Here is a 72,089-nt window from a genome sequence, read left to right as displayed (position 1 = left end):
CAGACAAAATTTTACAATTTACATTTTATTCATGAGGCATTTGAGACCTGGATCATCCCAGCGACTTCCCAAGGCCAGAAACCTTGTTGCTCAAGGTAGGCAGAAATTAGAGCTCCAGCACCCTGGCATATTTCAGTTCTTATTGTAGTGCTTTTTCTACAGCAATTGCGCTACCTCTCTCTTATTAAGCCTGTCTTCTAGGCCTGCTCCGAGATAACCTCTGCATCAGACTTACGTATGATGTAGGCATATTTGTAATGCTTCTTTTCAAAAATTTAAATTGATTTGAAGCTCAGTTGAACAACACTGTCAACTACATGTTACAGAAGGCCTCGACATTTCATTTCCTCCTGTTCGGAGGAGAACTGTATCTCTCCTTGGAGATGAGAGTAGGCACAGGCCAAGGAGGTAGGTGGCCATTAAACTGGGAGGTGTGAGTGGACAGATGGGGTGTGTTAGAGAATCTCTGAAGCTCCTAACAGAGACAGGAGGCCAGTGAAAAGGAGGAGGGAAGGTGTGAGGTCTGGCGTCAGGCTGACAGCAGAAATGTGAGGCGAATCTGTTAAAGTCAGTGCTCAGGCTGAAGGCAGCTGGACGATGACAGGGAAGCCACAAGGGTCACTGCTCACACAGCACTTGTGCCGTGACTGAGGGGGCCATGGGGCCTGGGACAGAGAAAGCAGCTGCGCTCTGAGGTGGATCCAAGTGCTGAGGCAGGAAGCAGGTGGTCACGGGAGGAGGGAGAGATGAGGCTGGTGCCGTGGAGCATCTGCCCCTCAGGTTGGCTCCTGTGGAAAGCTCTGTAAAGATGAACATGTAGGAGAAAAGGCATTTATTTTGACTAATCATCCTCACAAGCGGTTTTGACACCTGCGATGCAGAAAGGAAGAGAGACTGTGGACGACGAAGCAAGAAAGGTAGATTTCTCGAGAGCTGAGTTGTCTCAGAAAGAGCAATGGCTACAAACACATTTCCACGAGAGACCAGGCGGTCAGTGAGGAATCGCTCCCTTACTTCTGACTTTTCTATCAACTGATGTGCGCCTCCAAGCAAGTTGCTAAATCTCTTTGAACCTATCTTCCTACTGGAAAAAAAAAAAAAGGGTATCTTGCTGTTAAACATATACCACCTTCCAGAGAGTAAAAGTTCCCAAACAGAAAAGCTGCATATGCAAAATAGTCTAATTTTCAAAAGAAAATGTATTTGTGTAGTTGTTACATGTACAATTAAAATGAAATCCTCTTAATATATATATTTTTTATCTCTAAGAACACATTCTGAAATTATTGGATGGAACTGGCCAAGTTGTTTTTTGTTTTTGCTTTAAACAATTTCTATTATATTTAGTAACAGAGAAAATCAGACATGTGAAACTCCCTTCATGTTGCCTATTTTAATGGAGATAAGTAAAAAGCACATTTTAAATTATCCCTTCCCACGTACCAGAGGAAGATAAAATTTTAGAACTTGCTTAGTCTATAGAGACTAACACATTCTGTTTTGCTAATGAGAAGCCACTAGTCTCACTCCAACCTGGATGCACTTCTGACAAAAAACATAAAATAAAAATGAAAAACCGGAGCCATTGTTATACTTACCAGGAAAATAACTGAAATAAACTGAACATGAACTAGATTGCTCTTGCAGTTTTGTGCCTTTTTAGGGAAATGTTTAAAATAAACAAATGTTACTTTCTATAAAGTAGTACTACATACACATACACACACACACATGACTAGTGTTATGCTGGTTCTTGTATTAACTTCCTCTAAAGCAGTGTTTGCCAAATTTAACTAATAATGAATACAGATTTCCAAATTCCCACACCATAAATTCTGAATCAGTAGATCTCAGGTAGGGCAAAGTAATCTGTATTTTTAACAAGTACCCTAGGGAACAAGGAAGTTTAAGAAACATTACTCTAAAAGACCACTTGGTACTGCAGTAGGTAAATAACTCAGTTCACCTAGATTCTGTCTTAGGACAGACCATCCATGACAGTACTAATAAAATGAGCATGAAATTGATTTCACCATCTATATTGGAGACATAATTTGTCCTGCAGAACATCCTGCATACACTTTTTTTTTTTTTTTTGTGGTATGTGGGCCTCTCACTGTTGTGGCCTCTCCTGCTGCGGAGCACAGGCTCTGGACGCGCAGGCTCAGCGGCCATGGCTCACAGACCCAGCCGCTCCGCGGCATGTGGGATCTTCCCGGACCGGGGCACGAACCCATGTCCCCTGCATCAGCAGGCAGACTCTCAACCACTGCGCCACCAGGGAAGCCCCATCCTGTATACTTTTGATTCACACTTTCATTTCAGTTATTGTTCATTTGTGCTCTGATCTTGTGTATAACCTCATTCATTTACAGGGAGGATTTTAATTTTTCTCAGTTACAAAGTTTGCTTTTCTCCCTCCCTTCTGTTTACTGATTTTTCAATGAGGAGATCTTCAGTCCTAGAATCCAATTTCTTCTGATTTCAATCCAAAGTAAAAGCTTAAACCCAAACAGAGCTTACTGCAAAGCACATGGTCAGAGCAGAAGAATGGAAGTTGCGCTTTTTATAATTCTATCTTTTGTTTGATGCTTTGTAAATACGTTTTCATTTAATGTAAATTGGAATCAATGTCTTAGTGAATTTCAGACACAAATAGGGCGGTCACACTCTTATTATCTTTGCCACCATGCTCATTGGTGCTGTATTATAATGGGATTAGACTAAAACAAGAAATAACCATTTGAGTTTGTTTCCTTGTTTTACAACCTTTTCACATTCCAGCTTCTCAGCATAAAAAGGATTAACAGAACAGAGGGCACTGTACCAGAATACTAAATGCCCTCACATTCCATGTCCTTGAGCAAATTTGAACTGGGGGAAAAAGAAAAAAGAAACCTTTGCCAAAAGAAATACAGTGAAGTAACAGGCATATGCACAAAGCTAAATTCTGCCACTGTCTCAGCTACGTATCATGAATAAATAATGCACTTAAAGAAACTACACAAACTCCTTTGATCACTAAATTTCTATTCTGTAAATTGCTGCTGCAGATTTACATGTTACCTAACTTACAACCAGTGAATATATAAAGCTATGAGAGAATGGAGTCATGTGATTGCCATATTATGGCTGCTCATCCAAACTAGACATTATGCCTGAAACTATTTTGCTTACAAAGAAAAGGGTGGGATGATCGTACAATTCTGGTATTATTGAGAGGACTGTGAATGTTAAACCAATTGAGATTTGTCCAAATAACAAAGTTTTAAGATTTGTGAAAGATTCATTTATTTTCAATAATAATAAATAAACTATCTTTTAACAAAAACTATAGCTTTTGCTACTTGAAGATCTATAAAATAAAAAGGCATGAAGAAACAGTCCATAAAATAGTCCATTACAGTTATAAAAGTGAAGCTGAAATAACATCATTCTAAATCCTCACAATATGCAAACCACAAGGATAGGAGAAAAATATGAACTTTAAATTACAATTTCTTCCCTTTAATGCCTTAAGCAAACATAAATCTTCAAAACCGAAAGTAAATACTATTTAAGGATATATTTTCTAAATGCAATATGTGTAAATATTAACTGATTCCAATAGAATAGTTTTAGAAGCCAGAGTAATACTTCTGTTTTCTTTTCTTTGTGACCCTGGTAAGTCCACAGGATGAATAGTTTTTTTTGTTTTTTGTTTTTTTGTTGTTTTTTTTTTGCGGTACGCGGGCCTCTCACTGTTGTGGCCTCTGCCGCTGTGGAGCACAGGCTCCGGACGCGCAGGCTCAGCGGCCATGGCTCATGGGCCCAGCCACTCCGTGGCATATGGGATCTTCCCGGACCGGGGCACCAACCCGTGTCCCCTGCATCAGCAGGCGGACTCCCAACCACTGTGCCACCATGGAAGCCCAGATAGATTTTTTTTTGACAATACCAACAAGGTTTTATGAAACTTGACAGGAGGCTGATTTTAAAATATATATGAAAGATTAAAGTGTCAAGAGTAGCCAAGAATTTTTTGCAGAAAAAGAATAGAGAGGGGTCTTGCTCTACTAGATATCATGACTTATTATGAAGCTATAATAAATGTGATAGTGTAGTCTTGTGTTGGGGATTTACAAAGTAACAGATTAAATAAAATAGTGTAGAGAGACCCATTCATATATGGAAACTTGATATATGACAACGGTGGCATGCAAGATCTGTTGAAAATGAACAAAATTCAATTAGTGGAACTGAAGAAAAATGATCATCTATATGTAAAATATTGTAGGAAATTAGATCCCTACCTCATACTTTACACATAAGCAAATCCAAACAGATAAAGAACATAGATATTAAAAACAAAGCTTTAGGGAGGGAAGGAGATGCAAGAGGGAAGAGATATGGGGACATATGTATATGTATAACTGATTCACTTTGTTATAAAGCAGAAACTGACACACCATTGTAAAGCAATTATACTCTAATAAAGATGTTAAAAAAAAAAAGCTTTAAACTCTTTGTATAAGATACAGATTAATATCTTCCTGACCTTGGGATAAAGAAGGTTTTCTCAAACAAGACAGAAAAAGTGTGCTAGCTATATAAGATATAATTGATAAAACTAACTCTATTTAAATTAACGATTTCAGTTTATTAAAAAAGTACCTTAAAATAGGAGAAAATACTAAGTAAAAATTGGTAGAAGATATTTGCCATAATGTAACGGACAAGGTAATAAGATCAAGAATATATTGAAAGGAAAGGAACCTTTCTAAAAATCAATAAGTAAAAGACAAAGTACATAATAGAAAAATAGGCAAAAGACATAAACAGGCATTTCAGAGAAGATGAAACACAGATGACCTGTAAGGATATGAAGAGATGCTAATCTCTTTGTAGTTAAAGAAAAGCAAATTGAGATGTCATTTCTTATTCATTTGATTGACAAAAATTAAGAACTCTGATAATACTATATGCCAGAGTGGTTAGCTTCAATATTACTGATCAGAATATAAATAGCTAAAATGACTAGATTGGCAATATTATTTAAAGTTATCATTTTCATATCTTACTATTCAACATTTTCATTTCTAGGCTTATATTCAAGAATATCCCCCACATATGTATCTTGGATGCATATACATGGGTATTACTAGCAAGGATATTTATAAGAGGAAAATACTAGAAATGAACTTAACTGAAGAAGAGAATGAATAGTTAAATTATGGTATATTCATTCAATACAATTCTATACCAGTGAAAATGAACAAATATACCTATAATAGTTAAAATGAACAAATAATGACATTATTAGCAACAATTTAGAATAATGAAATTCATTACAAGGTTGGTATTGGGGAGGAAGATCTGGGCAAATCATAGAAGGCTGATACCCTTTTAAAGAAAGTTCTAAACAGTTAAAACTATATATATATATATATATATATACACACACACACACACACATATGCTTATATGTTTTTATGTATGCATATATGTTTGTATATGTATGTGTTTATAAATGTGTGCATATATATGTATGTACACATATTTATACAGACATATATACACATACCTATGTATACTTATAAATTGCATTTTTTTTTAACAAGTGAATGATTGAATAATTCAGACAACGGTTGCCACAGAGGGATGGGGGATGGGACGGGAGAGATCATCTAAGTAGACTTAAGTTACTATCAGTGTGTTAGTTCTTGGTTTGGTTGGTGAGTTCAAGGACATTCAGAATATTTTAGATGATAGATATAGACAGAGGATGATGATGATAGATAGACAGATAGATAGAGGAGCCCATAGCAATAATAAACAGATGTGATGACTGATTATCGTTATTCTAATTCTGTGAATCTGAAAGCCTTTATCTTCATCAGTTTGTGCTGCTATAATAGAATACCATAGACTGGGAGGCTTATAAACAATACAAGTAGAACTTATCACAGTAGACAAGGATCCATTAATCAGCAATCACCTGTTCTTCAATCCACGGTCCTTTACTAACATCCAATGTGTTTCTGTATCTTATCCACAAAGCTATCATGACAGGCTGGGCAGTCTGAGATCAAGGCACAGATTTGGTGTGTAGTGAGAGCCTGCTTCCTGATTCATAGGCAGCAGTCTTCTTGCTGTGTCCTCTCATGGTAGAAAGGGCAAGAGACCTTTCTGGAGTCTCTGCGATAGGGGTATTAACCCTATTCATGAGCCCTCATGACCTAATCATCTCCCAAAAGCCCTACCTCCTAAAACTAACACATTGGGGATTAGGTTTCAACACAAATTTTTTAGAGGGACACAAACTTTCAGTCTATAGCAGCCGTTAAATTTAAAAAATAAAAAAGGAAAAATACTACTTGATTCCAGAGCAGTTATCAAATCAGTATGTGCTGGCATCACCTGGAATGCTTTACAGAAATGCAGATACAGTAATTCAGCCCCCATCTCCAGAGAATCTGCTTCCATGGATCAGGGGTAGAGCCAACAAATAGCATCCCTAGTGATTCTGATGTAGCTGATACATGGATCACAACATTAGAAACAATGCTTTATAGGAAATGTTATTATTGGATCTACTACAATAAAAAGTTAATGTTCTTTTTTTTTTTTTTTTTTTTTTTTTTTGCGGTACGTGGGCCTCTCACTGTTGTGGCCTCTCCCGTTGCGGAGCACAGGCTCCGGCCACTCCGCGGCATGTGGGATCTTCCCGGACCGCGGCACGAACCCGTGTCCCCTGCATCGGCAGGTGGACTCTCAACCACTGCGCCACCAGGGAAGCCCAGTTAATGTTCTTTACCATGTTCTTGTCACAGCAGCCTAAACTCCTTCCAGCCTTAAATGATATAAGCCTAGGTCCTCAAGACCCTCCATTGTTCCAACTACCTAGTCCATATTAAAGCATACCATATATTAAATATTAAAACCTGTAATAATAATAATTAAAAATACATCTACCTAGAGCAGTATATTTAATCTATTTTGATTACTTCATGTTATGGGATGATTGTGGTTCCCTCTCTCCCACCTGCCAAATTCATATGTTGAAGTCCTAACCCCCAGAACATGACAATATTTCAAAATAGGGAGTTTACAGAAATAATTAAGTTAAAACAAAGTCATTACAGTGAGCCCTAACCAAATATGACTGATATCCTTCCTTATAAGAAGAGGAAATTTGAACACAGACATGTACAGAGGAAAGACCATGTGAAGACACTGGGAAAAGATGACCATCTATGGACCAAAGAGAAAGGCTTCAGAAGACAGCAACCCTGCCAACACCTTGACCCTGGACTTCCAGCCTCCAAGACTGTGAAGAAATAAATTTTTGTTGTTTAAGCCACTCAGTCTGTGGTACTTTGTTTATAGCAGCCCTAGCAAACTAACATACCTCATGAAACTTGATATTAGGTAGAAAGCAAGATGTTTAGGGAGAATTGGTGATTCCATACCACAGAAAACCATTACAACTAAATTCCAGGACAAAATATGGAGGGACAAACTGGTGGACGGAAAACTGGGTTGTCAATATCTTTCCAAATCCAGCTCAGACATACCTATCAGATACATCTATCTGTACCACCTTCTCACCAGGAACATAGGCCTGACGTTGAAAGGAATTGGCAGTTTTCATCCAAGAATTCCTAAAACTTGTATAAATGCAGATCTATTTTCAGGATTCATAATGCCTAATCACCATATGAAACAGACATTTGTTGTATTTTTTGCTCATTTATTTGTTTGATTTTTGCCATCTGGCATCTACCTTATTTTTTAAACTGTGCCTCAATTTCAAAATCTGGTGGCACTTAGCCAAATAGATGAGGATGTGACATAAACTAGGCCATGAGATGCTTCTTACCAGGAAATAAACCTCTTCCAGTGACAATAGATTCAAACATATTATGACTTTCTTTGGCCCTAGGAATTTTGATTTTGCGGTCCTCTTCTTTAATTAAAAAAATTAATAATTATATTTTACAACTATGTTAGCATAATGATAAATATTGCACAGACTGGATTATATTCATTTTCTCTTCTGATTTAAATAAAAAACGGGGTTTTTTTGGCACCTAATAGCTTTGTGCCTCTTAGGTAAGTTAGCTTTAACCAGAAGTCTAGAAGTCTAGAGATGGAAGGACTTCACTCATGCTACAGTGATCTAGGAAGTCTCCTTGCCTTGACCTTTACCAGAGTTCCTCCTTTTTAGCCTTACAGAGTATTTTAAATTGCCTTTCCAAGTCAAAATGATGTGGTCTTAGTTTCCTATCTTGTCTTTTAAAAGTAGAATTAAGCCTTCCCTGTCTATGCATCCTAAAACAAGTTTGCCGGTACAGAACTCTCCTGTATGACACACATCAGTATATTAAGCACCAGAGCTGTTTCTGACTTTAGGAGAGACTGTATCATTTTCAAACTGCACATCAAGTAAGTGAACCCTCAGCTTACTTTAAAAAAAATATTTTTATCAAGTTTTCTCTTAGGTATCAGTAAAAACATAGTCAAAGAAAAAGCAGATTTTCAAATACTCATTTTCTGAAAAATCTACACTGGACTAGTTGCATCCTATTTCAAGACAATAATAGCATCCAAATACCCCAACTCATGAGAAACACAAATAGTATTAGTGAAAGATGAACAACATGACAGCAATTGACTCCTATGAGAAAGGTGTGCTAAAACTACACATTAAGGTACTGGCTTCATTTCAAAAGCAAGTATACTTCTACATTACCTGGTATTCTAACAATAATACAGATATAAGTCAAAGGGCTGAGACTAGGACGAGGAGAATAAGGAGCCCAGGATGAAAATTGTCAGGGGACACTCACCCTTAGGGCCATATAAGTGCTGGGTCAGGGTTTGCATGACCCTGAAATTAAGTACATCCTTAAAGTTTGTACCTTAGACTCCTCACTTGCCTTATCCTTGTCCCAGTCCTCATAAGCCAACATATTAATATACTCACAAAGGAAAAGTCAGAATGTATTCGCAATACTTGATTTGGTTATTTTCAAAGCCTTTCAAAGATTTTGGTTGAAAATCAATTCCCTATTCTCTAGAACTTGGAGATGAAGCAAAAGATAATGACTAGTCACTCTACTGCAAAATTTCTTCAAATATAGTAAGATAAGGAGGTATTTACTGTACAACCTGATTTATCCTTTTCCTTCAAGTCTTCACATATTTTAAATTAGTCATTTTATTTTGGGGTAGTCTCCTCAGAAGTTACATTGGCTAAGCTAGGTAATGAATATTGTTGAATTGCAGATGAAGAAAATCACTAAACTATAAAATGTCTACATCAATCTATAACATTTGCTGTGAGTATGCAGCTCAGCCCATAAAATCAGGCCTTAAAAAAATAACATTTTCTGTATATTTCTATTATAGAAATTAATTTCTGACTCTGTGCATCTATTTTGTGTACCTGACTGAAAAATTTTAGTCTTACTCATGCTTGAAAATCTCCCTTCACCCACCCCAGGATTGCTCAATAGCTCTGGGATCTTAAATAGTGCCAAAATTTTCAGGTAGGGATGGAGTCAACAATCAGAGTTCACAAAGTTTTTGTTGTTGTTGTTTGTTTGGTTTTTGTTTCTTTTTTTTATATACAACAGGTTCTTATTAGTTATCTATTTTATACCTATTAGTGTATACATGTCAATCCCAACCTCCCAATTCATCCTACCACCCCCACCCCAGAGTTTATCCAGCCCCATTTAAAAACAATTTGACCCTTTCTTCAGTTTCAACATAAATAGGACACAATCAAATAATGTCTCTTAAGAGGTATTGTTACAAGGTCAACACTTGGGGAAAACTCTTTTATAAAGAGATATATCATTAAAGAGAATTCATTATTAACCAGTGAGTAAAGTGAAGAGATAATTGAGGACTTATCAATAAGGAAGAATAGGCAACAACTAATTGAAACCCTAAGGAAAGTCCAATCATGGAAAATGATTGCAATTTTCCCAAATACTGCTAAAACAAAATCTCTGTTTCTGCTTCACCAGGGCACTGCTAATGAATTTTCACGCCAGAAGGAGAACTTAGGTGAATATGTATTTTTAATTCATGGTTTTGTTTCACTGAATCAGGGTGTACCTCCGAGGTGGTCTCTAAGGGAAGTTCAAAATGGTGGGAGAAACAGGCGAATGAAATTTCTCCATTAATGTAAGAAACAGCCTGAGAGTTTAATTCAGTTTCTTGCTTTTCAAAGGCAAGGACACTTGGGAAAGGATTAAACAGAAAGCAAGTAAAGTAGGATCCATCTCTTGCCACCAGTCTTGCAATCTCATTTGACATTTCCTCTTTTCACCTAAAGTCCCATCTGATTTCTAAGTTTAAGGAACTTTGCCTGTTGATTTACAAATAGGTATCCTAAATTTGCCTGTTCCTGCATTGACTCCAGCATTCTGAATGGATAACAGTGAATACTCTTGATTGTTCATAGTTCTTTTGAAGAAGAGCTACTTTAGAAATAATTTCCTAATCTGTAGGAAAAAAAAAATGAAGAAAGCATTAGGCACAGTTGAGGTGAACTAAATATAATCTAAGTCAAAGACATCAGTATCCTCTGAGAGAAACTACTTTTAAGAGAACATCTCGATCTCTGCTCACTTCCTATCATAAATAATTAAATCAAAGATTCAGTAAAATGGCAGTTTCCACTTAGTTCATATTAATCACTACTACAGAGTAGTGAAAAAGTGACATGCGGTTTTAAAACCAAGATGTGATTTTGCTTTATAAACATTTATAACTACCATGGTTTGGTTATAATAGTCTTTGTGTTAAGTATATGGAAGTAGAGAAACACCACACTTCAAAAGTAACATTTTATTGTAGGCTATAAATAAAATTTTTTTTAAATCATTAGGAATATCAGAAACTCAGAAACACTTTTTTCATTATAACCAGTAATTTAAATTGAATTTTATACATATATATAGACATACTCAATGCATACACACACGCACATGAATATTAATATAATGGGTGGAGTTTTTTCTTATTTTATCATCACAAACAATGCATTCTGTGGCCATTGTTTTTTTGTTTATTTTAAATTAATTAATTTATTTTTGGCTGCATTGGGTCTTCATTGCTGTGTGCTGGCTTTCTCTAGTTGCATCGAGCGGTGGCTGCTCAGTAGTTGCGGCGCATGGGCTTATTTGTTCCGCAACATGTGGGATCTTCTCAGACCAGGGCTCAAACCCATGTCCCCTGAATTGGCAGGTGGATTATTAACCACTGTGCTACCAGGAAGTCCCTCTGTGGTCATTGTTATTCTGAATGTAATCTCCTGAATATAACTTTAGAGCAAAGGTACTTGAAGAAAGTTTAAAAAATTAAAGTACTAATTAAGAAGAAAAAATACTTGCTATATTAACACTTGTCACTAGTGTAAATAAGAGAAGCATTAGAAGGAATAGAAAGAATGGTGTAGATGAGGCTCATTAAAGCATCATCTGCTCATTTGTTGCTTACATTTCAGCAAGAAAAGTATCTAATTGTAAGGTGAAAAATAAGTAATATCTCTTCTTCCATAGACCTGCCAAAATCTAATATAAGTATACTGAAGTGGGGGGTAGTTGGTGCGTTACCTTAAGGTTTTAGTGTTTGTTGGAACCACTTACATCACTGTATTATTAAAAATGTATACCCTCATCTCCACTGCAGAGTTACAAAATCATCTCTTAGAGTTGAGCTTAGAAATTGGCATTTTTGACAAGCAATTTGAATGTTTCTCATGTATACCAAAGATGGAGAATGATTCATGTCTGTTTTATTCTCTCTTTTCATGAAAGCTTTGCATAGCTTGATTCAAATATAACTAGATTCAGAAGACTACTATTAAAGCAATTAGGTTTCTCACTGGTGGGCCGATTTGGGAAGAGCAGAAAGAATTTCAAAATAAACATATTTAGCAGTCACACCTTATCAAAACTACGACTACCAATTAAAAAATGTCTAAAGTCAATTATGGCATGTTTCAAGCAATTTGTGTATTGTTCTGTGACAACAAACTTCAGTGAATATATTCCTCTGGAGACTATGGTCAACTTATGGAATAGCCAAACTAAGATATCTAAAGTAACTACTGGCAGCATTTGATCCAGATGTGCTTGTTAACTGGCTTTGTGTGGACACCATCCATTTCCACAATTGGTATTGTCCCTTTGACACTGGGATTGTCACTGGCCCTCTGGGACATCCCTTAACCTGGTGTTAGTTCTTAAGACTAAGGTATATAGATCCAGATAAGAAAAGATAAACATCAGAGAGATAAAATAATTTTACACAGAAGTTGATCAAGTCAGGAAAAATTCTAGTGCATTCTATGTCATTACCTCATGGCTGAAGGAAAACAATACAATATTTGGAAATATTCAGAATTTGTGGAAAACATAATTTTTTTCAATCTATGATCTCCCAACTCTTGAGACCTTTTGTGTTTCCCACAGGGTATGCTACCACTAAGAATCATTGCCATAATGAATAGACATTATGGCCTTTTTTTTCTTTGTAGTAAAATATGTACAACACAGACTTTACCATTTTACCATTTTTAAATGTACAGTTCAGTGGCATTAAGCACATTTCATTGCAGTGTACAGACATTACGAACTATTAAAAATAAAGATGTTTTGGCCTTGAGTCCAGAGTTTCTAATAGTAGGTCATTATTTAAAAGTAGGCATCTGACTTCTTAAAAACTGTTCTACAGGTGACTCTGACAACCACAGTTTACAGCCACTAATTTGATTTAATTCCTTCACTTAACTCAACCACTCACTCAGTTAATCTCTTGATTATTTATTGGAACACCTCCAATTTGTCAGTCTGAGCTAAATACTGAGTACACTAAAATTGTAATTAGCATTATCCTTGTCATTTTATCATTTATTAAGTGTATATGATATGCCAGTTGTTATTCTGAGGGAAATACACTTTTTTTTTTCTATTTATTTGATTTAGTAATGTAACCAGTAGAAAGAAGTTTTTAAAAATACATTAATTAGATTTAGTTCTAGAAATTATAGAAAGTAAAAACTGGTACAATTATGTCATGTAACATTAGAAAGGTATATTTATCCTTTCACAACAGAGAAAAGTTGAAATCCCAGAAATGGAAATACCTAAGCCATTGGTAACAAGGGGTAACACTGCTGATAGAAGGAGCCCTTGTATATTTTAAAAGTTTTTATTCTCTGCCATTAATTATTTTGGGGTAAATACCAGTCCAGTGGAAATAATTTAGAACATAAAATGCACATAGAGTAAAACTTAGACCTTAACTAATAAAAAGAGCACATTTTGGGGGCTTCCCTGGTGGCGCAGTGGTTGAGAGTCCACCTGCCGAGGCAGGGGACACAGGTTCGTGCCCTGGTCCGGGAAGATCTCACATGCCGCAGAGCGGCTAAGCTCGTGAACCATGGCCTCTGAGCCTGCGCGTCCGGAGCCTGTGCTCTGCAACAGGAGAGGCCACAACAGTGAAAGGCCTGCATACCGCAAATAAATAAATAAATAAATAAACTTAAAAAAAAAAGAAAAAGCCCTATCAATGCAAATCTCCTGCAAGGTCATGATATAAATGAAAAACTATTGAAACTATAAAGTCTATAAATGCCTACCTGAACCTGGCACATGCCTAGGTAATGACATACATATATGTTTTTGACCCTTATATATTCATTTCAACTAAGGAATTATCCCATTTTTAAGATGGCTAAGAAACTTGCACAAGATCAACAGAGTAGCACTGAGGAATACAAGCCTTTGCATCTCCATAGTCAATGGTCTTCTGTTGTTACAAAGATTGTACAATAAGACATGTGTCACTCACAGTCTGTTAGATTATAAGATATGTGACCAAATGACCATTATGAAAAATAAAAGGAGCACAAAGAAGGAAAAGAAGAATTTGTGTAATTCAGGGAATGTTTCTTAAGGAATTCTTAATCTGGGAGCTATGGGACACATTAAAAATTTCTGAGGACTGGAGACATAAAAGATTACTTAAAGCAGATGGACCAGTCTATGTAACATTCTGGAGTCCTGAAATGACAGGATTCAGAAAACAGCAAGTAGTTGAGTGTGACTACAACATGAAGTATAGATAGGGAAGCAGGAGGTGGCAAGAGAAGCAGGTAGAGTTGGAGGTGTAGATGATACTGCTGGCAATGAATCACTTGTGATACTTTTACTCATAGGGCAAATATGAACAAATGCATTTTTAGAAAGATCATTTTGGTGCCTGTGTGAATAACAGAATGTAGGAAGACAGCCTGGGGTTTGGAAGGTCACATAGGAGACTACTTAAGTAGTATATGACATAGGGAATAAAGGAAGATTTAAGGTGTGTAAAGATGATAGCATTGGTAGAAATCAGAAAATGATTGGATGTGAAAGTACTGGAGTAATAAGAATACATGGTAATTGCCAGAATTAGGTTGGACAATTGGGTTATTGGTGATGACATCAGAATTGAATATAGAGGTGAAAAAAATGGTTTTGGGAAAAAATAATTCAGTGATATATTTATTGAGCATAAAGTGCTCATACTAAAGCAAGGTACAAAATATCTCATAAAAGTTGACTACATATATCCAGAGCTCAGGAGATGAGCTGAGTCATAGATGTAAATTTGAGAGTTATTGACACGTAGGTGATAGTGGAAACCATGAAGGAGAATGAAATCAACAAGGAAAATGTCTGGAAGAGATGAGGACAAATGTCAAGTATCTGAGAAAAAGATATAATGATTAACTTATGACTCAAGTCACGTGTGCAAACTAAATTTTCAGAGTAGTCCCTAGCACATGCAAATGATCAATGTTTAGTAAATGACCAAATAAATGAGTAGAACTTGTAAATCATAAATATCTATGTGTTTATTTGTTAATTTCACTTTATTCATCTCCTTTAAGTAATCAGGAAAAGAATCCCATGCTGAAAAATACAATGATTTTTCTTATGAAAGAGATTTGAGTATTGAAACTGAGCAGAACCCTGTGAAGCTCCTGGGCACAGAAGCCTTTCAAACAGTTGCTAATCAGGGAAGAAAGAGGATGCAGAGACAAGGGAGGAGCAGTGCAGGCTTGGGGCAGGGTCCTGGTTCTACCTAAAGGTATACACATAGCAATATCTTTGAGCTCTTTACAGAACTAAAATCCCCAACAAATGGAAGATGTAAGCATTCTTCATTACAGAGAAGACCACCTGAGGCCAGATTAAAGGAGTGCAGGCCCTGCACACACCCTAATCTTTATCAGCAACCCTGCCCTTGAACCACTGCTATAAAACTCCTCACCAAATCCTCTCAGGTTGGGGCACACAGTTTTTGAGGGCACGGAGTCCTCTGTGTCCCCCTTTGCCTGGCAAAGCAATAAAGCTATTCTTCTCTACTTCACCCAAAATTCTCTCTGAGATTCAATTCGGCACTGGTGCACAGAGGCTGTGTTTTCAGCATCAGTATACATACGTGTTTAGTAGAAGAAGTCAATGTTGTGGGAAAATTTATAGCACAAGAGACATGAATGAGGAAAATAAAGCACATGATGATTAAATGTTTAGAATAAAGTCACATTCCTAGTTAGTGTCAGACATCAGGGTTTACTCCAAGTTCCAAAATAATATCATTACTAACATATTTATTCCTTAGAATCCAGGATATAGCTTAATTAAAACAACAGGAAAAAAGTATCAAATGTGACTACAGCTTTGCAATTTTTCTCTACAAAACTAATCTTTTTTTCTGACCTAATGTAGAGAATAATAGAGTTCCACCAGTAGATTAATCCTCTTAACTCAGTATAATAAGCCTAAGAATAAAGACACAAAGAATACATTTGTTACACCAGGAGGGAATTGCATAATTGCTGAATGGGCAGTGGGTTTTGCCAGCTACCTAAAGAACTACATCATGCAGACAGTGAAAAGTAAGATCTTTTTATGCCATAAAAAGAAGGTGGATATGTGGTTTTCAGTACTCCATTTAGCAAAAGTGAGACTGCAACATTTATAGGAGTTCCCCCTCAGTGAATAAAGAATAAAAGATATATAAAAAAAAAGCCCTAGTGTATTTTTGGTAGTCTCTATATCACAACATTTTCTTAAATATAGTAATGTTTCTCAGGCCTTTAAAATACTTGGTGTTCAAATTGTACATAAGATAGTGTAAAGTGCTTAATTATGTGAGGACAGGTTTAATGGCCCAAGGTCATAAATTTAATCCACTTGATTACTGAGGGTTTTCTTCATAGTATATCCTTAATAAGTTTTGGTTGTTTTGTTTTGTTTTTGTACCTGAATTTCACCAAATAAAAAGGTAAGGATTAATAAAAGCCACTTAGGGAAGGAATGCTTATGTTTATAACCACAGTCATGGATTTGAACTTAGAAATTTGGACACTGTGGAAAGTAAATCACTATGCAAATAATCATTTTGATTGTATCCTCACAGTAAAGAAAGGGGTAAGGACCATATCCTGATTACCTTAAAATGAGACCAGAAAATGACAGGAGCTAAGCAGGCAACCTCCATGTAAAATGTGTTCAAGTTAAAGCCTGGAGAACTGGAGAGGATAAACCTCACCCACCTACACAACCCCAATTGGTACTGAGAAGATGTTGAATGTATTCTCTAAACGATATAACCAAAGGCACATAATTATGATATGGATGAGATTCCAGACCAACTGGATCTAGTCTAGTTAGATCAGTCTAAATGAATTTCGAAATAGTTGTCTAAAACTATGAGATATAAATTACATAAGAAAAGGTATTTTCTAAGCAATATAATATTTGGACTGAAGAACAATATGGTATAGGAAATATGCCAAGCCATATTAAGCACAGAATATGTAAAATAAATAAAAATTAAAAATAAACAAAAAAATTTAAAGCTTGCCATTAATTTTTTCCCATTATTGCCAAATTCCCCATTACACAATTGGTTGTAATTATGTTTTATTTCTTCCTAATTTTACATATTTGTTATTTGTAAAGAGAAATATGTATAAGTATATTGAATTATGATAATATTTTATGGAAATGTGTGAAAAATTAAAAGTTACATTTTAACATTTTTATACTTCTCAGCACACTACTACAACCAACTTACAGAGTTGATTAAAATAAATTTATATTCTTGATACACTTCCTCTTATTCCAGTGGACAAAATGTGAAAAGCTTTAACTAAAGTGTTGAAAGGTCTTAAAATGGCTGTCTCAAGTACAGGAACTTGAAGGAAGCACTCATGTCCCCCAATAATCTTACTTATATATTAATTTATCCAATAAATTTTATAAATTCAAATAATAAAAAGGTATACATAAGCATTTATCTAAATGAGACAATTCAGGTTCTGAGGGAAACAGATTCAGAGATAATTATGGTATTGGGCTGGCCAAAAAGTTCGTTCGGGTTTTTCCCGTAAGATGGTATGGAAAAACCCGAACGAACTTGGGCCAACCCAATAGTTTTGAGGTTGGGGGGAAAATGAATGTTTGTGGCCGAGGCTGGGGGGAAAGAGAATGTTTGTGGGAGAAAAAGAGGAGGAATAGGATTGGGGTAGATCTGACAAAATCTCAACCAAGCCATTGGACACCTCTGAGTTTGCCTTGGGCCGCCGGTGCTCAGCCATTGGCTGGGTGAGGGGGGTCTCTGGAGAAAACCTTGGCCTTGGCACAAATGCTGAAAGGAACCCCAAAGATGCTGTGGCTGGAAAGTGTCAGCTAATTGCTCTCCTCAGGTAAAAGGTAAGTGCTTTCTTGTTACACCAAATAATAAAATATTTCTGTATTAGTTGTTTGTTTCAGAGAATTTATGAACCCTACCTAGTACAAATTTTCAGAAAGGAAGTTTGCATTACAATTAGGAGATCTGGAATACGAACGCATTCCCCAAAACATCTACATCGTTCGTCAAGTAATTAGTCATAGAAACCATTTATACAAACAAAACCTTAGAAGAAACTCTTATACTATTAAAACAAGATTTTTTAAAGAATGACTTTATTAGTATAAATCTATCTCATAAATTCAAATTTACATATATTTAGTGTAAATTTAATTAATGAGAACCACGAAGCTATGTTAGGGAACAAAAACATTTGGAATTGGAGGTTACTGATGACAGTTACAGTAATATAACCACTTCAAGTCCAATGTAATCTTAGATTTTGTTTCCATTGCACAGAATCTAGGAAATTTGATAATCAATTGGAACTGGTCATTGTTTTTACTACTTTCTTAATAATTGCAGAACACTGTTCAATAAAGTAAGGTTAGCAAGAGAATTTTCAATGCAGATAAAACAATATATCAGTAGTTTCTAAATTGTAAACATTTGAGAGTTCACATCAATTATGTTATAAATTTTAATAACTGAAGTATATATATATAAATGAAAACCACATTAAAAATATGCAGAATCTCTGAAGCACACAGCTCCAGAGAAAACAGTTTGAAAATTATTATTCTCAATTATAATGAGTTCCACAGCAATAGTTTTTCTAACACACAGGAGTTAAAAAGGCTTGAATACTCCTGAATAGCAATTTACATTCTGAAGGGAATTGATAAAATGAGTGGTCAATAAATTCCTCAGCTTCTCTTAGGCTGCACCAGATCTTTTAAGTATTGTTTTCAATTTAGCAACCAAATAAACAAAGACAGAGAGAGTGAGAGAGGGGGGTAGGCATCATGTTTATACTTAAAGAATCTAAAATTAAAAGCTGATATTCTCAGACATCTATAGTTATTCTTTTCATTTTATACAATAAATAGCAAAAAGACAAGATATACATTTGCTCTGATGTTTCTATAGATTTAAAGAACACTGCCGTACTGCCTTTTTTCTCCTTATATTGTTTCAAGTAAGATTGGTTATTTTTCTTTTTAATTATCATTTTCTACATTTGGAGAATTCCTAGCACACATTTTCTTCCAATAAATCTCTGTTCATTAATAAACAAAGGGTCATAAACTCACCTATGACTATACAAGACATGAATCTCAACAGCAATTTCTTAACTGCAGACAACTTTATAAAGGAATGAATAAAAAAATAAAAAAGAGATTATAAGCTTGTAAATGTGTTACCTAAGTAACTAGGAGCTGCCTATTTCTTTGCTTTCACCTTCATAGGCAGATCAGTGGACTTTTAGAGATTTGCCCAGGGGTCAGTATTGGGAGGAGGGGAGATTCTTAGGACAATTATCTACTGAAACCAAATTCAGACAGTAATGGGAGGTCACAGCAGAAAGGTGAATTTCTATGACCCCCCCCATTCATCCAAACAACTGCAAAGGTGCTCTCTCTCTCTCTCTCTGTCTCACACACACACCCCATACACACACACGCACATTCTCCCACCAAATTCACCTTCATGATTTTATTCTGCTTATTTCTTGACATGTTTCAAAGCACAGCTTATCAATAGGTTTCAAGTGTGCAGAACTATTTTGCTTTTTAGCACTTACGACAGAGGGGGGGCCTGGGACAACCATGGCAAATGAAATCTCCATGTACCACAGTGAAACATACAAACATTTCCATTTTGGTGTTAACTTGAGAACACTTGGAAATCATTGGAGAACATCAGCTTAACTGTGAGACCTATTTATTTGTTTCAGTATTTAGTTCTTTCTTTTACTTTAAACTGTGCACATTACATTAGAAACAATAAAGTTAATACAAGTTAGAAATAATTATAAACATATTTCCTTACTATTGATTATTGCATAAGTTACAAAAATCAGATTCTAGAAGATTCATTTTTCAAATGCTTTCTGGAGATTTACCTGAATACTAGTTTTCCGGCATGGAAAAATTAAATATTAACTGTTTGACCATTTTTATGATTTTCTTACTAAGAAGAGTATAACATTACAGAAGTTTTAAAAATAAAAAAGTGGAGTAAAATCTCCATTAATTCATTACTTTAGCATATTTTTATTTCACCTTTTGGTAACACAATTTTTCTTTGAATATACATATTTTTCCTAAAATTTCAACCATTGTATACATACAAATCTATATATTGCTTGTGCCAAAGCAGAATTACTCCCTAAACATCTTCTGTTTCTAGATGTTTATTTTGCTTAACTGGTCCTATTAATGACTGCCTAATAATCCATCAAGTTGATATACCATGGTTTTATTAATCACGGAACAAACATTTCTAAGACAATGTATGTTTACTTAGTTTCAGTTTTTGCAATATATAACACCATCACGAGTATTTGGATCTGTGTAGACAGCATCACATACATACCAAAATGAATGAACATACAGGTGGTTCTTGATAGCTTTTGTCAAAACATTTGCAAAAAAGAGTTGTGCTGAATTTCACTGCTACCAGTGATGTATGGGCGTTAACATTTTAATGGCACTCACATCATCAGTGAGTCTTTGCTGTTAACTCTTGGATTATATTTAGTTTTAAGAAAACTGGTGGTAAACAGAAATCTAATTCTTCCTCCTTTTCTCATACCCCATTTTGCATCAGCCTTGCTCTCTGACCCTTCATCATAACAAGAGCCGAAAGAATGGCTGGTCTTCTCTACCAACCCTTTTATTTCCTTATGATCAAATGATTTTTCCCTTTTTGACTTGTCTGAGAAACCAGACTAATGTCAGCTGGACCTTGGGAGCTGCTAAGCAGCAGCAGAAGGAGACCATAAAGGCCCAGGTAGCAAGCACAGAGATGCCTCACTTCACAATGGTAAGTTTCTTCTACTCCAGGATTTGTCAATTTTGATTTTGCAGCTGTCAGCAATGCCATGTGCTGTTTGCCTCCTGTCTGAGTTACAAAATAAAGAGTCATTTTCTCTTCCAAGGTGACAAGTTTGAAAAAAGTAAAAATGAAAGCCTCCATCTTTCCATATCTATTATATTTCCTACCTGGATGACATACACTTTTGAAACATGTGAACCATAGAAACTGTGAAGAAAAGGAGCATGTTTCAGCATCTTCTCCTGCATCAACAGAACTTGGCTCAAATATTATTAGTCATCATTATAATTATTATATGATGATGGTGGGTAATAAGGAGATAAAATGTAGAGAATAAGAACAAATTTTCTTATGATTCATTATTAATATCAAAATCTGAAATTCTAAAATATAATGTAACTAGTCTAAATAGGAAAATATGTTATCAGTGATCACTAATAGAATGATAGAAGTTTTAATACAGATCTCTCAACATTTTCTTCTGGTCTTACTTGCTCATATGTTGTTTATGTTCTAATTTTTAAGATTCTGTTCCTCTTTGTTTTTATTATTATTATTTTCAACATAGTTATTACTTGTTAGTACCACAAATCATATACATACATTGTCAAAAATTCACAAATGCAGAAAAGCCTTAACAAAATAAGAAAAAAAGTCATCTATAATTCCACTGTTCAGAAGTAAACACCATTAGGCATGTTGTTATAATCCTTTTATTTTTTTCAACACATAGAAAATACATATGGACAAACTTGGATTAAACTGAACTGAAAAAACTTCCTTTTTACTTAAAAATATACAGTGGATATTTTCCCTTGTCAACATATGTTTCCTAATATATATCTAATCATCAGTTGCTAATTCCATTATGTTATCTTAAGAGAGAAAGATGAAAATAAAGAGAGTAGAGTGATTGAGCAGTTACTTTAGAATCAGACAGATATGGATGAGAATCTGGTGTCTGCTATTTTAGCTCTGTGTGATTTTCACATCTCTGAGTCACAGCTTCAAATCAGGGTTTTGGGCATATCCTCAAGCTCACTAATACTTTTCTCAGCCATGTACAGTCTACTAATGAGCCCACCAAAAGTATATTTCATTTCTGTTACAATGTTTTGGATTTCTAGTGTTTCTTTTTGATTCTTAATATTTCCATCCCTCCGCTTATGTAAACCATCTGTTCTTGAATGCTATCTACTCTTTCCGTTAGAACCCTTAGTCTATTGATCATAGTTATTTTAAATTCCCATTCTAATATTTCCAACATGTGTGCCATATCTGAGTATGGTTCTGATGCTTGCTTTTCTCTTCAGACTGTGTTTCTGGCCTTTTAGTATGCTTTGTAAATTTTGTTGAAAGTTGGATATGATGTACTGGGTAAATGTACTGGGGTAAATAGAGCTTTAGTGATGTGGTGGTGAGGATACTGGGGGTGTGGGAGAAGGAAGCATCCTATAGCCCTAGGATTAGGTCTCAGTCTTTTAGTGAGCCTGTGCCCCTCCCTGGGCTGTGAATTTCCTAAATGTTTCTCAGTTTTTTTCTCCTTAGGTAGGACAGAATGGCTAGAGAAGACCAGACTTGGTTATTTCTGCTCTTCCAGGGTAGTTAGGCTCTGATAACATCCTGGTACGATAGGCTCTAGTAATGTGGTTCTTTTGAGGACGGGTCTTGTTAAGAAAAACAGAATGTTTTGAATGTATTTCAAAAAGACAATTTTTCCTATCCTCCTATTGGAAGCACGAGGAGATTCTTCTGCAATCTTCACTGTGAGAAACTAGAAGCGCTCCTGGAGATAAAATTCACAAAAGCATGAGGGTTCCCCTTAAGATTGGGTACCCATGTAGTTCTCAAATCTCAGATTTGTTCACACTGAGCCTCAAGAAATTGGTCAATCACAGTTTAGTTTTTCCTACCCTGGCACTGCTTCTCATGGAGTTTTCTTCTCTGGTAAGTTATAATTCTCTGTACCTGCCTGTCTGTCACTCTAATTTTGGGGGCCTTGTGACCTCAATTCTGTAATGGATGTAAGAAGACATTAATTTTCTGTTTGTTCAGCTTTGTATTTGTTGTCAGGGTTAAGTGACAACTTCCCAGTTCCTTATATGCTAAATCCAGAAACCAGAAGAGACCAGGGTGGGGTTATAAAAGTTGAAGGAAATGATTCAGGAAGAGTGTCTAGTCAATGTCTGGCAATATGTTCATTTTAGGAAATATGAGAGATTATTATTAAACAGTTGCTGCATTTCTTATCTATATATTAAATATTCCTAATTACCTTGTGATAAAATCTCAGAGGTTAAATTGTTGTATATACATCATAAGACTATTTATTACTAAAATACCTTCTTGAAAGATTCCAAAAATTTAGACTTTTAATTAACTTACTTTTTATCATTATTTTTTATAATTGCTTATTTATCAACAAATGAGTAGAAATTTATTATTAACAGGTTTGCATATGTTTATAGGATATCTGTGTTCCTTTTTTATGAATTTTTTTTTATATACCATGTTTTCTTTATTCATTCACCTGTCAATAGACACCAGTTGCAGTCTCCTTAAGTGTCCACCATCCATCTGCTTCTCCTGCTCAAACTTTGTTTGCCATGTCCTCTGCCCGTGAAATAGTTTCTGCCACTGAAAGGATACCAGTGTCCACACCAAAGCCGATATCTCCTCGTGTCAGCAAAGCACCAGTCCCCTGGGTGCCAGGAGATGACTGGACTCTGTGCAACAGTTGGGAAAATAAATCTCGCTTCTCTTCACTCTGTGCAACACTTTTCATCTAAACCCCAGAGCAACTGAGTTTATGCCCACATTACCACAAATCTCATAAAATTACCATAGTCAGCCTCACTCGGTAGTGGGCTGAAGAGTGTTCAACAAAAGATATGTTCAAATCATAACACCTGGATCCTATGAAGGTGATCTTATTTGGAATAAAGAATTTTGCAGGTGTGATTAATTTAAAGATTCCAAGATGAGATCATCCTCGATTTAGGATGGACCCTAAATCCAATGACAGTTGTTTTTATATGAGAGAGGAAGAGGGAGATATGAGACACAATGATACATGAAAAAAAGCCATGTGAAGAGAGAAGTTGAGATTAGAGTTATACTACATAAACCAAGAAATGCCAGGAGCCAACCAGAAGCTGGAAGAGACAGAAGAGATTTTCCCCTAGAGGCTTCAGAGGGAGCACTGCCCTGCCAAGACTTGATTTTAGACTTCTGGCCTCCAAAACTGTGATAGAATAAATCTGTATGGTTTGGTTTTGTTGTTGTTGTTGTTGTTTTTGCGGTACACGGGCCTCTCACTGTTGTGGCCTCTCCCGTTGCGGAGCACAGGCTCCGGACGCGCAGGCTCAGTGGCCATGGCTCACGGGCCCAGCTGCTCTGCAGCATGTGGGATCTTCCCAGATCGGGACCCGAACCCGTGTCCCCTGCAATGGCAGGCGGACTCTCAACCACTGCGCCACCAGGGAAGCCCCAAAATCTGTATTGTTTTAAGCTACCAAGTTTACGGTCACTTTTTGTGGCAGCCCTAGGAAGTTAATACCCACCCCTCCTAACGGAGTACAAACCTAGGCAAAGGAGCAGGGTAGGGAGAAGATGACATGCTTCCATTCAGTTGTTTATTTATTAAATAAATTTTTTATTCGGCAGCTAATAAGTACTAAAGCTAAGGCATGAATAAGATAACCATAGTTCTTTCCTTCAGGAAACGTTCAGTCTTGCAAGGGAGGGAAACACAAATTTAGTGAACACTAAATTAGTGAAGTGAACACTAAATTAGAACACTACTCCTTTTATGACAGAGGAGTAGAGTATTATGGGAGATTAGAAGAGCAAGAACGGCTTCTGAAAGAAGAACTAATATTGACATTCAGACCTAAAAGCTGATTAGGGATAGTCAAATGAAGTATTCGGGGTGGAGATGTGTCAGGAAGGAGAATGGAGAAGGCTCGGGTGAAAGAAAAGAGAAATTGTGACATTTTGAGGAACTGATAGGTACCCACTACTGCTTCATAATAGAGCAAGAAGGAAAGCATTAGTTAATGTAGAAGCTGGAAAGGTACACAGGGCCCAGACCCTAAAAGGCTTTGTAATCCACCTAAAGAGTATAAAATTAATCTTAGAACAATGAAAATCTGTATTAGATTTCTAGTTTCCTAGCACTGTTGTAACAAAGTACCACAAACTGACTTAAGACACAAGAATTTTATTGTCTTCCAGTTCTGGAAGTCTGAAGTCTGAGATTAAGGTGTCAGCAAGGCCATGCTCCCTCTGAAGGTGCCTGAGAAGGCACTGTTTTCCATGCCTCTCTCTTAGCTTCTGGTAGCCACTTGGCTTGTAGATGCATCACCCCAGTACTCTGTCTTCACGTGGCCTTCTCCATGTGTGTCTTCATATGGTCTTCCTTCTGTGTGCGTGTCTGTCTCTGGATTCGAATTTCCCCTTTTTGTAAGAATACTAGTCATGTTGGATTAGTATCCACCCTAATGACCTCAATTTTACTTCACTATCTCGGCAAAGACCCTATTTCCAAATAAAGACATATTCTTTGGTACTTGGGTTTAGCACCTCAACATATCTTTTTTGGGAGGGGTACACAATTTGAAAAATAATAACAGTAACAATTAGAAATCTTTAAGTAAGGAGGAAAGAAATGATCAGATTATTAAAAGTTGACTGTGACTACAGGGCGTTCTAATGTTAGAAAAGTAAGAGTGAGTAAAAGGGGATCATTAGAGTTTCCAAAATTAGTTCCTCTGCAATAGGATGGTGTCCTCTAGGTAATACCTAAACTTCCCTTCTTACTCAAGGCCCCGGTCCCAAGGAAAATGCAGTTCCTCCCCTAATTACAAAACTAAGCGTCATGAATACCAGTAACTGCTAAGAAATCAGCCTATATTGAGGGGAGGGAGAGAAGAGAGAATGTTATCTATGCTATTAGTATTACTACAGTCCTTAGATTCATTTCAGACAGTATGAGAATTCTGTTCCCTTGTAGCTTATCCATGAAAGTTCTTTGCTTCAGTATTCTAAATATATTCTAAGCTCATAGCCATTTTAACCAATATTAACATATTAAACCAAGTCTAAAACGTGATAATCACCTAGGAAAACTAATTTCTCCCACATGATTTTCTTACTTAAAGGATTATGTAATTTCAGGATTATCTTCTTGAAGGTGGAATGCATTTTGGATTCATGTCAAGTCACTTGCCATTCAATCCACACAATAAAATGGTCATTTTCTGTTTGTATGTGTGTGTATTTGAACTAGAGGATATTACAATATCCGGGGAGTAGGCACAAGTGTACAGCCATGTTAGGGAAGTGTCCAATTTATAGGGAGATAATGAAATGTATGTTTTATGAAGGGCAAGTGAATTTTCTCAAGGCTTATTCTTAAGGGAATCGTGTCTGCCTGAAAGAGTACACTCAGAAAGCAAAAGCTATACTGTTCTACAGCAGACACTATAAAAATGCAAATTAAGGTTGAAACATGCCTTATTCATGAATTTCTTAAAGTACTGAATTTGAATCTCTTAAAAATACAAAGCTAAAGTTGGTTTTCATTTAAAAAGCAAAAAATAAAATATGTATTTAAAGGGATAAATTATACATAAGCATGATTTATAATTTATTGCCCATAAAACTTTTATCAAAGAAACAAGGAGAGTGGTATGTATGCAAATACAGGGATGCAAAATAAACATATTTCTATAAGCTGTGCACCAGAGAAGAAAGGGCACTTGACTTATATTGGTTTTCTCTTTCAAATGTGGCTACAATCCAAATATTTTTTTTTAAATTATAAAGCTTAAGGTATTGCTAAAACCATAGATGTGCATTTTTGTGCTTGTGCTTTTGTATTAAATCAAAATATTTTGCTTGAGTAGGGGTACCTTCTGTTCTGTTTCACATAATCCAGTTAGTGGCTGCAATATGTGCATTTATTAAGTCTTCAAAAGCCATTTATTTTCTGTTGTTTGTACCACTGTCGAGTTCTGGTTTCTTCCTGACTTATTTCCATAAGTTTCTCATACTTGACAGTCCCACATATTTAGCAGTCAAGGAGGATATCAGAACCATAAAGCAGGTTTAGATTTTCTAATCCACTACTTCTGGCCTTTTTACAAGAGTCTTTGCGAGAACTTTGTAAACATCTGTATCTTTCCACTTTCTGTCTCCTCTTCAGGTTTATGATAATGAAAAAATATAGTCTGTATATGGGTCTATTACAGAAAATTATAACCATAGTTGGAAACTTAATGGACTATAGCATCGGCTCAGATTCACTCAGGATTAGTTATTAGCTTCAAGAAATTGATTATATTTATTACACTACCAGACAACCATTTTGACAATATCAAGTAAATAGAGAGAACATAAATAAAACCACTGTTTTTAAATTTCTATTTCCTCCTATCACAACAAGAGTACATTTTCAGGATCTCAAACAGATTATAAAGAGAATACAACATGCATCAAAAAAATCTTTCTTGAAGTATGCTTATCAAACTCTCTGTCTTCAAAGGGTATATTGCCCATGAAAAGTATATATTCCATTCCAAATAAAAAATGCATCAACTGCTGCTAACTTTGTACATGAAAATAGATGACACTTAGAAACTGTCAGAATTACATAAATTCCAGAGCAGTAGCAGCAAAAATTTATCTCCCATGTAGTAAGTGTTAAAAAGAAAAAGAAGAAACCAACTGACAGAGCCTTTTCTAATTACAGTGCTTAATCCTTAATCTATTCTTTTTTAAGGGTGGATCTGATTGCTCATAATTTTTTCTAGCTTTACTTTAGTCAAATATCCAGATAATTTTCCAAATTAGGCTAATTGTATAATTTGACTGAAAGACTAACCTGCTCTTAGATATCATATACTCACTGTTCTTAAAAATTCATTTTACTTTATCATACTCTCTGAAGTTTTACCATAAACTCATCCATAAATGGCCTATTTTACAATGCCATAACCCCTAGTTATCAGTTACATATTAGCAGGTCACATGAGCAGTCCCCTGAGATAAATAATACTGAGGGAGTGAGGCATTTGATGAGGGAGGATAAAGCAATTTAATAGCTTGGGAGTGTACGGGGTGGGAGTAGGGATGAATGCTGAGAAAAACCTGAATATGGTGTGTAAACATGTGCCGGGATAGAAGAATTAGGGACACGGCACTTGAAGATTATGAGATGACAATTCTGGAAAGCTAGACAGCACATGAAATGGAGTGCACAGGACAAATACTACATTACGTTTAGCATCAACTTTCCACAGGCATGTCTTTGAATTACTTTCAGTATCCATTGATTAATACCAAACTGCATCTGTATATAGCCTACTTCCCATTTTCCCAAAATTTTTGCAATTTCATTTTTTGCCTTCTAGATTGTCATCAGATTTTTGTGTTATTGGTCAATTCACTGCTGTTGTTCAATTTTTATTCACATATTATTAATGAGAATGATGACGCTGAGTATATATGAATGAGTAGCAAACATGCATTGTCTTTTGTCATCAATATACTCTACAATGAATTAGAAGAGATATTTTTAAAAGATCTTCATTGCCTAGTTTTAATTACTAAATAATTGCTGTTTCTCTCAAGAAAATCTTACAGATGAGAAGAAAATGCTGCTACCTAAGTATCATAGTTTGACAGATCCTGATAAGGATTGTCTCTCTGCTGATAACAAAAAACAAAAACTCTACTTTTATTTCCACAGTAAGTAATAATTTCATTCTATTTAACATTGTTATTGAGGTGTAATCTCTTTTAAAGTATAATTATATACAGAGGGATGATGATGGCAATGATAAAGAAAGGATGATAGTAGTAACTGTCTATATTTGATTTTCCCTAAATTATTTACAATTGCTTTTACCTACATTATTTTGTTTCATTATATAAGATAAGTATGAAGTAGGCAGGAGAAATAGTATTATACCTAGTTAATAAATACGCAAAGCTCAGATGAAAATGATCTGGTCTAGGAAATAATATACATATAAAATAAAGCAGGTCCAAGCTTAGGTCAGTTATTTGATACTCTACTAGAAGGTCCTCATTACCTTGATGGTGTGTCCAAATATCTTAATTAAGGCTGAGAAAGAAACAGTGGAAAAGCCATAGTGTTTAGTCTTGCTAGTAACTGAAACAGGAAAAGGACACCGAGAGGGGAGCTGTATCAAAGATGAATTTCATTATCTTTTCAATTTACTTAGACAAGTCTTTTGGGCTCTTACAGAAGCATAAGAATTCAAAAAGATACACGCACCCCTATGTTCATAGCAGCACTGTTCACAGCAGTCAAGACATGGAAACAACCTAAATGTCCATCAACAGATGAATGAATAAAGAAGATGTGGTACATATATACAGTGGAATACTACTCAGCCATAAAGAAGAACAAAATAATGCCATTTGCAGCAACGTGGATGCAGCTAATGGTTATTATACTAAATGAAGTAAGTCAGACAGAGAAAGACAAATACCATATGATATCACTTATATGTGGAATCTAAAATATGACACAAATGAACCTATCTATGAAACAGAAACAGAATCACAGACATAGAGAACATATTTGTGCCTGCCAAGGAGGAGGAGGAGTAGGGAAGGGATGGATTGGGAGTTTGGTGTTAGCAGATGCAAACTATTACACATAGAATGGATAAACAACAAGGTCCTATACTGTATAGCAGAGGGAGCTATATTCAATATCCTGAGATAAACCGTTATGGAAAAGAATATTTAAATATATATATATATATATATATATATATATATATATATATAAAATCACTTTGCTCAGCAGAAATTAACACAACATTGTAAATCAACTGTACTTCAATTAAAAAAACTTTAACAAATTATAAAAAAAAAAGAAGCATAAGAGGAAATGTTGGTTATTGTATTATAGTATAGTTTTATTGAATCATTCAGACTGATGCTTTCCTGATTCTTCCTCCCAAAATCCCAGAAAAGTGATTACTTCATTTCTGCATGACTTCAGTATTGGGAAGTATCAGAAGCCCATGCTTCTTTGAAACATTTCTAATTATTAGATATTTTCTTATTAAAATGAGAGCAAGTCTGCTGTCTTTGTTCTAACCCTACTTTCTGGAAACAACTAAATACTTTTAAACCCTCATTGACTGGTGTAGGCCATTATCCTGTCTCTAGGCCTTCACTTGACAAGCTTCACTTGACAAAAGTTGCAAGCTTCTTATTTAAGGTTAACCAGCCAAGGAGCATCATAGAAGCTTGATGTGGCCTAAAAGCCTTACCTCAGTACCTAGCACAGATACTTTCCCTGGGTTCTGTGGTGTTTTAATCAGTCAGACTTTGCCAGGGAAGTTTTCAGTAACAATCTCCAAATTTTAGCGTCCTAACACAATGAAGGCTTATTTATTCCTCACGTTGTGCTTCAGCTGGGCATCTGTAGCCGGTTTTTAGCTATGTTCCCTACGGTCTGCCTCCTGGAATTCAGGCTGATGTGCAGATCCTATCTTGTTCTTGTGGCAGAAGAAAAAATGAGGTGGCTGAACGTCCTAATAGCCTTGAAAATTTCTTTCCAGTGTCTTATATCTCACTTCCCTTGCATTCTATTGGCTAAAGTAAGTCCCATGGCCAAGCCTAAAGAAAATAACACTGCTCACTGGGAGGCATTGCAAATCATGTGGCTCTCCCTGGGAGAGAATTATCTGTCTCTACTGGTTGCTGTGTGACTGCTGTACCTACCTGTGAGAGATGTACCTTAAATGTCAGAGATGATTTTTCTGATAATTGGGAACAATATGTAATCTACCACAGTTAGAAATTGTCATAAAAATCATTTCTAACACTTAAGGTATGTTATTGATAGTTCTTGGCTTCCCTGCCGCAACTCACCTATTGTCATTTTAATTACATTTTTCCCTCTGGGCAGCCTGGTCTCAACTGACAACATCTATGACTAAAAGGCATTTCTTGAGCAAGGTTGTCATTTGATGGGCATGATTTCAAATACACAAGAGTTTCCTCCCAGCATCATCTTATACTTAGATCCCAGTGAGTCACTGACGGTGTCTTACTCACCAATCTCTCAAGCCTTGATATTTGCCACTTCTCTCATACACAGCAATTAACATGTGCTTCAAAACCTATTTCACTGGAATGTTTTCATATAGTACCTTTCTTTCATCATGGTAAGTAATCTTTATTATGTCTGCCATTCCCTTAAAATGTGATTCATACAAGCTGGACACACAGTAGAAGAAAGGAACACTATACGCTATACACTGTATTTCCAGGAATGCATCCCAAAGTCATTAGTGGTGATCACAGTATAGTCTAGTCTTGTTCTATACTCTGTCTCCATCAATGCATCCTAAATTAATTGTGGTATTCACAGGTCATATTAATTTATGTAGATCTTAGAATTTTCCAGGTCCTAAAAATAAATTTTACATAAAATGGCATTAAGTCACTGATTTTAATTTCATTGTAACTGAGGTTTCTTTTGTTTTTTCTTTTGAATTTTTTAGATTAAGTGTGAAGCTTCGCATTATCCATTCAATTTCTTCTTGTTTGATTCAGGCCATTCTTCAAACTTGGCAAGATCTTTAGAATCCAGATCTTGCATGCAATGCATTAACTAGATTAACAATCTAGATTTGTGTCACCCACAGATAAGATGACCATGACTTCTGTGTGTTCAGAAAAGCTGTTGATAAAACGGCTGAATGTGCGGTTTTTAAAGGAACAGAATTCCAAAACATGTTGATCGAGAACTAATCACAGTAGATAATGATCCATTAATCAGCAATCAGCTGTACACAGTCAATCCACAGTCCTTTACTAGGGATTGGTGTGTTTTTGCATCTTATCCACAAAGATATCGTGACAGGGCTGTGAGGCTGTCGAGCTGTAACAATCCTATCTATTGTTAGAATCAGTTCTGTTGTTTTAATAGACACTAGAGATATTTGCTCTCCATGTGTTCTTTACAAAGTTGTGTATATATACTTAGTGGAAGAGGATAATCTTTCAAATTCTCACGCATTAACATGTTAAATGCATTGCTCACATTCATGTTTATTATGTATAACTTCCCTTAAACTACCAATCAGAAATGAAAATAAGATTTATCTATAATGAACTCACAAACTATTTCTTTAATAATGATTGAATGGTCCTTTGATTTTCACCCTCTTACTGATTACAAATTTGGATATTACTGTCTATTAACATTTCCCAATCCTTGTCAAGTTCATGGTGTTTTTTGTTTTAATTTCATAGTTTCATTTATTAACTGAAAAATTTTTAACTGCCTGATTGGAATCCAAACTACTGCATCACATTTCCTTCACCAAACTGGTAATTATTTTTTTCAGTTTACTAGGATTATTTGTGATGAAATGCAATTTGTTTCATCTAGGTTTTCCCCAAAGTATTAGCTACTTCTGTCCTAGTTTTATAAATGTTATATTGTCCTGTCAAAATACATGCTATATACCCAGAATTCAAGAAAATAGACCCAGAATAAAGGCAGGGCATTGGTATCTAGACCCAGGCTTGCTGGGACTCAGGCTAAGCAAGATCAGTCACTCAGGACTGGACAACTGGATGTAAGACAAGAAGCAGGGGCAGTTAAGTGGCCTGGTCAGACTGATAAAAGACTGAGTACCCAGCTAAAAGGAAAACAACCAAACAAACATACCAAAAGGGCTAAAACAAAAGAGTAAGTGCAAGCAAGTTTTAAGCCCACATAGCCAGACCTACATGACTGAGCTATCCAGTCAGAAACCTATAGAGATTTTTTTGTGGCTCTACTTCATGTTGAAGTGAGGTATTCTCCTTCATTTAGGAAATGTTCATATCTTTATAGGAAAATGATGCCTATTTCCATGGATTAAATGCAAAGGTATCCAATTACTTCTGGTTTTTGAGGACATGACCTACTTAGGGTTGGAATAATTATCTTTATTTTCCCCTCTCTCTCTTAAAATTCCCTCTCTTAGTATTCTTGTACTAACTGTGGCCTGCCTAGAACTCAGACTCTTATAAATCAAGGGTTACATCTTTGCATGATAAATAACTTACTACTTTTTTCTTTTCCATCCCTTACAAACAATCTTTCTCAAATATAGGGCTTATATTTTGACTTGTTTTAGTATGTAACTTTTAACTGTTTTCCAAATATATATTTAGATATATGTTTATATATATATTTGAATATATATATATATATATATATATGAAGGATTACACTCTTTGGATATATTATTGAATTTCTGTTAAGTGAATATGTTCATTAGTGTAATTTAATTAATTTACTGTGAAGACGGGAAATGGATGCCCAGAGCATTTTCAGTGTACTCAGTGTCTTATACTTAGTACCTATGAAATGCCTATTATACCACAGTCCAGGGCTTTTTTCACAAAAGCAAAAGCTTTTACAAGTATTAGACTTTAAGATATTGCTCACTTTTACATTCCACTGATAGAAATATGCAACATTTCTTGAGAGCCATTAGGCAATATGTAGCAAAAAATATCAAAAATTTGGTGCTATGACAAACTGTCAAATTATATGGCAAGTATCTGACAAAAAATCACTGAGAAATGTAAGGAAAAAGCAGCTGACCTAAGTAACCAGTAAAGTCTCTGCTTTCAAATGTCTTATAGAAAAAGACAAAGGAGTTCAAATGAAATAACCAAGATTTTCAATGGCATTTTTCACAGAAATAGAACAAACAATATTAAAATTTGTATGGTGTCATAAAGACATTGAAAGCAATCTTGAGAAAGAAGAACAAAGCTGGAGGCATAGATTTCCAACTATATTATAAAGGTATAGTAATCAAAAGAGTATGGTATTGGTATAAAAACAGACACATTTCAATGGAACAGAATAGAGAGCCCAGAAAGAAACCAACACAACTATGGTCAATTAATTTATGACAAAGGAACCAATGTGTTACAAGATGTCCTTGTAAAGGACAGTATCTTCAATAAATATTGCTGGAAAAACTGGACAGCCACATATAAATCAATGAAATTGGACCACACTATCTTATACCATACACAAAGATTACCTCAAAATGGATTAGAGAATTGAATGTAAGACCTGTAACCATAAAACTGGAAGTAAATATAGTCAGTAAACACCTTGATATAATTTTTTTGGTTCTGGGTCCAAGAGCAAAATCAACAAATGCAAAAATAAATGTGTGGGACTGATTCAAACTAAAAAGCTTCTGCACAGCAAAGGAAACCATCAACAAATGAAAGGGAAACCTATGAATAGGAGAAAATATTTTCAAATTATATATCTGATAAGGGGCTGATATCTAAAATATATAAAGAACACATATAACTTAATTGCAAAAAAAAAAAAAGAAAACCACAAACAACCTGATTGAAAAATGGGAAGGCCTGAATAGACATTTTTTTTCAAAGAAGACATACAGATAGCCAAGAGGTACATGAAAAGATGCTCCACATCATTAATCAGGGAAATGAAAATCCAAGCCACAATGAGATATCACCTCACACCTGTTAGAATGGCTATTAATAAAAAGACAAATGCTGATGAGGATGTGGAGAAAAGAGAACACCTGTGCACTGTTGGTGGGAAGGTAAATTCATACAGTCACTATGGAAAATAGTATGGAGGTTTCTCAGAAAATTAAAAATGGAACTACCATATGATCCAGCAATTGCACTTCTGAGTATCTACCTGAAGAAAACAAAAACATTAACTCGAAAAGATATATGCACCCCAATATTCATTGTAACATTATTTACATAGCCAAGATATGGAAACAATTTAAGTATCTACCAATGGATGAATAGATAAAGAAGATGTGGTGTTTATACACAATGGAACATTATTCAGCCATAAAATAGAATGAAATTCTGCCATTTGCAACAACATGGATGGACCTCAAAGGTATTATACTACGTGAAATAAGTCAGACAGAGAAAGACAAATACTGTGTTAAATGAACAATAAACAAACAAATCAAGCTGATAGATACAGAGAATAGATTGGCAGCTGCCAGAGATGGGGCATGGAGGGTGGAAGAAATGTGTGAATTGTTTTTGTGTTTTTAGTTTAAATAAATTGAATAAACAAACAAACAAAATGAAATAACTAGTTTTGTAACATAGCTACTGCAAGAATAATTCTGAAAGGCAACTAAGAGCAACCTCACAAGGAAGGAAGGAATTTTTTAGGGAGCTAGAATTTATAGTCTATGGAGGCTAGTAACCAACTGAGTTACTTAGCAGCATATGTGGGATTGCTACCCCTTTTCTATGACCCAGGCTTTCAACTATACCAACAGTTAACTTACACAGCTGACACAAGTGTGCTATTGAGGGGGTTGGGAGGTGGGGCGTGGGATGAACTGGGAGACTGGGATTGACATATATACACTAGTATGTATAAAATAGATAACTAATAAGAACTTGATGTATAGCACAGGGAACTCCACTTGGCTGTACAGTAGAAACTAACACAACATTGGAAAACAACTATACCCCAATTAAAAAAAAATAGTTAAAATGAAAAAATAAAGTGTGCTATTAAGAAGCAAAGAGTGAATGCAAACAAAGAATTATCATTCACTGAGCTCTTACTCTGGGTCATGCACAGAGTTAAGCACATTAAATTAGAAAATTGAGATTTGAATCCAGGTCTATCTCACTCAAAAGCTCAAATTCTTAGTCACTATGCTATGAATAATTTCCTATTAATCATGATTTATCTCATTAATCATAAATGAGTCATTACATATTTTAGCTCTATGATATTTTAATCTTAAAAACCATTCCTTAAAACAAAATACTTTTAAAAGAGAAAAAATAAACGACTACTTTTCTAGACTCCAAGGATAATTTTCCTCACTAAAACCCATTCTTTATAAATACATGTTATTATAAGGTAAAGTAAAATTTGACGGAAATGTTTTATTTTAAATAATGTGATTGATAACTCTATAACTCATAAAATACCAAAAGTATTCAATCATAATTATATCGAAATCCATTTACCCTGCCACAAAAATCAGTAATATAGTCATGTTAAAGTTACCAGATTTTTTTTTTTTTTTTTTAGTTTCTTTCTCTAAGTTAAGGCTAAGTGTTTGTCACTTTACTGGCTGGTGTCCAGAACTGATTGATGGGTATGGTAACAAAGTGTAAATGATATGCAGATTGGCACATTGAATTAACAACTATGTAAATATGGTGCTTTTACTCAATTCAGTTCCTAAGTAAGTATAGTCTTACACATTTATGAGACATAAGCTCTACACATCCCCCAAAATACAGAAATACATGTTTTCTTTTAGTATTATTGCTCATACCAATGTTCAGGTAAAGAACACTGCCTGCCTTCCTTTCCAATATCTTTCCTTTTTTTTTTTTTCTTTTTTTTTGCGGTACACGGGCCTCTCACTGTTGTGGCCTCTCCCGTTGCGAAGCACAGGCTCTGGACGCGCAGGCTCAGCGGCCATGGCTCACAGACCCAGCCGCTCCAAGGCATGTGGGATCTTACCGGACCGGGGCACGAACCCGTGTCCCCTGCATCGGCAGGCGGACTCTCAACCACTGCGCCACCAGGGAAGCCCCATTTCTTTCCTTTCTTATGGGTCAAATTCTTACCTCATTCACAAAGCTTTTCTAGACCCCTTCTAGTCTACTTAATTGGCACTTAGCATTGATTATCTTATATTCTTCCTTAAGTGTTAATAATGATAATGATGATGCTACTAACAATGTATTAGCTTTTGTGAATAATTATGGATTATATATAAGGGCAATCACTCAAATCCCCTTGAAAGATTTGAGAACATTTGTTATTGCTACTCTCCATTCTTCTTCTTCCAATATTCTACATATACCAATTTTTCCTTTAATTCCCATTACACAACGTAAGTTGGAAATATCAGTGGCCTTTAATAGGTGGTGAATGAAACATAGTTACTGGATATTCAATTAGATGAAAATTTCTATCCCCCAGAAAAACTGATTGAGGTTTCACTGCATTAATATATATATATTAATACATATTTATTTATTCCCTAAGACTCCAATTACTTAATTCCTTGCCTGAGTTTGCTTCAAATTTTAATTCAACAAGCTAAACAGATAAAAGAAGAGAAATGGTGTTAATTCATCTATTCCTAAATTTATTTTAATGTTAATTAACATTAAAATAAATTTAGGAATAGATGAGCATTCCTTTCAGCCATGCTAATTTCATCTTCATAATTAGCCAATATTTTATAACAAAATCGAATATAGAGAATTCTAAGAATCTTATTTTAATTCTACCTAGTCCTCAGGTTAATAACTGTAACTTTAGTACTACCTCATTTTTCAATATATTTTAAAATTTTTGTATATTATTTATATATTTGGACTAACCGAAAGTTTAACTATTAATCCAAAATTCTAAATTACTCATTTGTTTGTTTTGGGTTAGTGAAAAAATGTAGTAAAGATTTTTTTTTCTCAGCTGAAAAGCATGTAATACATGCCAGAAAGAATTCCAACAAATATGGTTAACATTTTGAAATGTTGGTGTTTAAAGTGGTAAGATTTAGGATTTAGACAATTACCAGTGTTTAATACCTTAGTCCCTGATGGCATCAGGTCAGTGAGACAGTAATTATATATTAGTATATGTGACTTACTGTTCTTTACAAATACTGAACAATCTAATGACTTAGTGGCAACAGAACTCCCTATACCTTTACAAATCCATTCTAGTTATTTTTTATTCCTACAAAAGTGCATTGTTTATAATTAAAGAATGATATTTAGTACAAAGTAAATTAGATTTATTTTATCCATATGCCACAAAAGTCAAATTCCATCTGTTCATGTTCTCTTCTTTCTGAAATGAAAAGTATTTAGGTTTCCAAAAGATATACAGATGTTGACAGCCTTTGGGAAACGTAAGCTTTTGTTTTCTCAACAATTCTTAGATACCTATTAATTGGACAGACATGGGAGAGCATGAGTTTACTTTATGGTCAGTATTGGCACCTTAGTAGTGGATGTAATAAATGGCATACAAATGTTTTATTCATTATGATGTGCTCATTGTTTTAATGAACAGAAATAAGAGAGCAAGTAAAAACCATGTTCCATAATAAAATGCTACTTCAAATAATCAAGTTCATAATAGTTCATTATGAGCTTGCTAGCCATAGTAGGTTACAAATTTGCATACGGAATTCATAATTTTTTTCAACTTCGAACAACAGTATTTTAATAAAGGCCATGGGTATAATGGGGGGGAAATTAAGTGGCAGTATGAGGCTTTTATCTAGGTAAATAGACAACAATTAGTTTGTTTTTAAGATTGATGTCCCTGAATTTCATTTCACTTTACTAGTAAACTTGGTACATATTGGTAAGTCAAGAAAATTATCAAAAGTTAATATTATATTCTGTGTCACTTCATCATGAATTTCCATCAGAGTGGATAATACGTGCACAAAAGTAGATGAGGAATACCATCAGAAATTCAATACATTAATGAGAATAAGCCTGTTAATAAGTCCCAAATAGTTCTCCCTTCATTTGTATACTGTCATACTTATCACCATGCTACCTGCTCCAAATATGTTTATACAGTGATATCCAGTGATCTTATATACTATATGAGAAAAGTTATCCAATAATAACATTTATTTTCAAAGAGGTATCTCTAAAGATTCATTCTGATCATTAAACTTTAAAAAAAATATTGCATTTTAAGGATTAGTTATTCCACAAGTAATGACAATAGAAGACATGGTCCTGCCTTGGATACATTTTTATATTGGTGGAGAAAACAGATAAATGCAAATTAATTCATTTTAGTATTTTTATATGAGACACAATCAAATGTTATTTATTTATATCACTGTTAAATTTTTAGAGTGATTCAGATAATTAGACCCAAATGAAGTAAGCAGGGAAGTTTCAGGTAATGGTTATTCTTAACTAAATTTGGTTGTAGAGGAGGAACACACTATGTTCACTGCTTCCAAATCCCTAGGTAACAAACTTAACTCATTTTTTAATAAGACTGTATTTATTAAGCATCATCTATGAAACATATCCTTTTCTATACACTAGTTAATCAAAATCAGTAAGGAGGACTTCTGGTTTCTGGTCCAGCATGTAAGAAGCTTGGAAGCTGCCACTCAGTCCTAACAATACTAAAATGCCAAACAAATTGACAAAGCAACATCTCTTCTTAGATTCCTAAGAGGAGTGAGGTCACATGGCGAAACATTGCCCCCAAAATTGGAGAGACCAATAGGTGAATACAGAAAATGGCAACTTATAAGAGCAGAAACCTATGAGAAAAAATTTCTGCAGGAACCATTGCCAGGTACATCAGGTCTGGCGATCAAGACAAAATTCAAGATATATTAAAAGGCAAAGACACAGTTTGAAGAGACAGAGAAAGCATCAGAACAAGACTCAGATATGAAAGGGATATTGGGATTATCAGACTAGAAATTTAAACCAGCTATGATTTACTTAGGGCCCTTATGGATAAAGTAGACAGCATGCAATAATTGATGATCAATGTAAGCAGAGAAATAGGAATTCTAAGAAAGAACTGAAAAGAAATGCTAGGATCAAAAACACTGTAACAGAATTTTTAAAATGCTTTTTATGGGCTTATTAGTAGACTGGACATAGCTGAAAAAATAAGCTCTAAGCTTAAATATATCTCAATAAAAAATGCAAAAATGAAAAAGGACTAAAAACTAGAACAGAATATCTAAGAATTGTGGGACAACTACTAGAGGTGTAATATATGCATAATGGGAATATCAGGAGAAGAAAGATAGGAACAGAAAATAATTTGAAACAATAATCACTGAGAATTTCCCCAAAATTAATGTCAGACACCACACCAGAGATCCAGGAACCTCAGAAAACAGAACGCAGGATAAATGAAGAAAAGAAAGAAAAAAAGAAAAGAAAAGAAAGAAAAAGAAGAAAGAGAGAAAAAGAGAAAGAAAGAAAGAAAGGAAGGAAGGAAGGAAGGAAGGAAAGAAGGAAGAAAGAGAGAAAGAAAGAAAGAGAGAGAAAGAAAAAAGAAAGGAAGGAAGGAAGGAAGAAAGAAAGAAAGAAAGAGAAAGAAAGAAAGAAAACAAAGAGAGAGAAAGAGAGAGAAAAAGAAAGAAAGAAAGGAAGGAAAAAGGAAGGAAGGAAGGAAGAAACCCTACAAATAGGCATATCATTGTTTTTAAATCTCACAATTTTGTCAGTTATATCTCAATACAGTTGGATTTTTTTTTTTAAGTCAGGCTCCAGGGTCAACAGGAAATGTTCATTGTCATATACCCACACACATATACCTATATACACATGTGCACATATACACACATATATATATATACATATGCACTTGTATACACAAGGAGGGCAGAGTGGTGCAGTGGGAAAATCAGTTCTTTTTTAATTGAGGAATAAGTGGCATAAAACATTATGTTCTTTTCAGTTGTACAACATAATGATTTGATATTTGCATATACTGAGAAATGATCACCACAGTAAGTCTAGTTAACATCAGTCATCATACATAGCTACAGAATTGTTCTTTTTCTTGTGATGAGAACCCTCAAGATCCATTGTCTTAGCAACTTTCAAATATACCATACAGTATTATGAAGTATAGTCACCATGCTGTACATTACATCCCCATGACTTATTTATTTTATAATTGTAAAGTTGTACCTTTGACTTCCTTCAACCACGATAGCCATATCATTTTGAAACTACAGAAAATCAAAGCTAAATTAAAAATTCTGAAAAAAATCCAGTGGTTAAAAAATAACTTACCTAGAGAAAAGAATATATAGGAATTTTATCTGAACCTCAGAAACAATGCAAGTAAGAAGAGAGTGGAGTGAAATATTTAAAGTCTTGAGAGAAAAAAATATCAACCTAGAATTCTGTATCCTGTAAAATTATCCTTTAAAAATGAAGGAAAAATAAAGATTTTCTCAGACAGACTAAAATTGAGAGCATTTGTTGTCACTAGACTTGCTTAGAAAGAAATGTTAATAGAAGATTTTAGAGAGAAGGAAAATCACATAGATCAGAATCTCAGATCTACATAAAGAAAGAAAGTGCATTGGAGATGAAAGGAGTGAAATAAGAATTTTATTTTTCTTATTCTTAACCTACCAGATAATTTGCTCAAAATAATAATAGCAATAATCTATTCAGTTATGTATTCTTATGTATATAAATATGTTTGTGTACACACAAGTATAAGGAAAATGAGTGACAAATGATACAAGGGAAAGGAGGGAAGATTTAGAGGGTTTCTTTTTATTATGAGGTACTCACACTGCCTATTAAGTGATACTGGGTTATTTTGAAGGTGGACTTGGATTATTTGTAAATGTATATAGAAAATGCTAGGGTAATGACTAAAAACAATAATATATATATATATATATAATTGACATTCTAAGAGAGGAGACAAAATGAAATCATATAAAATGCTCAGTTAAAACAATAAAAGGCCAAAAAAAAAAGTGAAAGACAAAGATAGGAACAAAGAATAAGGGCAACAAATGGAAAAAAGTAACAAATATGATAGATATTAATCTACCTACATCAATTGATCATCAATGGTCTAAATGCACCAATTAAAAGACATAAATTGTCTCAGTAGATCAAAAAACAGACCTAGATGTATGTTTTCTACAGGAACCTACTTTAAATATATAGACACATATAAATAAAAAGTAAATGGATGGAAAAAAATAAACTATGCTAACATTAATCAAAAGAAAGTGAAAGTAGCTATATTCATCACAGGCAGAGTAGACTTCAAAACAAGGACAGTTATGAGAGATACAGAAGGCATTACATAATTATAGAGGGATTAATTCTCCAAAAAGATATAAAAATCCTTGTGTATGTGTCCAACAATAAAGACTCAAACTATATGGGGCAAAAACTAGTAGAATTGCAAAAAGAAATAGGTGAACCCACTATCATGGCTGGAGTTTTCAATGCCTCCCTCTCAGAAATGGACAGATCTGGCAGGCAAAAATTCAGTCAGGACAGAGTTGAACTCAAAACACCATCAATCTACTGGATATAATGGACATCTATAGATTATTTTGTCCAAGAAGAGCAGAATACAAACTCTTCTCAAGCTCACATGGAACACTAACCAAGATAGACCATATTCTTATCCATAACAAATACACATCTTAACAGATTTAAAAGAATAGAAGTCATACAATATCTGTTCTAGGACCAAAATGGAATTAAACTAGAAATCAATAACAGAAAGATAATGGGAAAATCTCCAAATATGTAAAGATTAAACAACATAATTTAAAGTAACACATGGGTCAAAGAAGACATAAAGAGAGATTTTAAAATATTTTAAGCTAAAGGAAAATGAAAACACAACTTATACTTTGTGGGATGCAATGAAAGCAATGCATAGAGAGACATTCACAGCATTGAATGCATATATCAGAAAAGAAGAAAGATCTAAAATCAATAATCTAAGCATCTACCCTAAAAACTAAAAAAAGAAGAGCAAATTAAATCCAAAGAGAGCATAAGAAAAGAAATAATTTTAAAAATTGATTTATGCTCTAATGAAACTAAAAACAGAAAATCAGTTGAGAAAAATCAATGAAAGCAAGAGCTGGTTCTATGAAAAGATCAATAAAATCAATGAACCCCTACCTAGGCTAAATAATAAAAGAAAAAGGACATGAGTTACTAATATCAGAAATGAAAGAAGGTAATATCACTATGGATCCCATGAACAGGGAAAAAATAATAAATATATACTATGAACAACTCTATGTCCACAGATTTCATAACCTAGACGAAATGGACCAATTCCTTGAAAGATACAATCTGCAAAACTTACACAAGAATAAATAGACAATCTGAATAGGTCTATATCTATTGATCAAATTAATTCAACATTAAGAACCTTCCAAAACAAAAACACACCAGATTCAAATGGGTTCACTGGTGAATTCTATGAAATATTTAAAGAAAAAAATTATATCAATTCTCTCAATCTCTTTCAGACCACAGAATCAGATATTACTTCCTCATTCATTCTATGAGGCCAGAATTACCCTAATACCCAAACCAAACAGATTATAAAAAAAAAAAAAAACTATAGACCAGTATCTCTCATGAACACAGATGTAGAAATCTTCAGTAAAATGTTAGAAAATTGAATCCAACAATGTATAAATGCACCATGATCAAGTGAGATTTACCCCTGGTATGCAAGGCAAATTCAACATTTAAAAAACCAATTAATGTAATGCATTACAACAGACTAAAGAAGAAAAATTACATGATTTTATCAGTAGACACAGAAAAAGCATTTGGCAAAATCCGATACCTATTCATGATAACAACTCTTGGTAAACTAGGAATAGAGGGAAACTTCTTCCACATGAAGAAGAATATATAGAAAAACCTACAGCTGACATCACACTTAACTGTTTAGAAACTAAAAACTTTCCCACTAAGATCAGGAACAAGGCAAGGATGTCCCGTTTTACTGCCACTTTTCAACATCATATTGGAAGTACTGGTAAATTCAGTAAGACAAGGAAATGAAAAGTAAACAGATTGGGAAGGAAGAAATAAAATTGTCTTTGCTTGCAGATGACGTTATCATCTATGTAGAGAGTCCAAAACTATTTTTAAAACTCTGGAACTAGTAAGCGATTCCAGAAATGTTGCAGGATGCAAGGCTAATATAGAAACATCAGTTACTTTCCTATATATCAGCAATGAAAGGTTAATTTGAAATTAAAAACACAATACTGTTTACATTAGCACCCTCAGAAAGGTATAAATCTAACAAAATGTATATGTGGTTAATATAAAACTGCAAAACTCTGATGAAGGAACTCAAATAAGAACAATAAACAGAGAGATATTTTATGTTCATGAATAGGAAGACTCAAAATTGTCAAGGCATAAGTTCTTAAGTTGATCTATAAATTCAATGTAATTCAATTCAAAATCCCAGCAAGTTACTTTGTGGATATCAACAAACTAACTGTAAAGCTTATAGGGAGAGATAAAATATTTAGAATAGCCAATGCAATTGAAGGAGAAGAACAATGTTGAATAACTGACACTCCCCAAATTTCAGACTTACTATAAAGCAACAGTAATGAAAGCAGTGTAGTATTGATGGAAGAATAAACAAATAGATCCATGGAACAGGATAGAGAGCCCAGAAAAAGACCCACATATAGTCAATTGATATTTGACAAAGGAGCAAAGACAATACAATGGAACAAAGATAGTCTTTTCAACAAATAGTACTGGAACAACTGGACATCCACGTGCAAAAAAAAAAAAGAAGAATCTAGCCACAGACCTTACATGCTTCATAAAAGTTAATTCAAAATGAATCGCAGAACTAAAATGTAAAAAACAAAACTATAAAACTCCTAAAAGATAAACTCCTAAAATCTAAATGACTTTAGGTATGTTAATGGCTTTTTAGATACCAACATCAAAGTCAAAATATATGAAATAAATAATTGATAAGCTGGATTTCTTTAAAATTAGAAATGTCTTCTCTGTGAGAGACCTTGCCAAGAGAGTGAAAAGATAACCCACAGTTTCGGAGAAAATATTTGCAAAAGACACATCTGATAAAACACTGTTATCCAAAATATAAAAAGAACTCCTTAAACTCAACAATAACAAACAATCTGATTGAAAAATGGGCCAAGACCTTAATAGACACCTCACAAAAGAAGATATACAGTTGGCAAATAATCATATGAAAAGACACTCAATATCACATGTCACCAGGGAAATGCACATTGAAACAACAAAATTCTACTACAGACCCATTAGAATGGCCCAACAACACTGACAGCACCAAATGCTGTGGAGGATGTGGAACAGCAGAAACTCTCATTCATTCCTGGTGGGAACATCAAATGGTACAGCCACTTTGAAAGGCAGTTTGGCAGTTTTTTTATAAAACTAAATATACTCTTACTATATGATCCAGCAATCACACTATATGATATTTACCCAACACAGGTGAAATCTTACGACCAACCTGCACATGGATGTTTACAGCAGCTTTATTCATAATTGCCAAAACTTGGAAGCAATCAAGACGTCCTTCAGTAAATGAGTGAATCAACAAACTGTGGTACTTCTAAACAATGGAATATTATTCAGTGTTAAAAAGAAATGATCCATCAAGCCACAGAAAGACATGGAGGAAACTTAAATGTATATTACTCAGTAAGAGAAGCTAATCTGAAAACTCTGCATACTGTATAAGTACTATTATATGACATTCTGTAAAAGGCAAACATATGAAGCCAGTAAAAAATCAGTGGTCACCAGAGATTAGGGAGGAGGAAGGAATGAATAGGTGGAGCACGAGGATTTTTAAGGCAGTGAAACTTTTCTGTATGACATTATAATAGTGGATACATGTTATTATAAATTCATGCAAACCCATAGAATGTAACACACCAAGAGTGAACCCCAGTGTAAACTCTGGAATTTGAATAATAATGATGTGTCAATGTAGGCTTATTGATTATAGCAAAGGCACCACTCTGGTGAGGGATGCTAATAGTGGAGGACACTATGCATGTGTAAGAGGCAGACTTACAGGAAATCTCTGCACCTTCTGTTCAATTTTGCTCTGATCCCAAAACTGCTCTAAAAAATAAAGTCTACCAAAAAATTTTAGTAAGAGATGATACCTGTATTTAAAAAAAGAAATAGTTTTATAATAGAATGAAACATTTACATATTAGGGGACTAAGTTAAAAGTAATACTACTGTTTTGAGGATACAGTTCAAGTCAATTCAGATTAATAATAATATTTGTATTTATATAATTCTTTATATTTATAATTTTTTTTCATGATCATACTTAGTTTTTTGAGTTAAATTATTATTATCTCCATTTTATTGGTAATGAATAGTGAAGCTCAGAGTATTCAAAGGAAACTAGAAATTGGAAGAGTCTGAATTTCAGTTTTCTGATTCCTGATTTTGCTGTATTTTTGCATATATGCCCTGGCCATGAGAAGAGAGAAGAGTCTGGAAATACCCCTCTAATTTGATCGAGCAATTAAATGAACTCTTAAAAAACAGAGGGCCCAATGGCAATCTATTAGGGCACATAAATTAGTCAAGCAGCCAAATAGCTTTCTTCTCCCATAAGGGGGACCCTTATTCCATCTGATTGTTTCAAATTCTGCTGATATGTTATTGTATGCCATTTTATATGGTCCCTTTGTTTCTTTCTCAATTTTTTTTGTTAGATGATTGAAACTAGCTGACAAAATTAGGCCTAACCAAGAGGGTTGTGCTGTGAATTTTTACCTTAAAAAAGTATCCCTTTCCTGTTATTGAAAAAAAACACAGTTTTTGAAATATATTCTTGCTGAAATGCAGAGTTGATTTAGTATGCATGTAAGTTTCAATGTGACATCCTGATACTTGGGTGAGAAAAAAATATCCTAAGCCTGTTGCTCATAAATGTAAATACCTCACTGCTACTGCAGTGGTGTGTAATACTTTTCCTACCACCACTCATATTCAGAAGGAGTTAGTTGACCTAAGCCCACAACGTCAAAATGCATTTTGTTTTATCAGCAGCATGAACTTGGCATTTCATCCTTGAAAGACGTAATGTGTTGTTTGCGAGGAGTCAGGAAAGAATAATCAGTTATTGCTGATCATGTTTCCTATTTAATCACATGTTGAAGAGAACCTTGACTGCTGCTTTTGAGCTTCACACACTAGGGAACAAGACCTTGGCAGAAGCTGGAAGCATAACATGAAAGTCTACCAAGCCTATTCTGGCTTATTTTAATGCATTTATTTGTAATTCATATATCATTACAAAATAAACAAATCAGGAAAAGTTCTAGAAAAAAACAACACAGCAAGTGTTCACTGGATTGTCCCAGGCAAACCAGGATGTGTGGTTCTGACCATAAAACACTTTATGACAGTACTTTTGGCAAGAGCAAGACTCAGAAAGAAAGTTACATGGTATACCTGGGGTAGGCTGGCTACTATAGATAGTTACATGGTATACCTAGGGTAGGCTGGCTACTATAAATAGTTACATGGTATACCTAGGGTAGGCTGACTGCTAGAAACAGTTACATGGTATACCTAGGGTAGGCTGGCTACTATAAATAGTTACATGGTATACCTAGGGTAGGCTGACTGCTAGAAACAGTTACATGGTATACCTAGGGTAGGCTGACTACTAGAAACAGTTACATGGTATACCTAGGGTAGGCTGGCTACTATAAATAGTTACATGGTATACCTAGGGTAGGCTGACTACTAGAAACAGTTACATGGTATACCTAGGGTAGGCTGGCTACTATAAATAGTTACCTGGTATACCTAGGGTAGGCTGACTGCTAGAAAGAGTTACATGGTATACCTAGGGTAGGCTGACTGCTAGAAAGAGTTACATGGTATACCTAGGGTAGGCTGACTACTAGAAACAGTTACATGTATACCTAGGGTAGGCTGGCTACTATAAATAGTTACCTGGTATACCTAGGGTAGGCTGACTGCTAGAAAGAGTTACATGGTATACCTAGGGTAGGCTGACTGCTAGAAACAGTTACATGGTATACCTAGTGTAGGCTGACTACTAGAAACAGTTACATGGTATACCTAGGGTAGGCTGGCTACTATAAATAGTTACATGGTGTATCTAGGGTAGACTGACTGCTAGAAACAGTTACATGGTATACCTAAGGTAGGCTGACTACTATACATAGTTATATATTATACCTAGGGTAGGCTGACTGCTAGAAACAGTTACATGGTATGCCTAGGGTAGGCTGACTACTATAAATAGTTACATGGTATACCTAGGGTAGGCTGACTGCTAGAAACAATTATATGGTATACCTAGAGTAGGCTGGCTACTATAAATAGTTACATGGTATACCTAGGGTAGGCTGGCTACTATAAATAATTACATGGTATACCTAGGGTAGGCTGACTGCTCGAAAGAGTTACATGGTATACCTAGGGTAGGCTGGCTACTATAAATAGTTACATGGTATATCTAGGGTAGGCTGACTGCTAGAAACAGTTACATGGTATACCTAGTGTAGGCTGACTACTAGAAACAGTCACATGGTATACCTAGGGTAGGCTGGCTACTATAAATAGTTACATGGTGTATCTAGGGTAGACTGACTGCTAGAAACAGTTACATGGTATACCTAAGGTAGGCTGACTACTATACATAGTTATATATTATACCTAGGGTAGGCTGACTACTAGAAACAGTTACATGGTGTTCCTAGGGTAGGCTGGCTACTCCTACTACTATACCTAGGGCTCCAGGCTTGTCATAAAATCCTGGAGACCATCCTCTGCGTGGAGGCAGGGAGTCTATTTATTTGACTGCTATCTCACTCTAAAAATGACTTGTGACAGCTTAAAGAAAAACACATTTTATGTATAATTAGAAAAGTGTACAATATAAAAAATCAATTTTTCCAACAAAATACAAAGTGCTCTGGATGAGGTGAGAAAACTGGATGCTCTTTTCTTTCTCTGAAAATCTTTATAAAGTTTGATTGGTGACTATTTAGAATATTTCTGCACAGGCAACTTCTTTTTTTTTTTTTTAACATCTTTATTGGAGTAAAATTGCTTTACAATGTTGTGTTAGTTTCTGCTGTATAACAAAGTGAATCAGCTATACGTATATATATATCCCCATATCCCCTCCTCTTGCGCCTCCCTCCCACCCTCCCTATCCCACCCCTCTAGGTAGTCACAAAGAGCACAGGCAACTTCTTAATTCAGCTGTATTACCGCATGTATACGTTTCTAAAAAATATAATCTGTAGTCAATTTTAAGTGTCACATCTTGGTCTAGTTTTCTCTAATAGAAATCCATCATACCTCATGCATTGCTTAAATTAAGAAAGAGGACTTTTCAACATGTACATGCCTTTTATCTCTTTATTCACTCACATCTTGCCTTGTTCCATAATGTATCTGAGGCAACCATATGCACGTTCATAATTTTTATAGTACTAGTATATTATCAGGTTGGTGGAGCAGATTGGACAGCACTAAAGTCATGCCTATTTCTTTAATTTCTTATGCAAGTAGAATAACAGAGATAATACTTACTCATTCAGAATTGGAATTGAGATTGGAAGACAAATTATGGAATTTGGCCCATTTAACAGCACCTTCATTTCTTTATTGTATATATACTATATCTTAATAACATAGACTTTAAAATATATTCAATCTTATCAGTTCTCTAAAATCATACCCAAACTGTTTTTTTTTTAATGTAATAATCAGAAAACTGAATTGGTGAACCAGGGTAAACATAGATTTAGTAATTTAGACTAATTCTTGACCCATTAAAAACTGAGGTAGAACCCACATCAGCTTTAGGTTAATCATCTCTTTAAGTCTCATAAGAAAACCAGTCTTTTTACATAACTGGATTGTTATAGGCTGAACTGTGTCCCTCCAAAAAGGGATGTTCAAATCCTAACTTCCAGTACCTTAGAAGGTGACCTTATTTGGAAATAGGATCATTGCAAATGTAATTAGTTAAGATGAAGTCACACAGGAGTAAGGTAGGCCCTTAATCCAATATGACTAGTGTCCTTGAAAGAAGAGACAGACGCATAGAAAGAAGATGGCCATGTAAAGACAAATGCAGAGATTAGAATTATCTAAGGCCAAGGAATGTCTGGACTACTAGGGGCTAGAAGAGGCAAGGTAGGCCCCTTCCCTAGAGGCTTCCAAGGGAGCATGGCCCTGCTAATATCTTGATTCCTGTACTATGAGAGAACACACTTCTGTTGTTTTAAACCACCCACTGTGTGGTACTTTGTTATAGCTATATAGGGTTAAAGAATTTTGAAAATGAAAATAAGCTATTTATAAATGACAAATATATTTTGTATTTTAAATGACAATTTTTATATGTCTTTCACTTTTATTTTCATTAAGAATTTGTAATCTCAAAACCTTTTCATTCTTGACATTTCAAGATGGTGATAGAATTACATCTTCAAAGAGGGAAGTTATTTACTATGTTTAACTGAATTTATCTCATGCTTTCATAGACTGTTTTTCCTTCATGAATTTATCTATTTTTCAACAATTTCATGCAACCACAGATGTCCCACCTGTATTAGAGATTATCTCCTGTGTTCAGTTGTATTGCATAACCTCTATTTCTAAATATTCTTTGCTTTCTAATAATTACATAGAACAGAACACAAACAATTTTAAGACATTTCACTACTGAGAAAGCTTCTAAAATTTATGTTCCTCATTTTGTGGAGGTTTTGTATTTATGTATGCACAAATATTAACAGAAATATGTATTCATGTATAAATGGTCAATCATATAATCATTTAACTTTAGATTGATCAAAGTTCTATTATTAAAAACTTAAAATTGTGTTATATATTTGAATTTACCTTTGAAGTAATCTTTGGATTAAAATTTACACATTTGGCCAAGATCTAAGGGAACGCCATTCAATGATTATTTCTTTAATTTAACTGTATGGGCATGAAGCCTTTGGGGGTGGCGGTGGGGCATGTGTGAGTGTCCGGAATCCTGGTTGTAATTAAAGAAACTAACAGCAGAGCTGCTGAAATGCACCTGAGCCACATGTGTGGGCTTGGACAGAAACTTTTTTTAAACAATTACAGAATTTCTAACCAAACAATAGACATCTGGCCACTGTGAATGGAAGTTTCAAGGAGTTACGGAAATGAAGAAATTATCAGTATTGGATCTTGTATCTGGTTATAGACTCTTCTCAATGTTATGTGGAAAAGTAGTACCTGAAGCATGTGGAAAAAACATAAACACCTTCATTTATGATTGTCCTAAAAATTATTCCAAATTTAGGTCATTTTTTCTATCCCTTCAAAGTAATGACAGAAGAATGATCTCTAGAGCTTTCCTGATAAACACAGCATATTCTTTGCTAAGAACTGTCACCTTCTGTGGTAGGCAGAATAATGCATCCCACCCCTGGGTCTCACACACAAGATATCACCAGGAGCCTGTGCATATGTTACCTTACATGGCAAAAGAACTTTGCAGATGTGATTCAGTTAGAGACTTGAGACAGGGTGATTATCCTGAATTATCCAAACATATCTTTAAAATGAGTCCTTAAAATCAGTAAACTTTTCAATGGCATGGCCATAGAGAGAGAGAGGTGACAACAGAAAGATGCAACATTACTGGCTTTGAAGCTGGAGGAAGGGGACCACAGGCCAAGGAATGCAGGTAGCCCCCAGAAGCTGGAAAAGGTAAGGTAACAATTTCTCCCAGAAGCCTGTAGGAAGCCCTGCTGACACCTTGACTTTAGCCCATTGAGACTCATGTCAGACCTTCCAATCTATAGAATTGTGAGACAAGTCTATGTTGTTTTAAGCTACCACATTTATAATAATTTATTACGGCAGTCATAAAAAACTAATACACCTTGATTGACACTTTATTTTTAAATACCTGATTATTCTTTAGATATGCTACATAAACTTCAATTAATTATTATCTATTTTGCTGGAGCTAGGGTCACAGTGAGTAGTGTGTGCTTTATGAAAATATTATTTTGAGCACATTCTCCAAAAGCTAGGATATAAAAATATTTGGCTATAGAACATTTATAAGTTATGCACATGACATTTAATTATGGTTGCAAAAACTGCTGGCACCTAATCACTTGAAAGTTGAATTTTAGCACTTTGAAAAATTCACTTTCAATGAAACTGCAAAACATTTTCTCGACTGGGATAATTTCTAAGAAATAAGACACTGCACTCTGCTTTACTTCTTGCCTAAACTGGTATTGGGTAACACAGGACAGTAATACACTAAATGTCCAGCAGAGGCAGAAGTTTGAAATTCTCTTCCCACCACCATGGACACCCAGCTGAAGTTAGCTGAACCTAAACATACTCATGTGTATGTTTCATTTTATCATCAGCAAGCACTTGGCTGCTCTCCTTGAAAGAGAAGTATAAATTATGTTGTGTGTGGGAGGGGTCTGGAAAAGAGCATTGGGTCTTGCAGGTGACCTTTTTCATTTAACCATATAGCCAGAGAGTATTCTGATCACAGCATTAGTATTTTACATGCTACTAGGCAAGATCAAGGTAGAAGCTGGAATTAGAAAGTGAAATTTTACCAAACCCATCTTGACTGATTTCACTGTAACCATTAATTGTATTTATTTGAAATTCATACTTTGTGAATATTTCAGGTTGAAATGCTAAGCAGGACAGGACTCTGGCCCAGCAGGTGATTCTCTAGCCAAACCAGGATATGTGGTTCACCCTGACCATGAACTACTCTACTGCAGCATCATTTTCAAGTGTAGACTTCTCAGCAAGGAATAGCTGCTTACTGAGTGTAGGAAGGAATCATACCAGGGTTCCTGGCAGTAGTCTGCTGGGAAACATTAAACAACCAGCTCTGATGGTAGGGTGGGTGGGTGGGGAAATCTAACTTGTAGCATTTGCCAATTTCTATGGTGGACATGTTTCTATCATGGACAATTTCAAACTACCTACTTAAAATAATTGAATATGGAGTTGGGAAGGGATACACACAATCTGTTCTAGCAAGTGGGTAGGAGCTGATTCCAGCACACCACTAGGTGCCATATACACAAGGCATGGAGGCAGAGTCATACAGGACTGGATTCTAAGGATCCCAGAAATGAATACTATAGAGTAGAAATTAGAAGCTCTTCCTTTTTTTCTTGGCACTACCTATGTTTCACAGATTCTAACATGATTTGTGTGTGAGGGGAGAGTGGTGGAGTAGTAGGGGGGTTTTTGAAATTTCATTCGCTTAAACATTAAAATACTATATTATTTTAATGTTATTATAAGTTCATTTAAAAAGATCAAAATTGAAAATTCATTTGTTTGTTTTGTGGTTATTATGTGAATTCAAAATTTTGGTGACCATAGCTTCTTGGGGGAAAAATATTCTTACCAAATAAAGAAACCCATGGAGCAGAGATTAACTTAGGTGTTGTGTACTCTTTCTGCTGCCCAGCATCAATCCAATTTTGGAAGGTTTGAACAATTGGACAACTACTTTATAATTCACTCTAATTTTCCTACAATGGCATTACATTTATTAACAAGTGAGGCTTCTAAATTTTAGTTGTACTTTCTTCAAGGTCAATTGTCAAACCTTACTCTATTTAATAATCTTTTTTTTTTTTTTTTTGCGGTACGTGGGCCTCTCACTGTTGTGGCCTCTCCTGTCGTGGAGCACAGGCTCCGGACGCGCAGGCCCAGCGGCCACGGCCCACAGGCCCAGCTGCTCCGCGGCACGCGGGATCTTTCCGGACCGGGGCACGAACCCGTGTCCCCTGCATCGGCAGGCGGACTCCCAACCACTGCGCCACCAGGGAAGCCCAATTCTTTTATTTTTAATGTACAGATAATCAACATAAAGGAAATTTTTTTTAAATGTGGCTTTAATATACCTAGTATATGTTGCTTTTATATTTTAGAAAAAATTTAAATTTGAATTTTTTTGAAAAAAACTATTTGAAGAGTCAATCAATGTTATGAAGCTAATTGGTTAATCCATAGATACATATTTTCAGAATTTCAAATTTTTTTTGTGTATGAGCTTTCACTTTCAAAATTGTCTAAGTTCGGATGACATACAGTGTTTTTTGTGACTCTAAGATACACTGACCTCTATTACCCTTCACCCAGGATAATCCCCCTTTCCTCCTTTTGGTAATCTCAAAAGCAGTCCCCAACTTGCTAGACTGTCCCTCCCTCACAGACTCAGACCCTCAACTACCAGCCCCCGCCACATCCCCCAGCATTAGCTCCCCAGTGGGGTCTGAATTTAGAAAATGGTAGAAAGAGTTGTTGACTTCAGGCAGCTTCAGGCAGCTTCTGCTTTTAAGTTACCAGAGTGACCACATGGTGCATTGTTTTAGAAGAGGAAGGATAAAATGTAGGGTGATTGTAGAAGTTAATGTCTTATATATTATGTTAACTCTCTCCAGCCATAAAATAATTCCTTACTTGCTTTGTAGTCTCTTTTTCCATAGTTTAATCTTTCCCTTCATTTCTGCAATCTTTCTCCTCTGCCACCTTGAGGTGCTTGGGAGTGGCCCAGCCTGAAATCATAATTCTAGTCTAAGAAATTCTATTTTCAGTTTTCAGTCTTCCCTTTTTCTCCAGTAAGAATTATTTCTGTGATATTTAGGTTAAAATAGATGCTAGATAAGATATGCTCAAAGAGAAGGGGGTTTATTATGTCTCCACAGAACTGCAGAGCTGATGCGAATAGCTACAACAATTGTTGATTTTAAGGAAGTGCCTTGTTGACTTATGATAGGCTGATGGGGATCACCTTTGTTATAATGCAGACATACTCAAACTGATTGACAGTCAATCTTTGTAGAAGAAATATATTCTGTCCACATAAGGTCATACAAAATTCATCAGCAGCATTCTGTTTATACTCTATTATACCAAATCTTTTACATTGTAATATTTGTGTATATGTCTGTCTCTCCCAGTAGACTCTGCACTATTTAAAAATTGGGATCTTATCTTATTAGTTTCTATATCCCCAGGGGCTAGTATAGTCTAGGCACAAAATATGCCCTCAATGAGTAATTGATGAATGAAAGAATCATGAATTAATTCATGTCTATAAATTCTCATATCACAAATATTGCATATGCTTGAAGAATGTAATGAGTTATTCACATTCATTGTTACATGGTCCGTTACAAGTCATCTGCCATGAGGAAGCCTTCCTTTTGTCTCATTAGCATTATTAAACAATGTTCATACAACTTGTACCTATTTTCAGAATGACCAAGACCCTATCCCATAAGATTCAAACATTTCTTTAATATTTTTTGTTCCCAACCAGTAACTCTGTAACCCAAATTGCAATAAAAACATAATGAAAAGGAAAATATTTAACTTTCCAACTTTCAAGATGCTTTAAAGCTCAATCACCCAGTATAAGTCCCTCAATTAACAAATGAATCAACTCTTACCCCAGGGAAACTTAATTCATCCAAGTTCACACGATTAGTTAGTGATGAGGCTATTTCCCTTTACCCAGTGTATGGTTACCCAATTAAATGGATGTAGGTCCCTCTGAGTAAGGACTTCGAATCTTTATAGCACAGTACATTTGCTTTGTTTTACAGGTTCCTTCTCCTGGAAAACTGGCCTTTCCTTTGGTCAGTGTAATCTGAAACTTAAAGTTGGCTCATATCATGAAACTGGGCAAGAGACTGTGACATTTTATGGGGGCAGAAACCCTCAGCCTCCTGATCATCCATCCTTGAATTCCTTTGATCTTTTATAAAATGATCAATATCCTTGTCAGCTTCTCATTTATGTTTTCCCTAAGCTTACAGTGTTCTAACAAGTATCTCTATATTTCTATGTGACTCAGTCCCCCAGCTGCCACTCTGACCTTGCTGCACTGACACCTAGCTTATGTTATTTCAGAATTCTTTATTTCCCATTTTGTCAGAGACATTCCAGGCCCTTAGATGTCAATGTAAACTCTTCCCTCTTTCCAGTGTTACGTACCAGTGATCAATCCTGGACTTCAGAGGATAGTCACCACTGACCTTCACAACAAAGTGGGAGACTCCCTCACCTTACTCACTGTGGAAAACAGAATTTTCCCCAGCCTCCTGCAGAACATAGTCAGCTACTGAGTTTGCAGGTCTTATGCAGTTTATCCACTCCAGCAGGCCAATTCTTTGACTCTCTTTATCCTTTCTTCCATTATATGCCATCTTAGTTTTGGCATTTATATCTCACTTAATGAGAGCCATCACTTTCTTTCAGCTTGCAAAAATCCACCTAGTTAGTTAGCACTATCTTCTCTCATCCTCACCAAAATATATTACCAGTATCATGGGAGAGTGCATGCAATTGGTCCAGCTCCCTCAAGATCCAGTCCCATACCTACACAATTCCTGCCATTACTATTAAATTAGTAAGTCCTGCATTTCCTTTGGTATGTCATCCTCTTTCTTTTTTAGCAAAACTAGCACATATCTGGCTAGACTATATTGTCCCTTAATCCTAGATTTTAGTTTCTGGCCAGGACTGGAATTAGAGTAGATCTAAGGAGGTGGGATGTATATTGTCTTTCAAGACAGAGAACAGCATTGTTTTCAAAAAATGGAGAAAGATGACTTTTAATATGAAAGAGTAGACTACTTCTAAAGACTTAGCCAATACAGAGGAATCTCTGGATGAAATGTTTCCAAGTGCATTGACCTAGATTTCTTCATCTCAAGATTTTTTGGGGGGAGGAGCACAGTGATGTCATATGGATGACAAAATAGGTCATCCCCAATTTCAGTCCTCTTCATGAGAAGACTAACCAGAAACTATTCATACACAAGACACAATTGTGAAAATCTCAGAACCCAGCGATAAGGGTGAAGCATCCTGCTGGACCACAGAGACCAAGAAGGACCAATGTAAAAGGGTAAGAGGAGCAGCTACACTCTGACTATATCATCCCTTCCCCATGCTGGCACAGTGATGCACTGAGAGGGTTGAAGGTGCCATTGCTTCACACTTAAAGGGAACAGAACCAGCTCAGACCCAACCCTTAGGGCTTTTGCTCCAGCAACTTGGGAACCAAACCCACCCTTGATAGGGTGGTGATAGCCACTGAGCATAGGAGAAACCCCAGCTCACACCTGGCTCTGGTTCTAGCCCCTCCATTTCCAGTCCCATCTCCCACCAAGGGGATAACTGTCAGCACACACTGGGGGAAGATGTGACTCATGATCACTTCAGATCTAGCTCTCCCACCAATGGCACTGGTCACACATATATGTCATAGGAATGCTCCCACACAAAGCTACCCCTTCAAGACCAGGATATGTAACTGTTTCACCTAACATCATATAGTCAGAGAAAGTCAAGCAAAAATGAGAATACAGAAGAATTTGTTCCAGGTGAAAGAAGAAGAAAAAAAACCTGAAAAATCAACAAATGAAACAAAGATAAATAATTTACCAGATAAAGAGTCTGAAGCATTAGTAATAAAACTGCTAATTGAATTAGGAAAAAGAATAGATGAACACAGTGAGAATTTTAACAAGGAACTAAAAAATATAGGAAAGAACCAGTCATAGCTGAAGAATATAATAACTGGAATAAAAAACACACTAGAAGGAATGAATAGGAGACTAGGTGATAAAGAAGAAAGCATAAGTTCTTCTAATGATCTGGAAGATAAAATAGTGGAAATCACCCAATCAGAACCACAAAAAGAAAACCAAATATTAAAAAATGAGAACAGTTTAAGGGATCACTGAGACAACTTCAAGAATACCAACATTCACATTATAGGGACCCCAGAAGAAGAAAGGAGATACAGAGGAGGTCGAAAATGTATTTGATGAAATTATGGCTGAGGGACTTCCATGGTGGCACAGTGGTTAAGAATCCGCCTGCCAATGCAGGGGACTCGGGTTCGATGCCAGGTCCTGGAAGATCTCACGTGCCACAGAGCAACTAAGGCTGTGTGCCACAACCACTGAGCCTGCACTCTAGAGCCCACGAGCCACAACAACTGAAGTCAACCCACCTTAAGCCTGTGCTCCGCAACAAGAGAAGCCACCACAATGAGAAGCCCGTGCACCACAAATAAAAGCAGCCCCACTCACTGCAACTAGAGAAAGCCTGTGCACAACAACAAAGACCTAACACAGCCAAAAATAAATAAATAATAAATTAAAAGAAAAAGAAATTATGGCTGAAAACTTCCCAAACCTGAAGAATGCAACAGATATTAAGGTACAGGAATCACAGAGAGTCCCAAACAAGATGAACCCAAAGAGATCCACAGCAAGACACATCATAGTTAAAATGGCAAAAGTTAAAGATAAAGAGGTAATTCTAAGAGAAAACAGAGTCACATACAAGGGAACTACATAAGGCTATCAGCTAATTTTTCTGCAGAAACTTTGCAGGCAAGAAGAGAATGTCATGATACAGTTAAAGTGCTGAAAGAGAAAAACCTACAACCTAGGATATTCTCCTCAGCAAGACTATTATTCACAATTGAAGGAGAGATAAATAACTTCTCAGACAAGCAAAAACTAAGAGAGTTCATAAATACTAAACTGACCCTAAAAGAAATGTTAAATTGACTTTTTTAAATGGAAAAGAAAAGGCCACAGCAAGAAGTAAGAATTTTACAGAAAAGGAAAAAACCCACAAGTAGAAGCAAATATATAGTAAAGGTTGTGGATCAACCACTTAAATAAGATAGTACAAAGACTAAAACAAAAAATTGTAAAATTAACTATAACTACAATAAATAGTTAAGTAATAAACATGAAGATAAAAAATATGACATCAAAATCACAAAATGTGAGAGAGGGGAGTAAAATAACATAGCTCTTTTAGAAAGTGTTTTAACTTAAATGACTATCAGTTTAAAACAAGTAGATATAGTTATAGGTCAACATATATGAACCCCATATATGCTAAGTAAAATAAATCAGATAGAAAAATATAAATACTGTATGATCTCACATATATGTGGAATCCTGGGGAAAAAAACGAATTCATAGAAACAGAGAGTAGACTGGTGATTGCTTGGGGGTGAGGAAATGGAGAGAGGTTGGTCAAAGGGTATGAACTTCCAGTTATAAGAGGAATAAGTTCTGGGGGTCTAATGTATAGCTGGGTAACTATAATTAACAAGACTGTATCATATACTTAGAAGTTGCTAAGAAGTAGGTCTTAAAATTCTCAACACAAAAAAAAAGTAATTACATGAGGTAATGGCTATATTAATTTACTGTGGAAATCATTTTGCAATATATATGTACATCAAACCATCATGCTGTACACCTTAAACTCACACAATGTTATATGCAATTCTATCTCAATAAGCTGGGGGAGAAAAGAGGGGACTCACTCTTTCCCAATCAAGACCCTAACCTCGGCACAGCATATTTGCTGAAGTTGATAATTCAGTCTTCTCTAAAGCTCTGATCTCCTTATAATTAAATTGAGTCTGATCCTCTGCTTTTTATATCTGGCTGTAGAAGATGAGAGTCTCTTCATACTCTGCCAAGGAAACACTCTGGTTTTCACATTTCACTTTAAATTGGTGATTAATAACCCATGCCCTTGTCTGTCTCTTCCAGTAAATTGATGACATTCAGCAGCAGACATCCAATTCTACTGTCCTATATTTACTGCCTGCTCTGAACTTCTCAATCATAGGGGTTATTGTGACCATCAGTACCTTCCCTTCTACTGGTATGTTATCCTAGTTCACCACTGGTTAAAATTTGACCAACTGCACAATTACAGCATACAAGGGAATATCAGTATTGCATTCATCACCCATAATGAAATATGCATTGCCTTCTGGCTGTCAGGTGATCAAGGTCCAAAGTCTTTTAGAATCTGTTTCCTTAGACCACCCAGATACTGGTACCAACACTCAGGCTTCATTTACTGTGGAACAGAATCTGGGACAGATATTTGAATTCAAGAAGTATAATGTGCTTGGGATTAACACCTGTGGAGGAGTAAGGCAAGCAGGAATGGACAGAGTAAGAAGCTAAGTTGCAATGCTGTTGTGACAAAAGACAGCCAATTTCATGGAGACTTCTGAAGTTGCAATGGTTCACAGTTGTATCCAAAAAACACAAGGGGACCACACAGTTTATTCCCAACATGACTCAGTCAAGATATATGCTTCAGGGAAGAGATAAACATGGGTGAGGCAACTTCTTTTGTCTGAGAGTAATACCTGAGGGTAGAATTAACTGTGAACCATCTGCAGGTAACTCTTGGGACAGTAGGGGAATTGATCCCTGAAGTGAGATCTGGGTGACACACTACAGCATTCAGTATAAATAACTTGGAGGAAACTTTTTATTAAAGTGATAATCTCCTAATTTATTATATCTCCAAGTGCTGAATTTGTTTAAAGGATATCTATCTTAAATTTCTTTGTAAAATTATGTAAAATCTGACCAAATGGAAATCATTTTTAATTTATAATATAATCCCTCTAAGATATATTAAAAACTTTCTGCCTCACAATAATAATGTCTTTTTAAATGTCTTTATGTTTTTTCAGGAGTAAAGAACCAAAGAACAGAGCTCTACCTATGAAGACAGTATGAATTCTTCAAGAAATGGGTGTGGATCTCAGTTTCTCTTTTGTTAGTTAGTACATTTTCATTGATATTTTCAAACATACAAGCATTCAAAATTGGAAAATCTCACTCTTTACTGGTATTTAAAATATCTGTATGGAGCATAATAAAGTTTTAAATAGAATAATAGATTGATTTATTTTTTCCTAAATGGCTCCTTTTTCTATGAAAAACATTTTCTAAGATTAACCACTGTAGTTATTAGGCCTTTTGAGAGCACCATGAAGGCTGAGAAAAGCTAAACAAGAAGGCAGGAAAAGGAAAATACAGGTTTCTCATTCAGAAACTTAAGTTTTTTGAATTCTAAGTTAAAAATGTATGTATATATGGGTTCAGGATCCATTTCCCATGATAGATGATACATGTCTCACACCATTGTAAAACAATTCTCACATGACCCTCTTATCATGAAGTCAGATAAACTGTCTGTAGTATACCTTCATGGTTTTCTGCCTTCTCAAGAGTCCAGAGTAACTAAGACTGTAGGAGAATTTGTCTTTTTTGGTGATTGTTTACTCTAAGCCTCCCATGAAAAAATGATCCATCCATTTCCAGTTTTCATATGTTAACTGGAGAAGTTGAAATCCAGTACAATAGATCAAATAGGAATAGACAACATACCATCTTCTCCAATTTAAGATCCATTCTACTTAATCCCCCATCCCCATCCCAACTTCTTCTTCCTCTTTTATTTTTTTTTTAAACAGAAGCACCCATAGATATCGATAAATGAAAATGATAATAGAGGAGAAAGAATATCCAAGAAAGAGTGGGCAAACCTAAAGGAGATGGAGCCCACCCTCTGTTTTGTTCTCCCCAGTAAGTTTCTGTGTAAAAAAAACTCTCAGCCATAGCATAGATACATAGACATAGCATTTCTCAGATAAAAGAGAAGATAGATGAAGATGTTCCCTGCCCTTAATAGTTGTGACAAGACTAACCTAAACTCAGTACTACCCAGGGAGATAACCAATGCCCTCCAAATTCTGAGGCTTCCTGTCTCAGGTCCCCATGCTCAGTAGTAATAAAGAAGTATGTTACCCAATTCCCTCAAAGCAGAAGTGTCATACGAACATCAGTTGAACAGACCACTGTACCCCAACCCAGGCAGCAGAGTGAGCCAATCTTTCTACCACAGAATGCTGGGATTGAGGATTCAGGTCAGAGTGCTTTTAAAGAGTAGGCATTCATTCTCTCCTCCCCTGCCTCAGAATAAGTGTTCCCTCTGACCATCTTTTCTGACCCCAGAGGCTCCTCCCCAGTGGCAGGAAGAGCTTTGTCCATGGTGAGGACCAGAGGGGCATAGCTACACCCAGACTCCCAGTTTCAATTCCACTACATACTGCATCTCATTGTCAGCAAATTTAGTCCACAGGTGGCTAAGTACTGATGAGTGAGGCATTGGGGGAGCCAGTTCTTAAAGTCTAGGGTGCAGATTAGAGAGAGAGAATCCTCAGATAAGTAATATTCAGCAAACTGCACTGGGAAAAATCTAAATATTAGAAAGAAAACTCAGTGAAATTATGACCTGTTCAACAATTTCAAATATAGGGAAAAAGCATTTCAGCTTTTGTTTTGAACTGAATAAAAGAAGAGTACTTTGGATGAGGTTGGGAGCAGGGTAGTTTGAATAAAGAATGTTATCAATCATGGATTGATAAGGACCACTTTAAGACCTGTTCTTTTGCCAAGAGCTTTAGAAAACTTGCTCCTAGTCTGCTAAGCTCAGTTGATGCTTTCTGTATCAATACTTCATTGGTTGGCTAAGCTGTGTGAACAAACCATGTCTTCCAGACTTTTCTTAACACCAACTGGATAGCAAACCACAACTTTCCAAGGTCATGTATATGTTCAGGGTCAGGGCAGGGTGGGTGGAATGGGGCTTCTTGAACACCCATTAGTTAGAAGAAAGAATTCCCTGCACCTAAGGGGATAATTCACTGAAAAAACAGTTTAAGACCCTTGAGATAAGCCAGAGCTTAGCAGCATCCCCATTATGTAAAGAAGCAGGTTCTCAGGACAGACTGCTATGGAACAAAATAGCATAAAACAAAAATAAGAGTACCTATAACAATCAGTGGTATATTTGTAAATCACTTCCCTGTAGGTATAGGTAGATGCTATAGACTGAATATTTGGCCACACACTCCCCAAATTTATACAGGCATCCTAATCCCCAATGTGATGGTATTTGGAGATGAGGTCTTTGGTAGGTGATTAGGTCATGGTGGTAGAACCCTCTTGAATGGCATTAGTGTCCTTATAAAAGAGACCCCAGAGAGCTCCCTTACCCCTCTGTTGTGTGAGGACACAGTAAGAAAATGTGCATCTATAAACCAAAAAGCAGTCCTTCTCCAGATGTGACTTCATCTTAGACTTTGTAGCCTCCAGAACTGTGAGAAATGAAGGTTTATTGTTTAAGCCACTCACTCTATGGTATTTTTGTTACAACTGTCTGAACAGACCAAGACAGTAGGAATCCTAATTCAGTAGAGTTTGCTTTGTTTCTGGTGTGAATACTTATACCATGGCCAATTTTAAAATACTAATGCTTTAACAGCTGACATGGAAATTTTCTGAATATTTAACATTTGACTCCAGGAAACCAGCACAAGCCAGTTCCGCCATGCCACTAGTACAGCCTTAATGATTATAAAAGAAACAGGACACAGACAATTATCTTGGCTACATCAGGCTAAGGATATTTGACCCTTTTCTAAAGTAGAGGTATTGGAAATAAAATTTTAAAAAGAAAGAAAACTATCCTATAGAGTTTTATACAGGTTGCATTTATAAATTAGTGCTTAATAAACTCTGTGTAGACTAGCTTATGTGGTCCCCACACGTGGTATGAATTCATTCAGTTTTATCTTCTTTGCCGTCTTTATAAATTCCTAAATTAACGAACTTCTTTAGTTACAGGAATAGACCCCAAAGTACATCTGGGCTTGGTAGATTTTTCTGACAATTACCATCTAACATCTTATATTAAAATGAAGAGGTGAGGAAAGTAACAACATTTCAAGACAGATTAAAAACTTTTGATCAGGGTATAAAACACATTAAATTTTCAGAGAGAGTTTTCCATTTATTCAGTATTACCCTGAAATCATATTTTGTTGGTAAATGTGTATAAATGTATTAATAATCTAAACTTACATAGACACAAGGAAATAAATTATAATTTAAGTATCTTTGGTTTTATTAAAATGTATACCTGTTGGTCCCTGTGATCCTAAAAGAGAGAACCCTTACATTACATATATGCCTTTGAACTAAAAGACCAGAAATAGCAACAGAGTTGCCCTTCAAAAATAAGAGGCTTGTAATATCTAAAATAAACCCCCAAATTCTTAACTTCAAGGGAACAACGAAGAAACAAGACAAGATGCATCAGTTGTTTTTGGAGCTTAAAAGTTTGTTTTTTAATTTATTTTCAAGAATTAAGAATACTTTTAGTTGCTTTTTGTAATTGAGTCAACAAATTAAGACGTTCTTCTAGGCACTTCAGAGGATACAAATATGGATCCTGTGCTTTAGGACCTCATATTTTAGAAGGAGAGAGATGTGTACACAAAGCATAATGAAGTAAGGCTGTAATAATTGTTTTCATGGAGGCTGAAAATCCTCTAGTCACCTCAAGGATGAATAATGGAGGAACTAATTCTGTTATGAGATCTAGAAAAATCTGTAGGGATAATGAAAATGTAGTATACCTAGGGTTTCAACTGTCAAAGATAAGTGGAATAAGTACCCAAACTTAGAAGCAGCAGCAAAAATTTTTTTAATTAAAAATTCAGAAGAGTGCTGTTCCAGGGTGTTCTCATTTTATTTGGACATAAATGAGAAAGTCAATATTATTGGACCAAAGATTGTGTGAGCTGAGGTAGAGGAGGGCAAAAAAATGTGTTTAAAAAATATTATAACAAGGCCCAATAATCAGAAATTTTAAATTCCATGATTAAAACTTTGATATTTTTTGGGACTTCCCTGGTGGCACAGTGATTTAGAATGCACCTGCCAGTGCAGATGACACGGGTTCAATGCCAGGTCCAGGAAGATCCCATATTCTGCAGAGCAACTAAGCCCATGCATCACAACAACAGAGCCTGAGCTCTAGAGCCCGCAAGCCACAACTACTGAGCCATGTGCCACAACTACTGAAGCCCACGTGCCTAGAGCCTGTGCTCTGCAACAAGAGAAGCCACCACAATGAGAAGCCCGTGCACTGCAACGAAGAGTAGCCCCCGCGCACCGCAACTGGAAAAAGCCCATGCACGGCAACGAAGACCCAACGCAGCCAAAAATAATTAATTAATTATTATTTTTTTAAAGTTTGGTATTTTTTTAATAGGTGATGAGAAGCTTCTTAAAATTATCTGATTTCATAGCTGTGGAAGTATATCTTTATGGGACAATAGTTCTGGAAGAGATAAAAAGTGTCTGAACTAGAAAAATTGCGATGGGAATATAAAAATTAGGGCTACTATTTGCAAGGGACTCAAAAAAAGTGACTTAAATTGGTTTGTACCAAAGATAGAATTTATTGTATCGAGTAACTGAAAATCAAACAGTTGTTTGATTCAGAGACTCAAAATATGTAACTTAGATGCAGTATCTCTCCATATCTTTACACTTGTCAATGTCCACTTATTTTCAACCTCCATATGATTACAAGATATTAACACTACGTTTGGGCATATATTACCCAGAATTATGGTTGAATAAAATAGCATTCTAGATGGTTGAATAAAATAACATTTTTTGAAGAACTTGCCAAGTCTATTTCAAAATTTATACAATAAGGAAAAGAACTTAGCAAAAAAAGTGTTAAAAATAAGAACATACTTGAATAACTTACGCTACTACAATCACATTAAAGTAATCAAGAAAATATGATATGGGATAAAGGATAGGACTGGAGATCAATGGAACAAAATGGAAGTCTAGAAATAGGCCTACATTTATATGGTCAAGTTGCTAAAGTAACTAAATGGAGGAGAAAATAGTCTTTTCAACAAATGGAGCTGGAATAGCTAAATATCTACATAGAAGAAAATGAACCTCAAATTTCACACTACATACAAAAATTACCTCAAAATGTATCCTATATCTAAGCATAAAATCTGAAACAATAAAATGTTTGGAAACGTGTCAGAGAAAACTCTCTGTAACACTAGATTAGGCAATAATTTTCTAAATAAGGCACAGGAGCATAAACCATAAAAAGAAATAAATGGTAAATTGTGTTTCATCAAAATTAAAAAAAAAACTTTGCTCTTTAAAAGACACAATTAAGAAAACAAAACACCAACTACTGACTGGGAGAAATGTTTGCAAAGAATACCTGGAAAGGAATGTGTATCCAGAATATATTAAGAACTCCTATGACTCAGCAATAACAAAACAAACAACCCAATTAATAAATGGCAAAAGATCTGAAAAGACATTTCTCTATAATACTCAAATGGACAATAAACACACGAAAAGATGCCTAAAATTACGAGCCACCATAGAAATATGAAGAAAAAACACAATAAAATATCACTACATGCCCACAAGAGTGGCTAAAATTAACAAGACCAACATTACCGAGTGCTGAAGAGGATGTGGCACAATGGGAGCTCTCATACATTGTAGATGGAATCAAATATTACAACCACTCTGGAAAAGTTTGCCAATGTCTTATAATTTAAGCATACACATCATACACCCTAGCAGTCACATTCCTATTTACTTACCAAAAGAAATAGAACATATGTTCTCACAAAGATAATTATTCATAAAAACGAAACCTGAGAAGTACTCAAAGTATCATCAACTGATGAATAGGTAAAAAAATTGCAATATATCCATACAGTAGCATACTACTCAGTAATAGAACAAACTATTGATACATGCAACCACATGGATAATCTAAGATGCATTATGCTAAGTGAAAAACTCAAACACAAAAGATCACATGCTATGTGATTCTCTTCATGTCTAATTCTGATAAAGGCAGTGAAAGTGAGAGAAAGTAGATCAGCAGTTACCTGGGACCAGAGGTCAGGGGAGGCTGTTACTGCAAAAAGAATGAAGAAACATTGAGGATGAAAAAAATGCTATTTTTAACTTAAAATGGGAAAAATTTATTATATTTAGATTTTACCTCAATAAAATTGTATTATATTTAGATTTTACCTCAGGGTAATTTATGCCTGAAACTCTCTTTCCTCTTTCATTTCCTCTCCTTCTCCAAAAGTTTAGTCCTAGAAAACTAAAATGTGGTATTTGACTTGAAGAGTTAGCATCTACATATAGTTTTTGATAAAGGTATGTGTGTATGTGTGTGTACTTTCCTTATTTCTGTCCACTGAAATGTACTAAAAGTAGTGATCCCCAATACCAATAAACACACTGAACATCCAGATATTGGTTTCCAATCATCATTCTACAATAAAATGAGCTAGAACTCCTTGGAGAAATAGTTGATTTTAAGCTCAGCTAGAAAATGCAGAAGTGCTCAAAGAACAATGGGGTCATGAAAACACAAATGCTAGTTTAAAGGGATTTTCACTGTCTAAATTGAAGACAATGTGAGCATTAAAATAATGATAGTAACAGGTTATAATGGGTTTTACTAGAAGTAAAATAGTAATTAACTCTCTACCATGTATCTATACTGATAATATAATACATTAATAAATTGAAAGTTATTGAGGAAGGGGATAGTAGTATAACCCCAATATACCTCCACATAGAATGTTCATTAATACCAAAAGAAAAAGAAGTAGGTCTAAATTAAGGAATTCTCGCAGACGCTGCTTTAATCAAGTGATTGAAGTGAATATAATCAGTAATATGACTAATTAAAATTGGTTGCTACATGATAGGATGCAAAGTAAAGGAAATCATGAGGATTTATAGACAAAACCAAATTGAGGCACACATTTCAAAATAATTATGCTCAGTCTTCAAAACTGTCAAGGATATGAAAGGTAAAGAAAGACTGAGGAACTGTTCCAGATGGAAGGAGACTAAAGAAACATGACAACTAAATGCAGTGTATGATTCAAGATTTATTATTTTGAGATAAATGATGTTATTGGGACAATTGATAAAACCTGAGTTGGATCTAAAGATTAGATGGTGCAGCAGGCAGAAGAATGGCCCCTTAAAGATGTACACATCCTAATCCCCAGAACCTGTGAATATGTTGTTTTGCGCGTCAAAAAGAGCCTTACAAATGTGAATAAATTAAGGACTTAACACAGAGAGATTGCCCTGGATTATTCAATTGGATCTGATGCAATCATGAGTCCTTGTAATTGAAAGGGAGACACAGGAGGGTCAGAGTCAGAATCAGAAAGAGATTCAAAGATGCTTTGCTCCTGACTTTAAAGGTGGAGGAAGGGGACCATGATCTTAATAGTTGTATCATTGCTATAGGGGAGAATGTTCTTGTTTTCAGGAATTACAAACCATAGATTTAGAGAGTGATGGAACATTGTCAGCAAGTTACTCTCAAATGGTTCAGAGGAAATAAAAATATTTAAACTTTACTTCCAACTTTTCTGTGAGTTTGGGATAAATTTGGCCTAAATTCTCAGATATTCTTAACTAAATTAGCTACTGTGAATAAAGGGAAAGAATCCGAGATCTAACATTAATACCCATGAATAGAGGTGTTGTCGTAATTCTACACAAAGCACATAGTCGCTTAAAGCAAAACCTGGAATATACTTCCATAAGAAAGAAAAATGGAAGGTAGGCAGAAAAACCAATAAAAGTTCACTAAAAGGAGTTAAAACCAACAGAAACAATTAAAATAACATTTCAGAAGGAAACCCAGTTGGAATTATGGAAAAAGAGAAAGGAGAAGTCAAATATGTTTGACTTCTCCAGGGTTTCAAGCTTGGATAATTTATTTTTGTACCATTCATTGAAATATGGACTTTAGGAGAGAGAGAAAATAAACACAAGTAGATGATAAATTCATATTTTGACATGTTGAGTTTGAGATGCTAGAGATCTACTTGGAAATGCCAATTAGATAATTAAAAATATTAGCCTAGCTATAAGGAGTGTGGGGTAAAAGCTGAAATGCAGATTAGATTAGTTGCTAGAGAATGGTTGAGAGAGCCAGAACAAATGAGTGTAAAGGTAAATGAAAAAAAAAAAAGAAAGAAAGAAAGAAAAGAGAAAAGAAAAGAAAAGAAAAAAGAGAAAAGGGAAGATAGAAAAATGGAAAATTGGAGTAAATGCCCATTAATAGACTTATATAAGAGGGCCTACTAAATAGGAAACAGGTAGACATGAGAGTAGGAAACAATACCTCACCAATGACAGTAAAGCAGAGAAGTTAAGCAGGATAAAAAATGAAAACAGACTATTAATTCTTATATGTGAGGAAACACTGATATCTTTCATGAGAAAGATGTCAATAGTGTGCTTGAGTGTAAAAGGGTAGGATTAAAGGGTTAGTATAAATTGAGGAAATGAAGCCATCAAACGTAAAAAAATAATTATTTTGGATATAAAAGGAAAGAAAAAAGATGAAGGAATATGTAACGGTATTAGAAATGTCAACGATAGCATTTGCTTTGTTTTGTATTTAAGAGAATCTTATTTTAAAATACATAGCTAATAGAGAGAAAAGCATGAGAGAAAATTTGGTAAAATCAAATTCTAAAAACATGAGGAAAGAGATTAAGGACAAAGTCTGTAAAGGAAAAGAGACAGATCTGAAAAGACAGCAGAGGAAGAAAATACTGTGAAAAAATGAGAGATGTTGAGTTGGATGGGTATGGATTATTAGTGATATCTACCAATGTTCATAGTTCTTTTTCAGAGCTCATTCCTCACTCTAAAGTTAGAGGCGGCTATGGTTTCCTTTAGCAAATGAAATATGAGTAGAAGCATTAAAAGCGCTTTTGTAATTAACCTGTCTTTCTTTTTCTGTGTGTGATATCCACCATAAACACTGTAGTGTAGATGATGGCTGCTCTCTCATGTTCTTGGAATGAGGCTGACAAGGAGCAGACCCTCTAGGTATCCTTAATAGACATAGGGGAAAGAGAAAAAAACCTTGTTGTTTAGGCGACTAAGACTTGGGGATGATTGTTACTGAAACATAATTTAGCCATTCTGACTGATAAGAATCATGAATGCAACTAAGAGTCGTTAGAGATGTAGAACATCCAGTGAGAATATTCATTTGAATGCCTTTGACTCTTGCAATCAAAGAAAGGAATTGTTGACAGGCTTGTTGTAATGGAACTCCTAAGATCACCTTGTTACAGAAGTACAGGCCTCAGTAAGCAGAAAATCCTCGATTAATAATAGAATTGAATATTTTTAATATATTTATTGGCCACTTAGATAATCTCTTTTTCAAAATCTACTCAATTTTTTACATTTTTCCCCTTTTTTTTTTTTTTTTTGCGGTATGCGGGCCTCTTACTGCTGTGGCCTCTCTTGTTGCGGAGCACAGGCTCTGGACGCGCAGGCTCAGCGGCCATGGCTCACGGGCCTAGCCGCTCCGCGGCACATGGGATCCTCCAGGATCGGGGCACGAACCCATGTTCCCTGAATCAGCAGGCGGACTCTCAACCACTGCGCCACCAGGGAAGCCCCAATTTTTTACATTTTTATTGTTTCATATCATATTTAAATTTTTCTTGATTAGCTTCACCAAGGCTTAAAATTTCATTACACTCTTTAAATGCGCCATGTTTTGAGTGGTTCATATTTCTCTTTGTATGTTTACTTCCTGTTTTATTTCTATTTCATTTATTTCTGCTCTAACTTTATTTCCTTCATTTTTTCACTAATTTAGAATGGATTATTAGATTATTGATTTTTAGCTTTTGCTATTTTCTAATATATGCATTTAAAGCTTTACATTTTTTTCTAATGCATATTTAAGTTATATGCCACAAGTTTTAACTTTTAGTATTTCCATTATCATTCAGTTCAAATATTCTTCTAATTTTTATTGTTATTTCTTGATTCATACCTTATTTAGAAATGTATTCCTCAATTTCCAATCATATGAAATGTTTCTAGTTATCTTTCATTGTACATTTCTAGCTTAATTGCACTAGAGTCAGGAAACATACTCTGTAGGATTTCAATCCTTTAAAGTTGATCATTCTTACTTTAGCTATCTTAATATTTGTGTATGTCTTTGGTTCTCAGTAGTTTGCTTTTATATTGCTAAATGTAGCTTTCTTTGTATTTATCCTTATTTATCCTGCTTAAGTTTTGATAGGCCTAATATGCTTCATCAGTTTTGGAAAATTTTCAGTGATTATCTCTTCAAATATTGCTTCTGCACAAATAATACATCCCATATTGAGGGTAGTTAATTAAAAATATTGTCACAACATCTCAGTGTATCTCCTCTCCTCTCTCTCACCTCATCTGTATTTCTCAATTATTATTTTTCTCTTAATTCTTCATTTTGGATATTTTCTACTGATTTTCTTTAAGTTTATGAATTATCTCTTTAACTGTGTCTAATCTCCAGTAAAACTAATTTGCTGATTTCTAAATTTCAAATATTATGTTTTGTTTTTTAATTCTAGATTTTTCAATTACTTAGCTGAAGTTTCTAGTTGTGTGTGTGTGTATTTTGCCTGAAATGCTCAACCTTGTCATTTATCTCTGTGAACATACTGAGCAGAGTTATTTTAAAGTCCTTGGATCTCCTCTGATGTCAGCTTTTCTCTTCATTTTTAAATCAAGTGGTTTTGGTTTTTGGTTTTTTTTCCTTCTTGTTTGACTGGTTCAATAAAATTAAATGCTTGCTATTATATTTGAAAAAGTTATAAAAATTATTTGAGTCCTAGAATGATGGTGTCTTTCTCCAGAGAGAATTTACATTTAAGCTGAATTTTGTTTCCTACCAGGAGACATTTTAAAGTGTAGGCCTTCAAAGTCCCAACCCAACATATGGGGCATTTATGAACAGCCCTGATGGGCTTTGGATTCTCATTTTTGTCTCCCTATCCCCACAAATCTGTCAAAAACACATCTCAGAATATTGGATTCTCCATCTCCTTCCTGGAATTATCAGAAAACAAGGAAATGAGTAGATCCAAATGTCAATTTGGTCATTTGGACTTCCTTATTTTCCTAGGACATAGCCTTGCAATCCTCCACTACTTTATGAAATGTTTGTGTGCCAGATGCACAATGGTCACAACATTTTACAACTCCTCTAATCACGATGGAGTCTCAAAGTCTATGTCCCCACCTCTTAAATCTTGGCTGGATTTGTGACTTGCTTAGGCTAATAGAATGTTGCAGAAATTCATTTCCTTAGTTCAAAGCCCAAGACTCAATAGTTTCTTGCAGCTTCTACCATTGCTGCTCATGGGAGCCTTACAACCAACATATGAGCAAGCTCAGGCTATTCTGCTGGGAAGTAAAAGACTCTGGGGAGGGAGACTCCAGTCATCCCAGCCATTCCAAATAAGGCAAGTAAGCCAAGCAGCTACAAGGAACATCACCTTAAAGATATGTGAGTTCAGCTAAACGTGGTTCATTGCGGAATGACACTCAAAATTCCTTACACATAAAATAATGAATTAAATAAATTGTTGCTGTTTTAAGCCATTAAGTTTTGGGTTAGCTTGCTATACAACAAGATATAACTAACATGACTGCAATAAAATTGTTTTAATATATATTTTACCGAATTTTCTAATTGTTCCCAGTGGGGAATATATACTAGCTACCTAGTTCCCTATTGCCAGAAGAGGAAATCACTGAAAAACACTAATATTTAAAATGTTTAAACTTGCAAGTCTAAAACATATTTGAGTGGAAATGTTTTTAAGGTTAAAAAATAAAGTTAGAGGGGCTTCCCTGGTGGCGCAGTGGTTGGGAGTCCGCCTGCCGATGCAGGGGACGCGGGTTCGTGCCCCGAACCGGGAGGATCCCACATGCCGCGGAGCGGCTGGGCCCGTGAGCCATGGCCGCGGGGCCTGCGCGTCCGGAGCCTGTGCTCCGCAGCGGGAGAGG

Source organism: Delphinus delphis, chromosome 4, assembly GCF_949987515.2.
Source record: "Delphinus delphis chromosome 4, mDelDel1.2, whole genome shotgun sequence".
Classification (NCBI taxonomy): domain Eukaryota; kingdom Metazoa; phylum Chordata; class Mammalia; order Artiodactyla; family Delphinidae; genus Delphinus; species Delphinus delphis.
This window is presented reverse-complemented; position numbering follows the sequence as displayed.